Below are 72,089 nucleotides of genomic sequence, written 5' to 3' on the forward strand. Positions count from 1 at the left end.
CGAACTGCAAGGTGCCCACAGTGGGACATTTACACAAGCTAAATACACGCGAGGTTCGGACCGGGTACACACAACACACGGGCAAACACACGCACAAAAATGGCGAAAAATGTTGTTAACAACAACAATACAAGAAGGGCTATTTACAATTCCATGTGGGGCATGCCAGTGCTACAATATATTGTAATGTTGCACTGCTTTGTTAATTGTCTAGTCTGTGAGGAACTCTGTACACTGTACTTTGTACATATGACAAAAACTTTGAATTGTTGAATATACATATCTTGTAAACGTGCGTGAGCATGAGATCTTGCCCATTTGCCACTTACAAATAACTACAAACGGTTTATGCAAAATAACTTTATGCTCATTTAATACGTAAATCAAGCCTTTCCGGTTGCAGAGTCTGACAATGGCAGCTGTGAACAAATAAAACTGAAAGGAGGAATTTTAAGCAGTGGAAGGTAGAGGTTCTCCTGTCAGAGGTACAAGCATGACAAAATCTTAGATTTGGGAAGGACAGATACCACGAACAGAAAAAGTGTGTTAAATGCAACACATCACTGCTATGGCAAATTCCATCAGCCCCAAATAACGCACTCTACCTGAATTAAAAAAGAGAGATGAAGGTAGAGGGAAATAAAAGACTTGTTGCTCACAGGGCCAGTGTGACTGTTGGGGACAAACGCATATCATCACCCTCAAATTTTGACATGTGTACCGCATCTATAATAGGAGATGTCCTTCGATGCGGTGTTGTGCCAGAGCATTCAGGGGACACTGTTGTGGTACGTGAGACTCAAAATGAATGAATCATGAGATGAACCAGGCCATCGAGCTACTACATTTTTCAGTGTCATGCCAGCATCAGAAACGACTTGCGCATTAATAGAGCAGAACTGCTTTCAACTGATGAAAGCAGCTTCATTAGCACTAGATGCCTTTATCACAATGTGAGTACAGTCAATTGCCCTAATTACAATAAGGGAACTGAACATTGCTGCAAATTTAGCTTTTATATTTGCCTGTTCACCCACAGAGGACCGAAACGTGAGGCAGCTCCTTGCCAGTTTTGTGATGCCATCCAGCACGACTGAGCTGAAGGTTGGTGGGATATCCCTGATCTGCCTGCCAGGTCCCTCTGCTAGGTGTCTGTTGCCAGAAAACCAGCCACAGCCAGAGCCTGCATTTGTAGCAGTATAGCCGGAGTGGTTCTTCTCTATAATCAGCACATCAGCACATAATTGTAAAAAATGGCTCTTGGAAGCCTGACTTCATTCATAGGCCAGTTATCATCATGGGCAAAATAAGATAAACCTTTTGGTCCTGGAGGGAAATTCATGTGCAGCAAGGTATGTAGAGCAGACAAACATACTTATGATGAAAAACAAGTTCATAGAGTAGAAGACAGTTCATAGAGTGCAAACTGAACAAGTAAAAAAATTAAATAGTCTTGGTGGTCCATGAAATCTTGTTCCCTGTAATAATGCATTATGTAAAAACTCATTATGTAATAACTCACCTAAACAACAAATTTATCAACTACATTATAATTGCAACATTACCCTATTGTTATTATCATTGTCATTATTATCATTTAATTTGTTACATTCTGTCAAGTTATTACATAATGCACTGTTGCATTCCCTCCTAATCCTTCTGATTAAATGGTCACTAGTATTAATGGGTTATGCTATATTGCATTCTCATGATAATAGTCCATTTATTCATGTGTATCTGTAAGTGAATGTTTGACACCTAATTGACACTAGTCCTTAGTGACAATTACAGACATTTGCAGTCTATGGGTAGAGGTGACAAGATGTATTTTAAAAGGCAAATGAAGTTCTGAAAGCCAAATACACAAATAAATGGAAAAATCAATAAATCCTATTTTACTGCTTGGCACGTCAAAGCCCAGTCTGGTGCGGCCGTTTAGCAGGTTTACGAGGTACCTGCATTTCCATGCTGTACACTCAGTGCTGAGGGGTTTTCTGCTGTATCTAAAATGCTGCATACAGAGTTTCTGTATATACAGTACTGAGCAAAAGTCTTTGGCAGTCAAAAGAAATGTTTAAAGCTGTATATTTACCTGGGTAGTAGGTACACATTTGATCGGAACAAAAAAACACAATTTAGCATTAGTACACCGGAAAATTAAGAATGACAATAAAAACTAGCAAAAATTTCTTCTATCCTCTAGAAAGTTACTGATGTCTTGGTGGATGGCTAGATGAACAACATTCAGCTCCCGGACCTGTTTTCAGGGGCACCCCATCCATTCCACGTATGTATTAATTTTCACCACCAGCTCGCTGTCACTCCAAGCAAAAAAGGAGCAACCCAAATGCTCACTGATACTGAAAAGTGCCCTCAGGAGGGGCAACAACAGATAACAACGGCTGGACTGGGGAGCACTTATATACAGGACTAACAAGGGATACAACACAAGGCAGCTGTGGCTGCTTAAGAGGAGGGCAGAACAATAGGCAGGACTAATCAGTACGAGGTGGGGCAGAGTCTGACACTCATTTAATTAATTAACTTAATTAAAAATCCAAAAAGTCTCCCAAAAATCAAGGAGATATTGGATAGCTATACAAAGTGTGCAAGTGATAAAATGCATGTGTCTATTGTATGGGTGCTGGAAATAATGGGGCAATTTTAGCAGAGATTTTGGAATGGCTATACACTTTCACCAGCACAACAGCATAGTTTTACACCAAGATAGCGATAATTTAAGCATCATTTTCTTTGGCTGCCTAAGACTTTTACACAGTACTGTACTGTATATGCGTGTTTTTCCGTCAAATCTTGGATTCTTCTCAGGTATCTTTTCGTATGCATGCAACTTTGATAAATGAGACCCCAGCTCTTTCTTATCTTGCTTGACACTTCCCGTTGCCACTCGTATTTAAAAATCCAGCCCTCGATATTTTATAGACTTTATTCTGCTCAGGGGCGTAGCTGGAAATTCTGAGCCCCGGACAAAATGTCACCTTGTTAGTGTATCCATGCCCCTCCAATGCCCCTGATTCTACTGCCGTACTATTAACACTTCTGTAATACTATACCTTCCTTGACAAATGGGCAAATTATTTCAATCACAGTACTGACGCATAGAAAACTTAACCAGCACTGTGCTCTATCCAAGTGTTTCCCAACCTGGCCCGCCAGGGATCCGCGGTCAGTCCACACAGTCAGTGTGTCTTTTTCTTCCCTCCCAGCTCCCTGCCAGTCAGTCCACATTTTTGCTCCCTCCCTCTTCCCTACCCACAGTCAGTCTGTTTTTTTTCCCTCCCAGCTCCCTGCCAGAAAGTCCACATTTTTGCTCCCTCCCTCTTCCCTACCCACAGTCAGTGTGTCTTTTTCTTCCCTCCCAGCTCCCTGCCAGTCAGTCCACATTTTTGCTCCCTCCCTCTTCCCTACCCACAGTCAGTCTGTTTTTTTTCCCTCCCAGCTCCCTGCCAGACAGTCCACATTTTTGCTCCCTCCCTCTTCCCTACCCACAGTCAGTGTGTCTTTTTCTTCCCTCCCAGCTCCCTGCCAGTCAGTCCACATTTTTGCTCCCTCCCTCTTCCCTACCCACAGTCAGTCTGTTTTTTTTCCCTCCCAGCTCCCTGCCAGACAGTCCACATTTTTGCTCCCTCCCTCTTCCCTACCCACAGTCAGTGTGTCTTTTTCTTCCCTCCCAGCTCCCTGCCAGTCAGTCCACATTTTTGCTCCCTCCCTCTTCCCTACCCACAGTCAGTCTGTTTTTTTTCCCTCCCAGCTCCCTGCCAGACAGTCCACATTTTTGCTCCCTCCCTCTTCCCTACCCGCAGTCAGTGTGTCTTTTTTTTCCCTCCCAGCTCCCTGCCAGTCAGTCCACATTTTTGCTCCCCTCCTCTTCACTACCCACAGTCAGTGTGTCTTTTTCTTCCCTCCCAGCTCCCTGCCAGACAGTCCACATTTTTGCTCCCTCCCTCTTCCCTACCCACAGTCAGTGTGTCTTTTTCTTCCCTCCCAGCTCCCTGCCAGTCAGTCCACATTTTTGCTCCCCTCCTCTTCCCTACCCACAGTCAGTGTGTCTATTTCTTCCCTCCGAGCTCCCTGCCAGACAGTCCACATTTTTGCTCCCAGCTGAGGCATGTGGACTGCCTGTGGGTCCCTGAGGGCCGGATTGGGAAACACTGCTCTATCCTGTACACTACAGCCAAATTCAGAGGACACACAAGCAAAACCAAAGGCATGACTCCACAGTGTCAGGTCAAAGTGCCAGGTTCTGTTCAAACAGCACGCTGAGCTTGTAAATGGGTAGGAGTTTAATCACAGAGTCTTATCACAGAGGACATCTGCAATCACTGAGAACTCAGAGGAGACATAGCAAGGGCCACACTACAGAAGAATGTTCTTATCTTTAAGCCATTAACTTTTAAACTGTTAATCAGCACAAAGGTAACTGCAAACAGAGTACCTTTGGTCCTCCAGTTAAGGTGCAGAGCCAGCGGGCTCCTTCGCTCCCGCGTCCCGATCACTCCGATTCCTGGCAGATCCCAGTCCCACACCTTCACTTTCAGTTCACCTCCAGGCTCTCTGGTATGTTTATGCTACATGGTTTGTGTGTGAAATTACAAACACACCCATAAAAATGCACAGTGCTCCCCATAATTACCAATTTAGTTACTCGGAGTAGAGAAATAGGGGAAATCGTGGCCTTTGGAGGCTAGTCGGTATTTGACTACACCACCCCTGTTTACCAGGGTGGGTGAAGCCCGAGCAGCAATAGCAATGAAGGCACCCCCATACTGGCAGTGGATGGGCAGAACCAGAGGTGGAGATTTCAGGTCCGGAGAGTACAAATCCAGACCAAGATTTTGTTTCAGCCAAACAGTATAAAGAGTCACAGTCACAGAGTACTCAACTGGTTGAAACAGAATCTTGGTCTGGTTTTGCACTTTCTGGACCTGAACTCTCCACCTCTGCACAGAACCACAGAGGAGCTGGTGCATCCATTGGACGTATCTTTATTCAGTTCAGTGATATTTATCATATTAAACAAGCTACAGCAGATAACGCTCGTATACAGAAACAAGTGCAGTCAGCTGGCATTGCAGCAGGTTGTACCAGACAGATGTCACAATGGCTACAAGATGGAATGACTATAGCTGACCGTAGATCAGCGGTGTCAGCAGGGAAGTTCTAGCCCTGGGCCCATCTCAGGCTGCACACTGCTAATCCTCGGACGCCCCAGGCTGCGTTCAGTGATAAGCAATCCTCTGCCCCACTTCATGTGCACCACACGCAGTAAGGGGGGCTCCAAGTGTAGATTTCCCCATCCCAGTAACAAATTGCTACACCTTAGTCTAACACCACAACAAGGTAAAATACAGGCTATTGAAATAAGGACTCTAGTCACCAGCAATAAATGCAATTCCAAAAACAGACTAAGATAAATTAGGCTGCAAAAATTACTTGCAATACAGAATAATTTATAGGAAAAAAACATTTTATTCCACACAATATAATAAATAAAGACTATTCCGCCTTTGATTCCTCTCTAAATCTTTATTATCCATACAAATTGCAAATGCCATTTCAACAAAACAAAGTCCTTTTTGACAACCGAAACCTTGGGTTTGCATTCCAGAATGTGAAGAAAAAAAAGCCTTTTCAAAAAGCTATGAATGTCCCATAATGCACCACATGTACTTCAGCAACCAAAGTAATCATCGTGGCCAGGGCCCTAATCCTGAGAAGAACATTAGCTGGTAAGCAAACTGTTTCTCCATTAGCTGCAAAGCCACATAAAACACCACATTAACAGCAGGAAAAAGTCAAAAATCTTATTGCGACTTAACCCCTGAACAGCCGTAGGCTTACGCCCGAACTTACACACTTGTATCCCCGCAGCGCAAACACCCCTGTCAATATTATCTGCCCCAAACCTTTACGCCAGTACCAATCAGCTAGTACCTAATATCAATTAGGCAATAAGGGTCTTACTCCAGGGTCCTAATGCCCTACTAGGTACAAGAAGCAGAGAAGCACAAGCATGCATAAAACAGAGAGAACAATTCACTCTCATTTCCATAATCTATGTTAAAAGCCTGAATTTTTATACAGCACTTAACACCATGGATGCCTCTCAGGTGACCCGGTGCTTCTGTAGGTTTTCGCACAGATATGAGCTCAGAATCTCAGGCTGCATTGAGGGGCGCCGAGGACTGCCCCCCTCCAGCGTTACTCACTCTCAGGTGTCATTAAAGGTTCTTCCTCTTATAATCTATGGTACTCTCCTCTACATCCTACCCTCCTGAAGTCCTCCATTGTTTCAGGAACCGGTATTAACGCCATTGATTTTCCACACGCTATGAAACTGCAATATTCATTTTTCATTTTACAAGGTGAATTTCTATGTACATGTACTAGAGTCCAGGCCAATGTCCTGTTGGTCATCATTAAAGTAGATGATGGTCTTCTGGACAGCCTGGTTACCCACAGCTTGCCCCAATGGCTGCTCCCTTGGAGATTATCCACAGGGTTCCACCACAAAGGACCTCGCTGACGCCGTGCGTGAAACCTTTTCTGTTTCTCTGCCATCCTACGGGGCCCAAAATAAGATGGCCTTGTTTTCATCTTATTCAGTCGGACTTATAATTAATTCATGTATGAATTCATGTAATTAAAAGCTTTCAGTGGAATTAAAATCCAGTACTTTCAATCACAGTCCATGTCTACGGCTAATGTCCGTTCCAGGTGGGAAGTTAATCGTACTGTGAATTTTCAGCCCTGGTTGCGTTTTGCAGCCATGACAACAGGGTGACTGCATGCCCAGGTTCTTGGCTGCACGGGGCGCTTGTTTTGCACTCAAGAGCCCTTCCTCACATGGATCTGGGTCATAGCACAAAAGCCCAATTGCTGTTGTAGAGATGAACTTGTGAACTCGTTTCTGATGAGGTCCTACAAGGGCTTGCTCATTTGCGCCCTCTAAAGGCCAAAGTACCAAACAGCCATGGCTGCTGGGATCCCAGGAGCAGAAGGGATGGGAAAGCCATTCTTTGGGTGCTAAACAAATGCACAGATGGACTTGGTGAATACTTCCGTATTTCCATTCTTTATTGGCAGAAAAAGCAGTTAGGAATTTTTCCAAGACATAAATAATTGTTCAATCACTATGGCAGGAGAATAACAGGAACAATGAAAATACAATCATTTACTAACCAAAACAGTGTAACAAGTGACAATAAAGATCACTTTACATTAAGCAGAATCAATCTGATGTGATGTGGTGTGTACTTTCCATTGCTCAGCATGTTTCAGATGAGAGGAGACTGGTCTATGGTTTTAGAAGGTCAGGGGTGTGGTTTTATTGATTCATTGAATTGTATGACCCACTTTCCCCTGGTTTCTTCCTGTCGGTTACTCCTCTGCAAAGGTTGTTCTCTTTCCTACACAGTTTCTCTCACTTTCTGTAGTTTTTCATCTGTTGTTCTCTGCACAGCAATGAGAGCACAGGCCTCCATTTTAATGGTTAAACGCTCACGGCACTGGGCTGGGGGGGAAGACATCAGGAATCATAACACGTGTGCCCGCCTCAAGGCTTCTTCCGTTGATCAGAGATTTATTGTGTTCCGTTTTCTTCATTTCCACACCGTGTGGAAGAAACCGGATGGTCAGCAGGAGCCCACGCTGATGCGTTTGTGCGCTGATAAAACGAGACAGCAGGAAGGGAATCGTGTGCTGATCCCTTTGCCAGTAAACCTGATCTGCATCAGAAAGTACAGTACTGTGCAAAAGTCTTAGGCAGTCCAAAGAAATGTTTAAAGCTGTTTATCTGGGTAGCAAATGTACTTTGGCTTAGAACAAAAAGCACAATTTAACATTAGAACATGTGCAAATTATGAGTAACACAATAAAAACTAGTAATAATTTCTTCTGTTTTCTAAAAAGTTACTGATATCTTGTTGGATGGCTGGATGAACAGCGCTTCAGTTCCCAAACCTCTCCTCAGGGGCACCTCAGCCGTTTCATGATTTTGTTAAATTTCACCAACAGCTCAATTAAATAATTAAATAAATTGGTTTAAAAAGTCAGTGACAGATTGACCAGCTGTATGAGGTGTGCTAGTGGCCAAGTCAAAAAATACATGGCTGCACTGGACGGCCGCTGCAAATACTGGGGTGATTTTCTGATACTGAGGTTCTGAAATGGCTAAGCTGACACACTTTGACAGGCATAATATCATAGTTTTACACCAACACGAGGATAATCTAAACATCATTTTCTTTGCCTGCCTAAGACCTTTGCACAGTACTGTATCTCTGGCTTTATCTATCCATCCAAAGATAGTGATTATGCTATGAAATCCTATGCAATGAAGAGCTTACAGTTTGAACAAGCGTGATGAATGGTCATATATACATCAAACTTAGACTGTCAATTTCTGGATGGTATTAGACACTCTTTGCTGAAGAGCAGAATACATTACTGGTTCCAGTGTCAATGGATTTGCAGCCAGCGGTCAAATATGAGCAGGAAGAACAGGCCAGCATTTAAAAGCATTTTCAAAAAAAGCCATAGAGTAGCGTTTCGTCGCAGAACTCACATTAGTACAAACGACTGTGTCCTTATCACCGTCTTCGCCATGCAATGGCATTTTGTTTTATGGCTTTTCAGGAATCAACTTTTAATGGCTGTTGCATGCAGAGATGGGGGGAGGGGTAGTGGGATAAAGGGAGAGGGAGAATGAGATGGGTTGGGAGGGAATCGAGAAAAAGCGAAAGCAAGAGATAAAAGAAATCAAGAGAAGGATCAAGGAAGAGAGAGCAAGTGTCTGTGAGTGAGGTAAAGGAAGAGGGCGAGAGAGAGAGAGAGAGCAGAGGAGCTTATCTTTGTGCTCATATGTATGCGTGAGAATGAGGAAATGGTGGACATTGGAATGACACATGTTGTGGAGGAATTCTACATAATGCATCATCCTCCTCACTCTCTCTATGATAAATCTTCCAAGCTATGATCTGCATCGCCTGGGCTGGTACAGCACTTGTGTCTCCCATGGACCGAAGCTGCGTGCATCTCTCATTACCAAACCGTCGCTAGCTGTGCCCATCAGCTACCTCACCCGCTTGGTATGAAGTGCCGCCGGCCTGCCGATGTTCCTTTCATGGACACGCTTGACCCTAACAAGTGGTGGAACAAGACGGTTTGGCAATTACAGCAGGAGTCTCAGTGAGGGACTCGAAGCGCTGGAGAAAGGGAGGGAAAAATACCAAGTTATCGATTCTTTTCTTCTTCTGCCATCAGCACAGATGAACCCACCACCCACCACTTCTTCAGAGTCGGCGTTTTCGTTCTGATAAACCCGAATTCCCACTGATGCAAACCGATGGCTAGCTAGCGGAAAAGAGGCCCACACCATAATAGGTGCAGAAGAGTCGCTCCTTCTCCTTCTTATAGAGACCAGGAGGTGTTTCAGTCTTCAGTGAGCTGGCTTATTTTGGCAAGGCTGTTTTTCATAAGTTATGTAAGAAATGGCTCGTGTTCCACGCTCTTCCATTACCAAATTGTTCCACCAGAATCGAAGCTATCTCTCGCTTATTGTTACTTACTAACGCTGATGTTACGTCCAAGGAAACCTGACTTGGAAACCCAAAATAAATAATTAACATCTGCGGAAGCTACTGCTTCATTCACTGCGGCAAATCTTTGACAATACTGAGGAACATATGGTTGACAAAAGGCATTTAAGGAAGCTACATTTAATTTATTAAAATGTCTCTCAGCAACAAACCCCTTTTCTCCAGTGTATGTGGAGTCTGGCCCAGTTAATGCAGAAACACCATAATTGGAAACAACTCAAGATGTTCCAGTATCCGTCAACATTTAAATTTAGGCAGAAATACCCTGTAGTGGTTTTAAAAACTGGGAAAAATTGCCTGCTGCATAGTCATTCTTTAAATTTTCAACACTTTTTAGCCTAATATTTCCTTTCATGGCTTTTATTGGGTGTGACAGACTGCATAATAGACCACAGACATCAGGGGCACAAAAATTGTGTCGACATCTCCCGCCAAAATGGTTTAGGGGTGATTCCGTGAGATGGTTGCTGACGTGCGGGACACACACCTGAAACCCACACAGACCTGTGCAACACACACTGTACAAACACACACACACTCACCAGGCATGCTCAAGCTCACCAATGCAAACTGGCCTCTTTCTCCTTTGAGACAGACAGCAATAAAATTCCAGCCCTCTTAGTGATAATGAAGAAATTAGCCATTGATTTGGGAACATTTGGGACCTGTCCTTCTCCCTCTTCTTCATCCTATTCCTCTCTTCCTCACATCAGTCTCTGTTTCTCACCTCCCAACTGCATTTATCCCACTGCACTGCAATGTTTAATTGACTTACAAAAATACATTAGTCTGTATGAAGTCTGCTCAAAATCATCCATGATATGTTTTATTGTATATACTAGGACAGATTACTGTTGGATGTCAGTCACTGCCTCTAAAGTAAGACTTTTGAAACTGTAATCACCCAGCCTTGGGAGATGATTCTTGATTTCCTGGATGTGTGTGACCATAAAGCATCCAGCTCTACTTTGTGTTCCGGGTGAGAGGCTCATCATCTTGCCTCATTTTTATCTCTCTCTTTCTCTCTCTCTCACTCTCATGAGCCCTGTCTATTTCTGCCCATTTTAAATTTATCATAAAAGTATATTCTGGTTTTCGGGGCATGACCAGGGCTTTTGTGTTAGATACCCATTTTTAGCGCAAAGTGAGCCACACAAACAAAATCAGCCCATCAGCTACTTCATAGCATCTGTAAATCATACATATACAGTGCATATACAGTGCATTTACAATGTGTTTACAGTGCATTGGCAGGCTGCTTAGTGTGTTTATGGTTCATTTACAGTCCATTTAGTGTGTTTATGGTTAATTTACAGTGCATTTAAAATGTGTTTATAGTATATTCACAGTACATTTACAGTGTACTAGCACATTGCCAGTCCATGCATAGTATATTTACAGTGCATTTACAGTACAATGACAGTGCATGTATAGTGTGTTTGCAGTCCACTTACAATGCATTTATAGTATATTTACAGTGTTTTTACAGTACAATCCCAGTGCATTAACAGTGCATTTACAGACTCTCCTGCACTTAAGTTTGGGTCTCCATTCACGCTGGTGTTCCCCTCTCCTCACTGACAATTCTCAGTCAGCCAGCTATGGAAAACGTGCCGTGAGAATTTAATGAGGTAAGAGGCCCTTTTTCTGGTAGGGTCTGAGAGCAGGAAGTGGTCTGCATTACCCACCCCCCCCCCCTCCCCGCTCCACACAGGCCAGACAACCTGTTCACTCTGACCAGCCCATCCATTCATCTTCTACCCGATAATGCAGTGCAAGGACGCTGAGGTGGGGGTTTGGCGGGATGGGGACTGGAGCAGATTTCAACTGGATTCATGGAATATATAACAAAGATAACAGTCCTTACATGGTGGCTTTTGTGTTGCTAGAGGTACTCTTGGAATAATATTAATGCTATCAGGGAAGGCAGGGATCAGGCATCTGCAGTACCTGTTGTTTACTATGTCTATGCAAGTGTGTGAGAAAGAGATAGAGAAACAGGGGGAGGGAGAGAGAGGGAGGGAGAGAATAACCCTCGTAGGGCATTTCCATGAATGCTTTTGTAGTTACGGCTCTGCTCCTCCATGTGCTGATTGCCTGACCAAATGAGTGAGTCAGATATCACCACAGCTTATCCCAGAGTGACAATGAAAATCAGCCACTCTGATCTAGTAGTTTATTCCTTTTTTTTAATGAAACTTACAGTTTCTGGAGCAGTCGCCTAGCCACTCAAGTACCACGGCAAACTTGTCTCCGGGGGATGCTGCAAAGGATTCATCCCTACCAGTAAAACTGCAGGGGACAATCCCCGCTGTTAACTTACCTGCCAGGCATAGGTCCCATCTTTGGGGTCGGAACGCCTTGCACATCTAACCAAAATGACCCATCGCTGCCCCCTCCCAGCAGGCTGTCTTATGTGCGGCAGCTCTGCCTTGTCACCGTGGCGATAGTATTCACATCAGATCAGGATGTTAGTCATCGGTCTTCTGGATGTGCACACCTCTCGCTGCTGGCTGCTGCCGCAGGCCATGGTGCAGCAACCATATTTCTGGGACACAAACTTGCCCTCTATTGAAGCCCCCATCTTTGCAGCTCCCTTTGACACGGATTTCAGTCCAACATCCCTGCTCCAGGGTGCACGTCTGCGTACTGATACAGAATTCGGGGAGTGATTTCTGCTGGTGTGTGGCTGGGGAAGCAAAAACATATGACTTTATGTTTGTCTTTACAGGAAGAAGCCGGAGAGCAGGCTCCTTCTGGCTCATGGCGTGTCTCGTTTTTCTTGTCCCTTCTCGTGCAGCAATTGAGTTTGTAGAATTTCACAAACCAGGTTAAGGATACACTGTCCGACGACATTAAGCTCAAATCCTTTTTTTTGCATCCGTGTTCCAGTCTCATTCCCCTGGTGGCTGATATTTTTTGGGTCATTTCTCTGGTTTGGAAGATTCCAGCTGGAAGACGAGTAACCATCTGTGAAGTGCTTTAATCGAACTTAAGTGCTTGATTTACACATTTAACAGTCAGCCTGAAGACCATTTCCAATGTTGTGTTAAGGCATGGGAGCTGCAATATATATACATACATATATACTGTTAAGCTTTGGAAAATTTAGTGAACAACTATAAATGTTTCCTTCATAACATGGAAAGAGTATGTAACAGTGCGTGTCTGACATCCTATTAACTGGTTGTGTGATGATGGCCTTTTCAAATTCTAGGCTGTCCATTAACTTTAAATACACTAGTTTATGTGTATGGCAAAGGCCTTGCATGTGTCCCCTCTACTCTAAATATTTACCAAAATCTGAATTCTCAGCATTCACCAACTGAGGAGGCTGGATCTAAAGGTGCCCCCAGGATAAAATTTAAACGAACATGATTAAAAACAATTCATAAGACATTCACAGCACGAGGCAATCCACTAACATGCTATTCATTCCAAAGTGATTAATCAAATGATTTATACCACTTTATTCTGTTTTAATGGGCCGCTTTATGCACAGCTGTAGAGCAAAGGAATATTTAATCATTATGATTTTCTAAAATAAGAAGTACATAATAATAGGGGTATATATTAATGCACACACCTGTTTGTGTGTGGTGGTGTGAATGTGAGTTGTATGAGTAATTATAGGTGTGTGTGTGTGTGTGCGTGTGTGAGCGTGTGTGTGTGTGTGGGGGGGGGGGGGGGTAGCTGTTAATCATATTCAGAAAGCAATAATCAATGCAAGGTGCTGATTTACTTTAGCTTTATGGGAAAAGCTGTGGGAAACATACAGTATGTCACTATGGTTGTATGACTCACACATGACGCCTTCCCAAGGTGTAGTATGGGGTTTGGTCAGTAGGATGGAGAGATGAGAGCAGTTTTTGGGCTTCAGCCTGGCTGACCATTTCTGAACAGCCTAGGTGCTCTTCAAGTGGGTCACCTACCAGGCAGGGGAGTTTATAGGTGGCTGGAGGGGTGACTGGAATCTCTCTCTCTCACACATGCACAAGTTGGTCTTCCTTTCTAAATGAGGACCATCCATTTATTTCTATGGGAAAAACCCTAATCACAATCACGACACCCTTAACCTCTACCCATCCTTAACCTTAACCATAAGTAACCAACCCAAATACAAGACTTTTGGCATTTTTACTTTTTTGATTGCATTGACACATTTTTATAAAACCGAGGTTATGCAAATGGGGACCTCAAAAGATGTCCCCAAAAGTAGGGAAATTTCAGGTTTTACTACACTTTGGGGACAATTTGGTCCTCAAATGTGATCGATGCAAACACACACACACACACACACATACACACACAAACACAACACATAGTCTAATGCAGATAGGGGCTTGAGCCTTCTCTCCTCTCCAGGTTTTAATCTCTATTTCTCCTCTCTGTTCTCTGGGATCCTGCACTGACATTCAGGTGTGCAGCACATATGCTTAACAGTCTATGGGGGAGGGTGACAGAGGAATGATGGAGCCCCTCCCTTCTTGCGCTGTCATACAACCAGCACAGCAAAGAAGACACCAGGCAAGTCAGGGGGAAAAAAATAGTGTACTGTTAATAAACAGGCTATTCATTCCCTTTCCACAGCAGCATTCTTCTACTGAGTACTTGTTGAGTACTTCTGAGTATTTCTGATGAGTACTTTGTGTGCACTTTTGCTATGGTAGGTGCTTCTTTGTTTCTCTCATCTTACTGAAGTCGAACTCCTACATTTGGATGCTGAGTTCAGTCTTACATTATCGACAATATAAGCCCAGGCCTGCATGGCAGTTGCCACGGGCAACGCAAGCGCAGCACAGTGTGCCGCGTGGCACCACATGTGCCCTTTAGATAAAGCGGTGAGACCTTCTGCCAAGTGGGGGGGTGGGACATTTAATTATTCCTTTGCTCCATCCCAGGACACTGAGACCCGGCATTGACGGCACACCGCTTACCATAATTTAAACAAAGCTGGGCAAAATTAAATTCTGCCTCGGCCCATGAGAAAATGCTTTGCCAGCGCAAGGGGCGATGGGAGCATCTGTCAGCAAAGAGGGGCACTAGCGGAGTCTGGAGGCTTCAACACATTTTACTACAACCTGGCAAATGTCTTTGGCAGCCATCGTCCCTGGCGTCCAATGGGGAGACGTGGTTGTGAACGAGGGATTTGGGGAAAAGGACACAAGGTGGCAGCGTCACATTCAGGCCCCACGGCGAAGGGTGGGGGTGGGGGAGAAATCATTTTCGCTCAGGATTTCTATTAATAGCAGGAATGATAATAAATTTAGGCTATATACAAGTCAAGACTTCAATAACTGCGATCCTGCAGTGGTCTCCCGTCCCATCAGGCCTCAGGCTGAGTGGGGGGGGCACTGCAGCATTACTGGGGTAATTCTCTGCTCTCCCTTTAGATACTTGCTATTTTTGGACAGAGGGACACTTCCCCCATTCTCTGTATGTCACTGAGGCTGCCCCAAGCCCCCACCCCCCCAAGTGATCCAGCCGATGTTCACACCCAGTTCGACAGCCAGTTCCCTCTTCACACACATTCAGATCTCCAACCATCAGTTTGCCCACGTGTACGGTGGCACATACTAAATGCCATGTGTGTTTGCTAAGTTATAAATTAGGATTTCATTATACTTTTTTTTTTCGGGGAACGGGGGGTGGGGCTGGAATTATGTGGGTAGCATGATGAAGTTTGATATGACCTTGTTAAAGCTCAACACGCAATTACTGAATTGCAGTCATCATGAGGTCATGTGAGCTGGGTCAGAGGCTGTGGCGGAGTGGGGGGGGCGGGGGGGGGGGGAGTCAAAGAAACCAGTAATCAGTGAGGATACGCGATAACACCAAAGAATGAGTGAATTTAGGCAAGAAAACCAACCACTATGAATATAAATTCAATACAGACATACAATATAAATGCCTGTAGGGGTCCATACATAAGCAAGCGGACATGAGTATGCTCACCTTGCCTACTGCCCCGTGTAGAGCGTGAGCAGCTCCACCACAGCTTCCAGCAGCAGGAGTCTCGGGGGAGTTGAGTTGGACTTCCGAATTTCCTTGTCAAGTGACCAATGACAACCAATTATCCGGCGTCTCTCGCTCTCCCCGGTTAGACAGCTCCATGACATCTGTCCCCCTCCTCACCAGGAAACTGGAAGCATCCGCGCTCTCTGTGGGGCTCTTCTCACTCTCAGCAGGAAGGAGGTGTGGCAGGGGTAATCTCTCTTTCTATGATGACCGTTTTACCCCCCCCCCCCCAATTAACTGAGCTGGCCAAGACACACTGTCAGCAACAGTTTATACCAATCATGTATTTTTGGAATGTCACTGATTCACCCATGTGCCTTTTTGTAGTGACTCATTACCTTCGGGGGGATGGGGGTGACTAAGATCACCCTGCAAATGCAATCACACTGTCCTCCAGCACTGGCAGTCTGCACTGCACCATCTCACTCCAGGACTAAGACCCATTCCACATGTCTTCCTTGCACACTATGCCTCCTTACTCACTAAATATGTTACACATAATTGCTGTGATTGCAGAGTAACTATGCAGCAGGCTGAGTTTGCGTGAGCAGTGGTGGTAGAGCTCGGTGGAGTGGAATCAGTCTCCCGGCTTGTGCCCGTCTCCTCAGAGGGGCCATCTGCCATCTCCCTCGTGGCAGTAGCGGCTGGGATGTCACGTGGCCCTTTGAAACGCATCCTACGGGTGTCATCGGCGTCCACGTCACCCATGCCGCCATCTTTCTTAATTGGGCGTGCTTTGGCAGCACCCCTGTGAATCACAGGTTCGGCGTCGCGGGGGATAAGAGACGCCCGCGAGCAGTGCTGGTTTTTAGGGGTGGTGTCTTTGATGATGAGGCAGCCTGGGAAAGGTATCCGCACGTCAAACCAGCCTGAGTGCCAGCAATAATTAAATGTGTCCCTTTTGCTCACAATGAGGCGGGCGGGGGGGGGATTTCGAGATAACTTTGATAGGCCTACAAAGAGTCCCAGGGGGTGGGGGCGGGGGGTATAAAGGAGCGTAATCCGATAACGATCAGGACACTAGCTGTGAACATTACTCACCGAGCTCTGGAATTGGGGAGGAAGTTCCAAAGGAAACAGGCGACAGCCTTTCGGATCCAGCACACAGATATAAATAGCGGGTAAACACGGAAAACACGGACGGACACACACACACGCACGCGCATACACGCCCACGCACACACACAGGCCTGCGTGGTAATACATGCAGCACTCCATCTTATCTGTCCATGTTGGGGGGGGGTGGTATATTAATACCCACCCCCTGAAGAGTAATCTGCTTCAGGAGACAGAATGAAGATGAAGAACCGAAATGTAAATCTAAAGGAGGCTGATTGTGCTTCACTGGTGTCTGTAAAACATGGCTTGTTTATGCGGAAAACAGGAGCAGGATTTATTTAATATTAGCCATCTGAGCACACCCCCCCCTCCAGGAACGGGCGGGCGTTGCCGTGAGAAACGACTCATCATTTTCTGCCTGCGTGGGCCCGGAATGCTGGAGGTCGTTATGCCCTGGGGGGGGCAGATGAAGACAAGCACGTTCTCTGGAAGCTCTGCATGTACGCGGCACAGAGCTGAGTACTGCACGGAATGGGAGGAGAGACAGAGAGGGGGAGAGAGAGAGAGAAAGAGAGAGAGAGAGAGAGAGAGAGAGAGAGAGAGAGAGAGGAAGCTCGTTAGAACACTGTTTTCACTGCGGAGCTTCCCCTGAAGAAATCACGTCTCCCACTCTCGTTTTTCTGCTGAAGTGACAACTAGTGGAGCTGAAACAAATGCCCATCCCCCAGATCCTCCGCAAAGCCCCCCCCCCCCCCCCCCCCGGCTGCCACGCCCTTACACGAACCCTGTCCTCATTCCGGCAAGCGGATAACTGCAGAGAGTGCAGGGGTTGCATTTGCTGTGGACGTTGATGATGGTAATCAGGCGTGCTATGTGCACAGGTATGGGGATTAAAGGGTTACAGGGTGCAAGGAGGTTACAGGTATCACAATATCAAGCTTCATGGTGAAAGACCATTTCAGTCGTTGCTTATCCTTTTGTGAAATATCCCCTCTGCTGGTTCTACCCTTTCAGGGGCCCTAGGCAAAGCTTCACTTGGGAGCCCCCCCCCCCCCCCGATGATCTTTACACTTCCTCTGCATCACAGGTAACCTGGGGGCCCAGGCGACTTCCTATTCTGCCTACAGCCAGAGCCGACCCTGAACATCCCGCTGTGTGATTGTGGGAATCTGTCAGTGCAAGTTAAGGGGGGGACAGAGAGCAGGTCACAGTGAGACCAGCTGGGTTACAGGTGTTATCAGGGCACCGAGGGCCCATGTCATGGTGCTGCTGCTTCCCAGTCATCTAACCAAGGAGGGATCCTCACACTCTAGGTTCTGGGCTTTCTGGTCTCTGTGACACGCCGTGACCCAGGGCCATGGAGGAACTCCCCAGGTCTCCTTGCTGATGGATATCTGCACAGAGCGTGACCCTATAGGAATATCCCTATGTTTGTGTATGTGTGTGTCTGTGTGTGTGTGCGTGAGCATCCATGTGCGCGTGTGTCTGCCTGCGTGTGTGTGTGTCTGCCTGCGTGTCTGCCTGCGTGTGTGTGTGTGTCTGCCTGCGTGTGTGTGTGCGTGAGCATCCATGTGCGCGTGTGTCTGCCTGCGTGTGTGTGTGTCTGCCTGCGTGTGTGTGTCTGCCTGCGTGTGTGTGTGTCTGCCTGCGTGTGTGTGTGTGTATGCGGGTGCATTAATTCCTGCTTCAGTGCCTGGCTTGCGCCGTGATGAAGGCAGCCCACTCTGCAGAGCACTGCCGACATTGTCCCCATTCGTTTTCTCCCGCTATCCTCCTCCCTCCCCATCCCTCCGCTTGCCTCGAGACACCAGCGTGCATGAGCAGAGATCTGCCTGCCTCCCCTCCCTCTTTGGCATCGCTCTGCCGAACACCCACGACGTGCCGGTGGAGGGTCCCCCTTGGCTGCAGCTCTGAAGCGTTATGGCTCTGGTTAGCTGCCGGGAGGGAGAGTCTGGCTCACAAACACACACACACACACACACACACATTTTGCTTCGGCTTGCTACCTTCCCTTCATCCGTGTGCCTGTTTGTGCTCAGCTGCCTGGATCCCATGAGCCATGGGAAGAAGATTAGTGACCTGATTGGACGTTGTGTCCAATCAGATCAGTGTCAGCTTCAGCCTCAAGTCAAAGGCTGTGGTGGCGGCTTGAAAGGGGATCAGGGTGGAGTTGTGTTCAGTCACGCTGGTGACAAAAACCTGCCAAAACCAGTAGCGGGGGGGGGGGGGGGGGGTCTGACTTGTGATTCCCTGGGTGTCCTCCTGTGGTCAGAATACTCTAATGCTGTGTTCCATCTGAACTCATAACTCGGAAGTGAAGTTGGAATTCCTACTCAAAAAAGCGGCGGAATCTACACAACCCTGACCTCAGAATTCAAGATGGCTGCCCGCGTTATCAACAGAAGTTAAAGCTGTAGTTTTACACTGTTTATTAGCACTTATATGACTCATTAAATCGGTCGTACACACAGTACTGTCAAACCGCTATCTGTGGACATGTTGCTACGCAAAATACTGTGTAATGTGTTGTTATCTACAGATATTGCTAACAATGGCTAACAACTAACCAGGTTAGAACTGGGCCTATTTCACTAAGCGGGATTTCTTGCTTAGCTGGATAACCTGTCGGATATAAGGAAGTCTGGGCTAAATGTAAGTCAACAAAGATAAAGGCCATTTAAACTGGAGTAAATGAAATTCAATAATCCGGCTAAGCAAGAAATCTCGCTTTTTGAAACGGGTCCCTGGTATCACTACATGGCTTTCCGACTTGGAACGTGGTTTAACTCGGGCAAGACGTCATTCCCAGCTTCACCTTCCCACCTCTGAGGTAAATGAAATGCTGCGTATATCTGCCCAAGACGGGGTATTATTCCAGCAGCTGAAAGGGGGCATTGAAGGGCGCCTAAAAAACACAAGGGATCAGAGTGTCCCATAAGAGTGAGGACCAGGGACGCAGTAGAAGGAAGACAGCAATGAACCCTCGGTAAGTGACTGGTGACAGTGACAGGTCATTTATGTCACCAGGGCTGCTGTATGGTTCAGCCGGCTAAGCCTCTGTGCCTGTGATTGGAAGTGCGCTGGTTCAAGGGCCTAATGCAAAGGTCCGCATCTTAACCCCCAGCTCAAGGGGCACCGTATGCTAGCTGACCCTGTGCTGTGACCCCCAAGCTTGTTCTCACCTGCATATGTGTCTGTGTGTGTTATGAAGAGCCAGATGGGATAGGTGAAGAGAAACATTCCAGTGTACCTGCACTGCCAGCAGTTACATCTAAACAGACCCCGGCATCGATTCTGTGATCTACAGGTAACTTATGACCCCATTATATAGGTCCTGTACCACGTTCCTGCATCTCAGTGTCAGTGGACCACTCTGCCCCCCATACCTACAAGGACGATACTAGGATTCTTTTTTAAGGTTCATAAGAAGGGCCATGTTTTGAATGGGGGAGTGATAGGGGAGGGGCCACCTCAGGGGCCAATCAGCTTTCAGCGGGAGCTAGTGCCCCTGTAGTCTCGTCCCTACATACAGTACCTGTGCTCTCACACTCGTCAGATTGTCTTCCACACAGAAACATAAAAATAAATATTTTTTTCCAGTCCCCATAAGAATGGCCTCAATTTTATAACAAGTGCTGACTGCAATCAAAAAACTAAAAAGACCAAATGTCTTGAATTTTGTTTGGTTACTTATTGTTAAGGTTAGGGCTGGGTTTGGGTTAAGGCCGTCATTTTTGGATTTTGGTTATTCCCATAGAAATTAATGGATAAAAGATATGAGTATACAGTAGGTACTTAGCTGAGCCAATGACTTGAAATTGCCCCTAATATGTGAATGTGTGCATGTGTGCGTGTGTGCGTGTGTGTGTGTGTGTGTGTGTGTCCCCATGCATGTGTGTGTGTGTGTGTGTGTGTGTGTGTGTGTGCATGTGTGTGTGTGTGTGTGCCCTGCGAGGGACTGACATCCTGCCCAGCGTGTCCTGTTGCCTCCTGCTACCTGGGAAAGACTGAGCTCACCCTGACCCTGAACTGGATACACAGGTTTAGAAAATGGATGGATTAAAAAATAAAACAAATGACAAAGCCAGGAGCCACAGAACATGTTTTTCTGCAGGCATGTTAACAGAAATAAAACTGGGTCTGTGAGTACAATTAAAAGGCACCTTGAGAAGACGGGCAGGGCCGCCAGCCAGCACACCGTGCGGCAGGTTCCTCCACCACGTTTTGGGTTTCACATTTTGTCCGCTTTGGTGCAATAGTCTTTCCGCAATCCCCACCCTCTTTGCCAATCCTGAGTGAAATTCCACAGCAATGGTCCAGGTCCTTAGTGAGAACGGTTATGTTGAACCTCACCTAGCCATGATATTCAATTAATTATTCATGAATGACTACGGCTGAAGTGAAATTACAAAACTAAATTCTCCCAAGTGCTCCGAGGCAAACAAACAACGTAATGTTTGATGGCACCCACAAGATGCCGCGAGGACTTCGAGACAACAGAAAGTGTGCTGAGATCTAGCTCAAGGTAAACCAGCTCTGAAACAGAGCCCTTCTATCCCAGCAAACTGCATCGCATGGTAGCCTTTTCTCTAAGCCGTCTAAGACCAATGAACACCAGAAATGTGATTTTTCTCAGCCCAAAGGAAATACTCTGTGGACACACGAACACAGATAAACAACAAGAAACAATCAAGAAAATTAACAGCATATCAGCGTCCTAAAAGATTGAAACGGAGCAGTTATCTAATGAGTATGACTTGTGCGATGATACAGTCAGGTCAGTATTTTGATGTAGGTGCCAGGTTGAACGTACCAGCATAATGTTTCTCAAATTCCCCTTTGCAGTTGGGATTGCTGTATCAGTTAGAAAGCACTCCACACTAAGCACAAACCATCATGTCTTCAGTTTAGTCGTGTCCTTAAGGATTTTTTTCTTAGTCCTAGGTGATGACATGTCCCCATGCTGAAGCGATGTCTGTGGTCTCTGTGAGCACAGGGCATGGAGCGCAGGTGAGCTGTGGTCTCTGTGAGCGCAGGGCATGGAGCGCAGGTGAGCTGTGGTCTCTGTGAGCGCAGGGTGTTGAGTGACTGAGGACCCTTATCTCTGGGAACAAATCAGCCGTAAAATGGGTGAGAGTGGGTGGAGGCCCAACCAATCAGTGTCCCCGTGCCGGGATGGTAAAGGAGGGGCTTGGCCCCGTTTGAGTGGAGACTCTGGACTTCCTCAAAGCTCAGACCACTCAACTGAGAGGAAACAACGTCCCCCATGACAAGTGTCACCTGGAGACCTCCTCAGGGTCACAGAACTGACATGGTTATTAACCAACACATATTCACTGGGATTCATCATTTACATTATCTGTCTTTCAAGGTTAAATATTTAGTCTTTATGATTGAGTCAATTGTATCATACCGCATGTACCAATATTCAGAGGTTGGATTGTAATTATAATGAGATGTCAAAAAGAAAAAGAATTTAATGTTGAGTGAGCTCATTCTGTCCTCAGAGTTACCCTAGAACTATACAAGTTTGGGTACTTTTGATACAGCATGCATCCCAAAATGTAAATACTTCTGCATTTTCCAGTTGCTATTTATGTTTCTGGGGAGGGGGGGGGGGGCAGAGGTCCATCAGTAATCGCTGTAAAGAAGAGGTTCATTTACAGAAAATAAGGGCACCCTGGATCTCAAGCTGATCAAGTCATTTAGTGATAATGCTCCCCAGAGGCACAGCATGACAGAAAGAACAAAGTGAATAAAACATAAAAGGAAGTCTTCTTCTGAAGTAATCTGGGGGAAAAAAGTCGTTAGGCTTCCTCCAAGAACTGCTCACGACTTAATCATTGAATCTGTTTGGAGTTTCACTGGACCCTGTCAGAGAAAGAGAGTTCCTCCTAAAATTTAACACTGTTGATGAGCAATCAAGAATTTTGATTTGCAAGATCCAGACACAAACACGACATGTTGAAGGAATAAGGACCAATCCATACATTGCATTTCCGTTCCTGCATCATGTCCTATAATGCAGCAGAGAATCACATGACCCTCCACCACACTCTGGATAAGCAGTATGGAAGACAGGTATCACTGGAATAAGGGGTATATGCATCATTCAATAACTGTTACGCAGATTTATAAGTGACCGCAATCCCCTGCACAGGTGGCAGAATGTCAGCTGAATTCTATTGATCCGTATCATTTCAGCTTCCATTGTGCAAAACTGTAGGTGCCAAATATCTCCTTAGTGGACTGTGAGCACACAATGAATCCCCAGGGAATTCCTTCACTTTACGGTGGTTATATGTCTATCTAATTGGTGAAATCGTAAGCAGATGGTGACCTTTGGCACCGGGGAACATTTGTTGTGGGAACTCACTGAGCCGAAGAGGGGTAGTCTTTAACGTACGATCCCCTGTGGATGTCAGGCAATGATGCATTGTTTTTCGTTCGTGAACCTCCTTAAATCAACAGGCAGCCTGAATACACTATGAGCACTGACCCCTCCCCTAATTAGCACAATTAGCACGTTCTAATGTCCCGTGGCTGGGATGATGGATGAGATGGCAAACTGGGGGAGGGGGGGGGGGGGGGGGGGGTAGGTTACTGCTACACTGCATCAGGCAGTTTAAAACATGTCATGTCAGGCTATTAAAAAAACACAAATCTAAACGTGCACTGATTAAATCAATACTTTGACAAGACAGTAGAACATGTAAGAGCGCAGCAAAAAGGTGATGGTCAGATAGGGGTGTGTGTGTGTGTGTGTATGCGTGTGTGTGTGTGTATGTTTACCCTACATGCGCGTGTGTGTGTGTGTGTGTGTGTGTGTGTGTGTGTGCGTATGTGTATGTGTGTGTGCGTGTGTGCGTATGTGTGTGTGTGTGTGCGTGTGTGTGTTTGTGTGTGTGTTCCTGACCTTCTGCATTGTGTGAAGGGTTTAGGTCCAAGCAAAGGGATCATCTTCAGCCTCAGTATAAGGCTATGAGGGCCAGTCTCATATGGTGAGTGGGGATTCACCTCAGTGTCCTTCTTAGACTCAGAGATGATGCGTGGGAGGGGGCACATGCCAGTCATAACACAGCTTCCACCATCACCAGTGTCCATGAGATCCACATAAACCATGTCCAGACGGTAAATGACACACTTGTCATAGGGCTATAAAACTTGCATATATACATAAATGTATCTTATAAATGGGACCTTCAAAAAACACCTAAGGACACAGCAAAGAAACACTCCAACTTACAGTGAAGGACGTTTGTGTGATATTTCCCATAGTTTACGATCTGCTCAGTGCTAAACTAAATTTATTGCGCACACATTTCACTCCGAGAAGATGTCGCGCCATGTGCATGCAGAGGTGGCAGCGCAAGTTTTTGGAAATCTGCGCCTGAAGATTGCGACACTGATACACAGTTTTCTCCTTTTGAAAATATACTTACTCTGCCAGTAAGTATATTTTTACTACTATAATTGTTGATACTACATGTACATTAAGTTATAATACAAAAACAAAAACAAATTAACTGTACATGTGCTTATATTTACTCCTTCTCAAGTTGTTTGGTATGATTTCTATTTTACAGTTTCAATAATTAAAAAAATTCAAAATCTAATGTTGAAATAATATCAGCGCAAAGTTCTGCGTGTATGCTAATGGCCGCTTCAGTTGTATCGATACTTACTTCTGTTGTTTGGTAGCAAATTGGTGTAAATATTGAGCAGATATTTGTCATTACTTGCAATTATATTCATGACTATACACTCCAAATGGATATAACGTTTTGCAGCTTCACGTTTTTTTTTTGACCTTTTGTGATCCGTTATTATTGCCCTTATTTTTGCAAATGCTGTTATCATACTGTAATTGTGTTTTTTGGAGCATTTACAGAGACGAAGATGGATCTGTAAGCCACCGTGGAACGTCAGCCAAGCAGGATCAAATGTAACCCTTCGAAGAGCAGTACAGTATTTGAGATTCACACAATTTTTCCATGTGTGCATCTATGTTTGTGACTTTGTGAGAGATGGCACCATTGCATTCATTTTTTTGCAAACAAAAACCTCCGTGTTGTTACCTTGGCGTATTTATTTATACACATTTATTTATGTTTGTTATTCAGGGGTTCAGTTTCAGGCTGCGTCAAAAGATGGGGAAAAGCTGGTTCACCTCTTCCAAAGAGGCATGGCTGCACGATAAAATGTTCACAACAGGATCATTCCGATCATTCACCAGTTCGAGTGAATCCTATAAACCTGGATGTCAGCAAAGAAGCATCGTACAGTTGCAGGACTTGCATGCAGTGCAGGGAGGATGGCGAGAGGATAAACACTCCCAGGAACTGAAATGCACTCTGCCTACAGTTAATTAGCCACTGCACTGAAGAGTGGCAAAGGGAAAACTGATCGATATATATATACAAATTGTGTTCACCATGAATATTGCTTGTTTGCAGTGTACAGACAATTGCATTAACTATGTTTATGGAGACTGTGTTGTAAGCATTTGAAACAAGCATTTGAACAAGTTCTATTTTTGCAATAAATGTTTCTAAAATACATTTTTTTACTGAATACTTTTCTAGTCATGGAGGAGGGAGAGGTGTGATTGCTGATGGGTCACTTGGGCCCCTTGAATAAGGCTGCATGTCACCTAGATCAAGTGTGAACAGCTCATGCACACATTACAGCACCTACATATGCAGTGAAAAAGGCCACTTTTCACAATGCTTCTGCAACTGCTCCAAACTGCATTTTCCAGTGTGTATATTTTCACTTCAGATTACAAGATGGATATTAATCTGGCATATATACATCCCTTTCATTAAATATGAGTATAATACCAAAACAAATATATTAAAAGAAATTTATTTGCCATGAGTTCATGAAATTGACAAAAATGTGTGAACACGTCCCAGTCAGTAAAAGTGTGTCCCCTTCCCCTGGTCCCTCAGTGCTGTAGCTAAATTAATACACAGTTCAGCAGTGCAGGGCATGCAGTATACAGCTGACAAATAATCTGTTTGGACTTCATGCTTTGACTTTGACAGCTGATGATCCAATTAAATGCTATGAAATTTGGAAGTGATATTTTCAAAGAGACCTGCATTCCAGCAGGGACCAGTTAGAAAGATCAGGCTGAAGGGACACGTCTAGGGAAATGGAAAGTGGGCGAGCTGGTCACCAGCGAGCGGCTCAGTGTCACGTATTATGCACAGCATCATTGGAGATTTCCCTTTTAAGCAGAGGAAAGGGCAGACCTTTGGCAACATGGAGGTATTGACAGGTCAACTCCCTTTGAAAGTGGACCTTCGATTTCCCCTCCTCCAATTCACGCCCCCACCCCCCCCAATCTCTTTCTAAGTGGGGGCAGTGTGTGGCTCATAAGGTTAGGATACTAATGTAGCTTTTCTACCACCAAGAACCAAGTTTTACTGCGATGAGGAGGTTATCCATTGTAAATTAGACAAGCCGTACGCGAGTCACATCCACGCTGATGCGGCAGAGCTGGAGGCGTGACCAAACCCAGCTGATTGTGTCACCAGTGACATGTTAGCACGAAAAGCCTGGTGGGGCACAATAAGCTCTGAATGGGCAGCATCCGACTCACTAATGAAACTACACACAATGCGCAGCAATGTTAGTTAAGAAAAATATATATTATTTGTAACACTGAATTTTTGATGTTGTGTACTGCTCCACACGATATCTGGTGGACCAGGCCCCACCGGCCCCTAATGTAGAGTCACCATCATCTGGCTGGTCAAAATGCATGGAAATAGTAGTGATCTGGGTTGATATGCATGGATTAACTGAAGAAAAAAAGTCATATTCTATATATTATTCATTGTCAGTAGAATCACACATCGCAATGTATTGTTGCATTCCCAATAACTTGGAACCTGAAAATTTCCAACCACCTACTTAAAAATGTACTATAGAACGGCTGAACAGAATGGATGCATAATGCAAATTTATGCAAGCTAATGCTAATTCTGCTTGCATGTGATGCTAAAATAGCATGGCAATTCTCACAAGCGTGTTAGAGGAAATTACCAAGCTGACCCTTCTGCAGTGGAAAACCAAAGCAAGCTGGAACCGTACTTTAACTAGTGTCTCTTTGGAATACGGGTTGGGTATCACCTGGTTCCAGTATGACAGTGGAAAACTGCCATAACTGTGACCAGAAGGTTGCTGGTTCAAATCCTGAGGCTGGCAGAGTGATTTCACCATTGGGCCCTTAAACCCCAACTGCTCCAGGGAGTGTTTGGCCAATCCAGTTCCTCAATTGTGCATCACCTTGGATAACAGTATCTGTTACAAGTACAAGCCTGTGTTGTCTCCATTGAGAAATCACACTCTAGATGTACATGGACTGAGCAGTTTTTAAAGCAAAAATTTGATTTATGAGTGTTTATTTTAATGTTGCAGGGCTGACTACTTCCCACAAGCCTAAAAGACACTATCGCCGGAGCCTGAGAAAACAGGCAGGGCTCCATATTGATTAAAACACAAAATGACATACATGCGTGACAAGTAAATGTGTGCAACTTCTAAAAGACAAATGAGCAACAGCTCCTAGTCATCGTGCTAAAAGTATGCCGCATGACTCTAATTTCCTTTACACACTAGTGCAAGCAGCCCTTTACATATCTGTCATGAATCTCCAAATCATGCACCCAGTTCATTCCAACTGAATGAAAGAGCATCCTTGCTGGGGAATCCATTCCATATTGATCGCATTATCGAATATGAAATCTAATTCTTTTGGCTCATCATTCTACTGCCTCCATATTAAGTGTGTCAGAGACTTTGTGTAGATCAATACTAGGAGAAAACCCACAGACACGTGTCTAGAATTCAAAAAACACCAATTTTCTATAAAAGCCAGCAGGACCTGAAGCACTGGACTGGCTCCCCCCCCTTATTTATGAGTCAGCCTTTTTGGGGCAGCACACTGAATGACTTTTATCACAGTATCAAAACTAAGTGAGATTTACTTGACATTCCCAAATGACAGTTAATGCTAACAATAACCAGTAAAACTGATATATCGCAGTACAATAATAATGGCCTCCTGAAAAATGGCTCCCACTAATACCAGTAAATGATTTAATCTACATAAATGGTTTAAAAATGGTTTGCAGGTCGTGTCCTGCCCACCTGACTCTCCTGGCCCTGATACTAGTTTCCCCTTGTTAGTCCTTGTCTATAAGTATCTGTTTGTCTTGTCAGGCCCAGTCGAGATATTGATGTCAAACCATCTTGTTGCCTGTGCCCTTCCTTGTTCCATTCCTCCTGTCTTTTGATCCCTCGCCATCCTGTTTATTTCCAGTCTCTGTTCTTTGCGTTCAATAAATCCCTCTTTTGTATTGCTGCAACACCTGCCCCCGAGTTCTTCATCCCTTATAACGTGACAAATATGCCTAACAATGGTAAATGTTGAATTGGTAGTAAATAGTACTTTGGAACAAAAAACAAAGTCCTCTTAAATCTGCAAGGTAGTAAATTACAGAGGAATACAAAGATTATTGAACAAATGTGAAATAATGTTTGCAACTGAATGCAAGTAAATGCATAGTGTGAATGCATGCTATCATTGCCTCTATTGGCTGAAGGATATCCATTTCTATGTCTTTTATTCTGCAGTTCCTCTCAAATTTGCTGAAAAGTAAAAACAGAGAGGGCCGTGGAATCGCTGCTCCAAGTATCCATGAATCGCACATGCAGATAATACCTCTCTTCTATATACGACAGAAAGTACCAGTTTTCCAGCTCGACGGATGTACAGTTCAGCCAGAAAATTAAAGGACTGCAAAAGACCGTATGGGAGCTCGCTCTGGGGCCACAGCTTACTAAGCGCAAAAGCGGAAAATGATGAAGCTACCACACATTTTCACACTCACAACCCTGAACATCCTAACAACCAAAACAATACCCCCCCACCATCACCAGCACCTCATGGGAACCACCCCCAGTCACAGACCAGGCGTTTCCAATTGAAATGTAGACATTTTTTCTTTCATCATCTTGGTCTGTGACCTTTGTGCTGCATGAAATTCAACAGCTGCTTCATAAACTGAACTATCTATGCCTCAACCCCAATCTGGTTATGAGCTGCAAGTCATTGTTACTCCACGGCAGTTGTGATGCAAATTACAGATAAATAAAAGGCTTTGTTTCCGATTACAGGTAGGCAGTCCTGTCCCCGCTGATGCTAAAGCTCAAACTGGGAGTAATAAGTCAATTTGCCTGTAATATTTATGCATGAGTCAATCTGCATTGTAAATGGACAAATTGCACATACTTTTAAGTGTACAATATCCCCCACACAGGCCAGCCCTGGAATCGGTCCCACAAAAGCAATGCCCGTAATGAGCATTGATTTCACATGTTATTGCTGCAGGCTAATTTATCGAGCAAAAAAACGTGCAACTTCATTAGTGATCTTGGTCCCGTCACCCCACAATAAAGGGCAGATATGTCAGACTGGCATCCGAAGGCAACGGGATCCTTTGCAGTAGTGAACTGTCGCTATTTAGCAATACTTATGCAAAGACTGTATAGATATCTGCAACGATTTTTATAAATTTAGATTGGACCTATAATTTAATTAAGTTATTTTTAAAAGTGCATAACAGAAAAATAAGCAAATTAAATGAGAGTGTAGTGCTGAAGCTCTGCTAGGCACTTGGTATAATTAGTCCCAGTATGACTGTTAACAGGGCCAGTAAAAGTAGATCGATGAAAATACGTCAGATTAACAGGTCGTTTAACAAATATTTCCTGACCCGGGAGAGGAGATGGATTGCCGCCGTTTTCACACTTATTTCAGACGCACATTTCGCCAGTGTTTGAGGTCAGAGCCCCGATAATAAGATTCCACGACCAAAACTTTGCAATCACTCAAAACGGACAAGAATATTTTTTAGGAATATGGGAAAAGATAATCCTTTTCGAGGATACATAATCTGAAGCAGGACAATCTTTTAAGTAAACGAAAAAGTGGATTAATTTACTGCAATCGTATACACCACGTGGCCTGCCTGATTGGAAAATCACAAATTAATAGGTACCTTTCTGCTGAGCGGAGCAACGTTAATATTTATGAATGAATTATTAATGGATTATTTAAAAAACACTTCTTCGTCCTTCATCGATGAGAAACTCCCAGTACGCAATTCTGCTACGGGAGACGCACGATGTAATAGTTCCCTTTTCTATATTATTACTTTGCGCTCTTAATTATAAGCAACACCAGTCACTCCTCGCCAGTCCAGCTTCATTGTGACTGCTGGTGGTGGGTGGGGGCCGGTTGGGGGGAAGGGGGGGGGGGGGGTTCGTGGAAAGACAAAAAAAGACAACAGCTCTGTTTTTCTCAGTCTTTTAATGATGTTTTCCTTCATTGTAATATTGGAAATCATAACCGCGTCTAACCCCGAATTGTCTTCTGGGAGACAGATCTTTCAAAAGAAAAAACTTGAACCCCACCCCTAGGTTAGATTCTATCTAAAAACGAAAAATATAAGCTATACTTAAACATATTCTCATGTGTGGAAGGACAGCCGCCTGCTTACCACTTATGTAACAACATGACTGGTTAAGTTTTGTTCCGGTTTTTTTTTTTGTTCTTATTGTATTTCGTTAGATATGGTAAACTTGGCTTTGCTTCTCTGTGTTTTAGTTTTCCTTCTGATCTTTCCAATTCTGTCTTTTGAGCTGGAGCCCTGCGTCTATGTTGGATCTTTTTACTCGGCTGAAACTGTCACAGCCTGCGCGATCACATGCATCTTCATCGGGACTGCAGGATCGGAGTCCCAGTCCGGCCGCAAGATGTGCCAGGAGTAAACTGGCTGAGTAAATAGAAAATTGAACCAAATGCACACAGTAATTATTTCAGTAGGCTATTTTGCATTAATTCGACCGTGAATAATGCGACTGACAAAAGTCGACAAGCTCCCAAGAAAATAGGATTTGGTGCAGCGACCCGAAGGACCATTCTGGCTGTTACCAGTTAACTCCCGGAATGGACAACGACGAAGGCGGACGATTTAATACAATTTACTGGGGAAATGAAAGCGCTACTTTATATTTTGGGATTACACCGCTGAACTGATTTCATTGTTTTTCTAACTGGATTGTTTCGCGACAATTATGCAGCTCAATTTACACGAGCGATTTGATAGATGACAACTGTACTGGCTTGTCTTTTGGGCTCCGGACATGTGCGGCTAAATGCGGCGAGGCGTGGAGGTTAAACAGGAGCTTAAAAGTGGGTTAATGTAAAACAAGTCGTTTGAGTCGCTATGGAAGGAACGGTAACCGATTGTTGTTAATATCCGCGATCTGTCTACAAAAGTCGTTCTACTCTACTTTTCCCAACAATGCGGGATTGATGAACCGCTTTCCTATATCAATAGGACCCAGACTACTCGAACCAATGCCGATGTGCTTTGAGGGACTGATCCTCTCGTAGGGGGATACAAAGTGAGTTTGTAGCGTGGACACAAGCCCGTCCCCAGAAGAGTGAGGTACAGTAGCCGAATGCCGCTCCCCACCCTGCTGCGAAGCCGGTCGCTGTCCGTCGCGATAGTGGTGCTGAAATCTGGATGATGCCTGGCCAGCGAATACAAGACTGCCGTTCCTTACACATAAACGAGGACAACGGTCGCTTTCTGCTGCTCGCCATCCTGATCGTGCTGTACCTGCTGTGCGGTGCCGCAGTCTTCTCCGCCATCGAGAGACCCTCGGAGCTGCAAGCCCACGGCCGCTGGAATCGGACGCTCTTCAACTTCAGCGAGACGTTCAACATCAGCCTGGAGGATCTCAACTCCTTTCTGAGGGAATACGAAGCCGCGATCGCCGCCGGGATCCGGGCCGACACCATAAGACCGCGATGGGACTTTACTGGTGCATTCTACTTTGTTGGAACTGTCGTATCAACTATCGGTAAGGAGAAAAGTACTTTATTAAGCAACTATAACACCCCTCCCCCAGCCCCAAAGGGAAAACAACTTATTGTGATATTGATATTAGAGTCCAATTAGACGATTCCTTGTGTGTTAGATCAAAAATCCTTTTATCTACTCCAGAATGTGTTTTGTTTGGTGCTTATCGCGTCGTCCCTCTGTTCCTTGTTAGCGATACAGGTCCCCTGCCTGTGTGTCCTACCAAACTAGTGGAGTCAGCACAGACATACATCAATACAGTGACCATGTGTCACAATGATGTCCTACTTTAGAAATCATAAAAATCAGCATAAAGCTTTTGCCTCTGCACAGCCTGGGCAAATAGTTTCTTTTTGTTCTGATACGCCTGCCATACTGTGATCCAAATGGTGTATATTAGTCATGCTTATATTTGGATAGAAGCTCTTTCTGCTTCCCAGAAGATATTGGATCGTACTGGAATTCCTCATGCTGCAGACAGATCTGATCACGGAAAGTCACGGCTTAGCCGGGATATCTGGGTGCATACGCCACTCAACAGCGCATTTCACGCTCACTATATTCTGAAGCAATATTAGCACCATTTATTCAATGTACTGATCGTTGAAAGGCAAATCTAATCTTTCATAGCTGTAAGATTTCTATCGCATGGCTTTTATGTTGAAAATTGTTGATCAATGAATTACGGGTCATCTCTTGTAAAGGCAGACTGAAGGCTCCCTGCACAACTTTTAACTGTTTAAATACAGGAAAATAAAAATATGTTAAAGCAGGAACAATACATCAGTATAATCTTGAATATTATCGGAGCTAATTCTTCATCAATGAACAATTCTTTGAAAAAAACAACACTCAAATTCACATCAGAGATACAATTAAAGCTTATAATATGTCTATAGATATAAATCAGAGGCAGTGAATGTTTACCATCTTTGTAATGTTTCACATGTGTGTTTTCATCATGAATGTGCAGGTGAATGACAGTTGTGGCATAAATGAATGCTTGCAGGATTCATCATCTCTCCATTCCCACCAGTCCAGGCCACCAAGCAGCAACACTCATTAATCATTTGAGTTCCTGCATTTCTACTGCAGGTAAAATATTGTGTTTGTGGTGGGCCGTTTCGTTACCTGGTTGTATATAAGGTATAAAGTGCTGCAGTGGGGATTTAGGGTGGGGGAGGGGGTTCTGTCTGCATTCCTGCTGGACCTCACTGTGCTGTAGTGATATGACACACCCCAGAGGGGTTGGGAGGTGCACACAGACACCTATCTCGCAGTTTCCTGGTTAACACCTTGTTGGCAGAAGGCTGTGGCTGGACACCATGCATGCACACGGTTGTGGTTTAATCAGGGGAGCTGCAAGGGATTTTGGGCCCCATGAAAGCATCTCATATTGGGCCTCAAACCCAGGACAATCAAATTATGTTCCAAATTTCTCAGCCCCCTGTCACTCAGGGGGCCCTGTAATCATCCCAACTCCCCCCTTTTTACAGCACCCAGGTGTAAACAGTCTCTGCACCCCCCCCCCCCCTCCCCAAACCCCCACCTGGAGGTTATCGGTAAGAAGAGACTAGCAGAGAGCAGGTGGGAGATGGAGAAGTGTGTGCAGGCCATGCCACTGGGACTCCAGTACCTTGAAATCCACACAAAAAGAGATTCTTGGCTTTTATACATACGGGTGGTCAGAAGATCCTCCCAGGAGAGGCGTAGGCGGGCAGGCAGGATGCGATCTCTGTGTCGTGAAAGTGGAAGGTTCTTCTTTCACATTCGACCCTCGCAAGGCGAAACACCTGCTGAAAATGTTCTCCCTATTACTGATAGTGTGGTGGTTCAGCCCACAAAGCAGTTATCTTCATTTCTGCAGCCAGACATTCACCAGCGAGAGCCAAAACTGGATCCAACATGCATGTGCCTGTCAGACCACAGCTGGTATCCATTGTTAGCTCCCCTGGCTTGTATTTAGTTGCGTGCATCAGGATATTATTATTTTTTTGAAAACATTAGTTAGTGATGTCATTGCTGGTCTCTCTGCTCCTCACCCACCCCCATCATTCACGCTCATGCTTCTTATCGCCTGTTTACTTCGATTGTGTGCAGTTCACAGCTTACTAATGCAGCTTGCTAAGAGATCTAGCCTATAGGAGTGACCTCAGGTAACCTCCGGCCTTGTCTGGGCATCTTCCATTGCTACAGCCATAAGGAGCTGGAGAAAGTCATTCGAGATACCCTCATTTGTTCTAAACCTAGCGGGGCTTTCCATCAATAGCTGCTTAAACACTGCAAGCATGGCTGTAGCCATTAAATGAATGCACCTATATGCACCATTTGTGAAATATAATATTATAGTAAGTTCACATTTAAACAATACCATTGATTGTTAGCATAAGTTCCACATGACACGTTTGAGAGAAGTAAGTAAGTAACATTTGCCAATATTCAGCTTTACTGCTAAAGCTATCTCTACCTCAGAATGATTGATTCTGTATGAGGTATTCATTTATTTGGTGGGGGAAATGAAGTCCTGATGTGTAATAATTCTTTGTAACAGGCTGTACTGTGCCATTTGAAAATTAACCTTCTGCAGTCAAGCATGCAACAACTTCTTTCTGAATAAACAGTGATAGTTTGAGACCAGCATCACATCTCATTTTTTCTTTGGGAAAAAATATGTGGACACCTGCGTGAACTATACATCATTCCAAACCCGGGGGGTTTTAACATGAAGTTTGTCAGACCTTTGTTTGTATAATAGCGTTTAAACATAGATGTTGGGACATTGCTGGTGAGATTTACTGCCATTCAGGTTCAGTATTGATGTTGGGCAATCAAGTCCCTTTCTGTGAATCTGTGGGGTGAACTACTTTACAGCTGAACTTGCTCCCAGACCTTTTGACCTTCACCTGTGGCTGACCAGGGCAGCTCTAGCAGGGCAGAAATGTGGTAAACCGACTCGTTGGAAAGACGGCATCCTATGATGCTGCCAAGTGGAAAGTCACTAACCTCTGACATATAACCATCCATTCTGCTGTCAATATCTGTCGCAGGACACTGAATGTTCGTGTGCTTAATTATGCACCTGTGCCCGCAATGGATTTAGCTTAATTAGGAAATTCCTCTAATTAAGTGCCATATAGATTGGCCATGTAGTTTACATGGTGAACACCAGTCTATAGCAAGGTTTCTGCAAGCTTTGTTGGCAGAACTAAATCAAATTTTAAATCTATCAACTTCCCATATCCTTACAGCAAAGATATGCACATTTGTGATGTAATACAGAGCAGAGCAGTAATAGAAAGGGCTATCATCAAAGTGCATATTAGAAAAATATGAATCACTAATGAAATATGGTTGGTGCCTATTTCAGCGACCACGTGAATCCCACTGTACAAAGGGGGCAGGTTTCCTTGATCTGTAGGGGCTCATCTATATCATCTCATGCCATCGAGCGATTCCCGCGCAGCAGACTCTCAAGGGTGTTGGCGGCGTCGGCGTGCCCGCCGTGGAAAGCGCTCGTCTCCGGACGGCAGCGTGGCAGGTACCCGCAGTTTGCTAAGCAGCCAGTGACGCCCACCACCGAGGGAACACAAAGCGAGGCCTGCTGTTGTTGGACACACAGGAACGTGTGACGAATGGTGGATAATCGGTGACAACAATCTCCTCCCCCCCCCAAAAAAAACTAGCATTATTCTCTGAAACACTGGAAGATGAGGACGCGTGTCATTGACAGCAAGAGGGAAGCCAAAGTCTGCTAGCATGGGAGCAGCTGGGCGCTACGCCAGGCCAGCAGGGGGCAGCACCCAAACCCCTGTTTAGTCAGTAGCTGCAGGCGCTAGCAGGCTATTACACGCCCGTCCGACCCATCCAGTGTGACAGTCTGTGCAGAACCTCAGTCCTCACCCAAAGGATCAGTGTTATTTTATAGCTTGCTGGTTTTTGCTCTGTCTGGAGGCCCCACGTTGAAGGTAATAGCAGGTTTCTGCTAGTCTGCACAATAAGCGTAGCCACGATAGCCTTTCACTGGCACATGGCTTCCATTTCCTGGGTTTCCTGCCAATAAGGTTGGGATACTGCATGCAGGACCGGGGTGCTCATAAACTGGTTGAGCAGCTAGCCAGTGATTTGCTGTGTCAGCCGTACAGCAAACTGGTTTTAGCCTGAAACACTTCAGCTAGCCCAGCTTCATTCCCCCACCAGGCCAATGACCGGCTCTGCCTGAATGAAGGACAGCTGGTTAAGTTAGCCCGTGAGTGGCTTTAATCTTAAGACTTTACTCTCTCCCCAATTATACTGTACAATGAGTCTAGCTCTTTAATTAGACCAGGTCCCATTCTCTGACATGCACCGTCTCTGATCTTCCTCAGTACTGACTCTTCTGTGAGCTTACATACCTTTTTTGTGTGTCACACAGAGCACTGTGTTCTTTAATATAGATATGGGCTTGTCTGATAGCATCCTTTCAGCACAAACAGCTTTAACCCTTTTCTATCCATTCCCTTGTTTAATAAACCATCAGCTGTAATGGCAAAGGTTTAGGGAAACACGTCTGTCTGTTGACTGGTTTCATTGGTCACGTCTGGGGAGTCATTGGACACGACCCTGCCACCCCCCACCCCCCCACCCCTCTTTGCATTTCCCCTCCTCAGATGTCCGAGTGGCAATGAAATGTCAGAGTTCAAAAACTAAATCGGCACGTTAACCGCATGAAAGTCTCGTCTGATATCACGAGGCTCGGCCGAGCGCGTGACCAGAGGGATCCTGGCGTGACCTTGCAAGGGAACGATAACGATAGAAACATGGCAGCTGAGCGTCATAGCCACCCTGTCGTCACTCGCCACCCCGTCGTCACTCGCCACCCCGTCGTCACTCGCCAAAACCTCCACACAGGGATGCAACATCGAGGGGAGCATTCCTTAACAAAACTGCTCACAGCTGTCATTCTCAGGAAGAACGCTGAATATATGCACATACAGGGTGCCTGCGGGGTATTAAAAAGTCTTTAACTCAAGTTGCGCCAATTAGGGCCTTGAAAAGTCTTAAATTTAAGTTTACTAAGTCTTAATTTTTTGAGGCCAATACATTAGCTATCTTAGCTGAATTACTCGGGGTTTAACTCTGAATTTTCAGTACAGCAAGTCCTCGGGTTAAGAACATTTGACTTATGGACAACTCGCACTTACGAATGGACTGCCATGAAGCCTAATATATTGTGACGTTCATAAAAACATTGCATGGCTTTAGCAGTTGAGGGAATGATACCTCACGAATGCCCCTTCTGGTATGCTAGACATCGATGGGATGAGGATAAGTGTTAATTTTTAATCATGAAATTTTTTTCTGTCTAAACTGTTTAAAGAACTGTTTCTGAATGTCTGTTACAGTACTGTATACCTTCAAACATACACACACCAGGGATGCTAACTGTCACGTATCTGGCGTGACACTCAATGTTTCAGACTCTCACGCAAGAAATCTTACGGAAAATCTGTATTATTCCATTATAAAACTAAAATTAGCTACATCAAAAGTGTTGGGGTAGTTTGCAAACCCTTCAGACTATTTACGAGGTAATAAAGCTGCTACAAACATGTACAATGCATCCGGAATGTACTCACAGCACTTCACTTTTATGTTACAACCTTATTCCAGAATGGATTAAATAATTTTTTTACCTCAGAATTCTTCACACAATACCCCATAATGACAAAGTGAAAAAAGTAGAAAAACAAAAACTATCACATGTGCATATATATTCACAGCCTTTGCCATCACACTCAAAACTGAGCTCAGGTGCATCCTGTTTCCACTGATCATCCTCCAGTCCATCTATGGTAAATTCAGGTGATTGGACATGATCTGGAAAGGCACACTTGTCTATATAAGGTCCCATAGTTGACTGTGTCTGTCAAAGCACCAACCAAGCCATGAAGTTGAAGGAATTGTCTGTAGACCTCCGAGACATATTGTATCGAGGCACAGATTTGGGGAAGGGTACAGAAAAGTTTCTGCAGCATTGAAGGTCCCAATGAGCTCAGTGGCTGCAATCATCCGTAAATGGAAGATGTTTGGAACCACCAAGACTCTTCCTAGAGCTGGCTGCCCGGCCAATCTGAGCGATCGGGGTAGAAGGGCCTTAGTCAGGGAGGTGACCGAGAACCCGACGGTCACTCTGACAGAGCTCCAGCGTTGCTCTGTGGAGAGAGGAGAACCTTCCAGAAGGACAGCCATTTCTGCAGCACTCCACCAATCAGGCCTGTATGGTAGAGTGGCCAGATGGAAGCCACTCCTTAGTAACGGCACATGACAGCCCGTCTGGAGTTTGCCAAAAGGCACCTAAAGGACTCTCAGACCATGAGAAACAAAACTCTCTGGTCTGATGAAACAAAGATTGAACTCTTTGGCCTGAATGGCAAGCATCATGTCTGGAGGAAACCAGGCACCGCTCATCACCTGGCCGATACCATCCCTACAGTGAAGCATGGTGGGGCAGCACCATGCTGTGGGGATGTCTCTTGGCAGCAGGACCTGGGAGACTAGTCAGGGTTGAGGGAGAATGCAGCAATGTATAGAGACATCTTTGATGATAACCTGTTCCAGAGCACTCTGGACCTCGGACTGGGCTGAAGGTTCACCTTCCAACAGGGCCACGACCCTAAGCGAACAGCCAAGGTAAAGGAGTGGCGTCACGACAACTCTGTGAATGTCCTTGAGTGGCCCAGCCAGAGCCCAGACTTAAACCCAATTGAACATCTCTGGAGAGATCTGAAAATGACTGTGCACCAACGCTCTCCATCCACCCTTGAGAGGTTCTGCAAAGAATAATGGGAGAAACTGCCCAAAAATAGGACAGGTGTGCCAAGCATGTAGCATCATACTCAAAAAGACTTGAGGCTGTAATCGCTGCCAAAGGTGCCTCAACAAAGTATTGAGCAAAGGATGTGAATACTTACAGTACGTACATATTTTAGTTTTTAATTTTTAATAAATTTGCAAAAATTTCAAGCAAACTTTTTTCACTTTGTCATTATGGGGTATCGTGTGTAGAATTTTGAGGTAAAAAAGTGAATTTAATCCGTTTGGGAATAAGGCTGTAACATAACAAAAGTGAACCGCTGTGAGTACTTTCCAGATGCACTGTAAGTGAGTGTGCAGACTCACTCCAGCCAGCTGACTAAAGTTGGTAACAATGACACGCCCACAGATTCTGTGTCATTCAGTACAGAACCGTACTCATACACTCTCTGCAGTTCTTCAGTACAGTACCGCACTCATACACTCTCTGCAGTGCTTCAGTACAGTACCGTACTCATACACTCTCTGCAGTTCTTCAGTACAGTACCGCACTCATACACTCTCTGCAGTGCTTCAGTACAGTACCGCACTCATACACTCTCTGCAGTTCTTCAGTACAGTACCGCACTCATACACTCTCTGCAGTTCTTCAGTACAGAACCGTACTCATACACTCTCTGCAGTGCTTCAGTACAGAACCGCACTCATACACTCTCTGCAGTTCTTCAGTACAGTACCGCACTCATACACTCTCTGCAGTGCTTCAGTACAGTACCGTACTCATACACTCTCTGCAGTGCTTCAGTACAGTACCGCACTCATACACTCTCTGCAGTTCTTCAGTACAGTACCGCACTCATACACTCTCTGCAGTGCTTCAGTACAGTACCGCACTCATACACTCTCTGCAGTGCTTCAGTACAGTACCGCACTCATACACTCTCTGCAGTTCTTCAGTACAGTACCGCACTTATACACTCTCTGCAGTTCTTCAGTACAGTACCGCACTCATACACTCTCTGCAGTGCTTCAGTACAGTACCGTACTCATACACTCTCTGCAGTGCTTCAGTACAATACCGCACTCATACACTCTCTGCAGTGCTTCAGTACAGTACCGCACTCATACACTCTCTGCAGTTCTTCAGTACAGTACCGCACTCATACACTCTCTGCAGTGCTTCAGTACAGTACCGCACTCATACACTCTCTGCAGTGCTTCAGTACAGTACCGCACTCATACACTCTCTGCAGTTCTTCAGTACAGTACCGCACTCATACACTCTCTGCAGTTCTTCAGTACAGTACCACACTCATACACTCTCTGCAGTTCTTCAGTACAGTACCACACTCATACACTCTCTGCAGTGCTTCAGTACAGTACCGCACTCATACACTCTCTGCAGTTCTTCAGTACAGTACCGCACTCATACACTCTCTGCAGTTCTTCAGTACAGAACCGTACTCATAGACTCTTTGCAGTGCTTCAGTACAGTACCGCACTCATACACTCTCTGCAGTGCTTCAGTACAGTACCGCACTCATACACTCTCTGCAGTGCTTCAGTACAGTACCGCACTCATACACTCTCTGCAGTGCTTCAGTACAGTACCGCACTCATACACTCTCTGCAGTTCTTCAGTACAGTACCGCACTCATACACTCTCTGCAGTGCTTCAGTACAGTACCGCACTCATACACTCTCTGCAGTTCTTCAGTACAGTACCGCACTCATACACTCTATGCAGTTCTTCAGTACAGTACCGCACTCATACACTCTCTGCAGTTCTTCAGTACAGTACCGCACTCATACACTCTATGCAGTTCTTCAGTACAGAACCGTACTCATACACTCTCTGCAGTTCTTCAGTACAGTACCGTACTCATACACTCTCTGCAGTTCTTCAGTACAGTACCACACTCATACACACTATGCAGTTCTTCAGTACAGTACCACACTCAAACACACTATGCAGTTCTTCAGTACAGAACCATACTCATACACTCTCTGCAGTTCTTCAGTACAGAACCATACTCATACACTCTCTGCAGTTCTTCAGTACAGAACCATACTCATACACTCTCTGCAGTTCTTCAGTACAGTACCGCACTCATACACTCTCTGCAGTTCTTCAGTACAGAACCGCACTCATACACTCTCTGCAGTTCTTCAGTACAGAACCGTACTCATAGACTCTTTGCAGTTCTTCAGTACAGTACTGCACTCATACAGTCTCTTCAGTTCTTCAGTACAGAACCATACTCACACTCTCTGCAGTTCTTCAGTACAGTACCACACTCATAAGCTCTCTGCAGTTCTTATTATGTATTATTATGTTTAGGATGTTTTATTGTATTTGGAAGTGTTTCTTAAGCATTTTCTATGTGTTAAAAGGTAAAAAGTGCTTGACTATCCATCCATCTTCTGAAATCACTTGTCCAGTTATGCAGCTCTCTCTCTCTCTCTCTCTCTCTCTCTCTCTCTCACACACACACACACACGTCTAACACAGTGTAGGCAGAGGAAACAAACCTTCATTGAAATATTAAGTACTATCCATCCATCCATTTCCCATACCCACTTGCCCTATGCAGGGTTGTGGGGGTCTGGATCCTATCCTGGTGGCTACAGGCACAGAATAATTCAGGATGGGGCATCAACCCACCACAGGGCACACTCACACACCAATCACTCACCCATGCAATTTGGTAACTTCACTTAACCACAGCATGCTTTTGGGAGAAAGCAGAGCATCCAGATGAAACCCCACGATGGCACACAAGCTCAACACACAGGGAAGCCGGGTGGAGACTCGAATCCAGGTCCCACAGGTGGGACGCAACAGTGCTAACTACCAAGTCACAGTGCCACACAGCATTTGACTGATACTAAATATGAGCCACGTGTACCTGTCCTGACTTAGCTACAGATTCAGTTTAGGAACAGATATTTTTTGTAAACTGGAGACTGCCTTGTACTCTGACAGCTAAATGTACATATGAAATTTTAGACTGTTGACATATTAATTTAGCCTGCGAGCTAAGCATGGGCCGGCAAAACAAAGCCGGATTTTTTGCTTAACTAGATAACTATTTAAGGCTGGTCTAAATGTAAATGAACAATGAGAAAGTCCATTTAAACTGGGGTACCTTAAATCCGGCAAGTTATCTGGCTAAGCAACAAATCTGGCTTTCCCAAACTCTCAAGCTGGCTTGTCCACGGGAATCCTGTACCCGCTGGTCAGGTTAGTTGTATATTCGACATTCAGTCATCCAGCTGTCATATCTTTCAACAAGCCAGCCAGGCAGTTTTTAATCACAGACCTTTGCTGTCCACAGGCAGAGATGCACACCGATCATTTCTGCAGTTCCAGCACTTTCGCTAAATTTCCGCTGTAATGAGAAAGTGGTTCAGTTTTCCGAGTTCAGCTCTTGCACACCCATTGGTTTTTCAGATTACTTTACAGGTAAATTCTAATTAATATTTCAATGTTCGCACATACACTTCACGTTCAACAGCTGTTGCTTGTTTACAGCCACTGGGGGTGAATGGACTCTGTGCATTTATACATAGACTTTCCTGGACACGTCTCTCTCATTTACTTTTATTGTTATTAGTGTATTGGTAGCACAGTGGTTACCTCACACCTCTGAGACTAGGGTTCAACTCTCTGGTCTGGCGCCATGTTCTCCCCAAGTCATTGTAGGATGTCCTCCAGGTTCATTGCCCCTCTTCAGTCCAAAAGCATGTTAAGGTGAACTGGGGCTGCCAAATTGCCCTTAGGTGTGAATGGTGTGTGTGTCTGTGATGGATTGACCCCATTCTGAGTTGTCCCCGCCTTGTACCCACAGAGGGATGAGTAGTTCATTTATTCTGCGCTTTGAATGGAACAATTATAAACAAACATGGCTGTCGCTCTCCTAAATTCTGTTAACTCTTCCGTTGCCCTTTCAGTCACATTACCCACGCATGTGTGAGCAATGGAAAAGGTATATTGAATGTGTTTTTTAGGGTACATGTTAATCTTGATTTGTAGTATACCCCTTGGTTTTGATAACGTGTGATGCAATTTCCTTTTTTTTTTTTTGTGTGGAAGTCTCAACAAGTGAGTCCTGCAGCTTGAACTGCATGCAGCCAGGTGTCTTGTCTGTGGCATCATCTTTGAACGGGAAAGTGTAATTGCAAATATTCAAGAATCTGTTAACTCTGAGACTTTGTATTCTCATATATTCTCTGGTTGGTTGGTGGGACATCAAATGTCTTGTGTTGTTCCGCTGTTTTGATTGAAGTTCCTTGGTTAGAGGATTTCTCGTAATTGTGTAATTTATACCTTTTTTGTAAAGTTTCATTTATTATTCACACATAAGTTGTTAGACCTTTTTTAGTACAAACCTGAACGAAAAGGGATTTGGTCACTAGTGCAAAAGTTAGGGTATTAATTCTGGCAAATCATATTTCCACTTACAGTTAAATTTGGCTTGGAGTGCTATTGGAAAGGTCTTAAAATGTCTTAAATTTTACATCAGGATGCCTGCAGACACCCTGTATATATCTTTATCTGTGACAAACAAAATGATATTTTGTATTAGATATGACTGAAATAGGAGGCGTGGCTTACAGCCATCACCAATAGGGATTCAGGGATCTGGGGGTCGGTACTTCCTGCACAGACCGGTCTGTTATGCGTCACTTTGGCCTAGTAACTCTGGCAACAAACTATATGATGGCTGCTGCCTCCAACATTGTCCTTGTCCAATTTCTTAGTCCACCCCCATGTGCCATGAGATGTTCCCTTTTTTTTGTGGCTACTATTTGCGCCGTGTTGCTGCTGTCTCTGCCAGAAGCCCGTTACTGTTGGAAAGGGAGCCACCCGGCCTGCTCAGTCCCCACCTTAAGAGCTTCTGTTCTCTGTCGCTCTCAAAGCCATTCTCACGAGGGTCGATTGAGGTCATGAGGAGATCTTACACTAAGTTTATTTCAAGGTGAGGTATTTTTACCGAGGAGATGACGTGAGACGTAGATCTAAGACCTCATATTTTTATATCCAGCTGAGCCCTTTGATTTTCAAAGACGTCTTCTCACAAAAGTGCAGCCAACAGTAAGTTCTATATATCAATTGCACCGATTTTGTTTTATCTAGAAAAAAAACATCTTGTGATTTTTCCTAGGTTAGCATTACTGGCTGCTATAATGAAGATTGCTAAATTAAGAATAATGAGTCATTGTGAAGCATACAGCTGAAAATGCTGTTACTACTCCAGTGTGTCAGCACATACAGCATACAGCGTTTCACAGTATCCAGCACCAGATCTGTGTTATATAACTGCTAAAAATGGACAGGCTGGAAATGTAAATAGCACTGGATACTGTAATACTATTGCACTGCAGTCTTGTAACACACACAGACATGCAAAAACGAGAGAGAGGGGGAGAGAGAGGAATGTGAATTTTGCTGTTACATCCATCCCTGTCAAGGTGCTGCATCGCAAACTCGTCTTTCATTCCCCGTACCGGGGAGATTCTCACTTGCCCTTGTCGTTCATCAACAAGGTTGACATGAAGAAGCTCACTGCCTAGGTCCTGGGGAGGAACTCACACCGTTTGCTAATCCTACATCGTAAAGCTCAAAAGTAACCAGTGCAAGCTAAAGGATCAACAAGATAAAAACGATTGACAGGATCTAAACGATCAAAGCCGGGAATCATTGGTAGAATCCAGATTAACAATAATATCCCACCCACTCTGACTCCGATTTTATCTTCCTGTAAACACTTGATTTAAAAAAGGATGGAAGTTTTGTACAATTGCAGTAACCTTATGCTTCTCCTTTTTTATTTCACGGTTGGCTGTGCCCAGTCATGTGTGCAGGTCAGGCCAAAAAACCTTGCAAGGGGATTCTGGGTACAGGCAGACACTCTGCCTTCTTTACTCAGTACGGCAGTAGGTGATGAGCTGTGACTCATGCATAATTCACATCCCCTTTACCCCACAACACTGGGGAGGGGGCTGGTGTCAGGACCTGAGGCGGTATCATGTCTTGTAGGTCAGGTGCCTTTCCACTGCAGCCTTGTCTGTTTGTGGCTTTCCGGCCCATTAACTCCACCACCCTTAATACTTCTCATTGATTCTGCATCACTTGTCATTCCTGCATTTAGTTGTCGAGGCCTGACAATTTACCAGAATAGTGTAGGCTTATCACGCCAGAGAAGCAGGGAAGTTGGAGGTAAATCACACTAACCTAATACAGTGGTAGAGCGTGCTGGGGATCATTAAGAATGTGGTCATTGGTCTTAAATGAGTTTCTGCTGGACTTTGTCCCGGGCAAATGCTGGGCAGGCAATTCTCCAGTCAATCAATGACTCTATCATTGCTGGAGGCTGACAGAAAGTTTCTGTAGCCAGCCACATGGGGGGGGCGCAGTAATGTAGAGGAATTCACAAATTAATTGAAACTGACGGGGCAGCATCAGTAAACAATACGAGCCATATCTGCAATGCATTGTGGACATAAATGGCGTGATGTCATCGTGGAGGCTGTCAGTGGTGCCGGAGACGGGAGATCCTCAAACACTGGCCCGGTCCAGAACTCCCCCGAGACCAGGCAGGTGTGCCCACCTTCTCATCTGAAGACGGATAACGCTTTCCGACATTTTCCACTGAGCAGAAAAATTGAGAAGACGTCTGTTAAAGTCTATTAAAACACCAGTGCTTTCCATTATTTTGTGTTCTCTCCCCCCCTCCCCACACCCACCCAGAAAGCACTTGCATTTCTAAGCATCATCTTTCAGCTCAGTTGCCGCTTCTTCTAAAAGCGTGGAGAGGAGGCGGACATGTCCAGCAGAGTCTACAAAAGTCATTTGCAGCAACTCTCCCGCTCCACCCTTTAACGCTCCCCTGTTTGAAGGTGTCCACCCGTCTGCTTTTATTTACATAGTTTCACATGCTCTCTTTATACAAATGGCCTGCCTGGGGGCAGGTGGGCGGGGGGTTACTTGTTGCCATGGTGAGAAACTTCAGATTCCATAGCATAGACAAGTCAGGTCAGCTTGCTGTGATAATGTTCTCAATGTGCTTGTGACAGTCAGAGGTAAAACAGAGGTTCACAGAAGCAGAGATCTGAACACACCCTCTGTATCTCATTTAGGTCACATTCCTTTTATGACCAGGAACTACAAATTAGTCCCCATTGGCACTAAGTTTGAGTTCATTCGGTTGGTAACAACCGCTAACAGAAACATCTTCCTTAATAGCAAAGCCATATCCAAACACAAACACCGCTTCACAGAACCAGCGCAGGACAATCTGTTCATCATAATCCCTGCAGAAGCAATGATGCAAAACAAAATCAACCACAAACTGCCCCCACTGCTATCCGGGGATCAAGAAGTACTGGAAACCAATTCAGACTAAATAAATAAACGGGAAAATAAAATGAAAATGATGTCATTGAGAAAAATAAATGATTAGAAGCATAACAGGCTTGATATTCAAGTACATAACTTAAATTTGCCTTCATGTGGAATTCCACTAAATAAAACAGCCCAGTGTTAAAAGCATATAGTTTTTCTGTGAAACATGGAGAGAAGGACTATGGAACAGGGGAACGTCACAATGCCCATATCCTTTCTGATCTATACACTCTGAAATTATATTTCAGATCGGAATTAGTGAGAAAACCCAGCAGAAAACACCAAATCACAAAAACAATACAAACGTAACCTAAATGAAAGAAAAAAAAAGTATATCCTCAGGGTAAACCCTATACCCTATACCCTATACCCTTCCTTAGTGCCATCATCTCTCACTCTGCCAATTCGCTCTTGCAAGCTGCACAGCTTAGCCTATTTATCCTTAACGAACCAATCAGCTCCAGCTGTACTCCATCAGCAGAGGTGTCTGTAGGGTTGGGGCCTACAGGTGATTTACGCAGTAACATAAGATTCATGCAAAACCATCTTACAGGTTCTCTATATATACCAGTATTTTTTTCCAAAAAACTTTTCTCATTATCAGTACTGCAGTCACCCCCTGGTATTTAAAAACCAGATCATTTTTGTCACAAGGTATTTTACCACTATAAGAACAGCTGTTGTGGCAGCAGGAAGCTAGATGATCAAAACAATATGGTCAGGGACAAAGTCTCCTCTACAGAATGCTCCTGTTTAAGTTCAGTGGCTCTTTTGGCTGCGGTCCATGGTTTGTCTTGGATGACCAACATTGTGTTTCATGTCACTCCAATGCCCGATCAGCACATGGTAATTAATGCCCGTTCTGGTAATGACTGGCATACCATTGCGCCGCTCACGCCTAATTGATTGCAGAGATTTATGTTCCATTATGCCGCTTTGCCTTTGAGCGCCACGGCGTAATTATTGGAGTGCGACCAAGGAACTCGTTCAGCATGTTTAACGATGCGCGAATGTGAGCGCGCGTGCGGATGAGCAGTGTGAGAGTCGTATCTTATCGGGGACGCCCTGGACTGGATTACTGCTGTGACGCTGAGCAAAGGCTGTTCTCGTGATTGCGACATGCGGGCTCATGTTTCGGTGGCGTCTGCGGACAGCCAGAAGAGCTTTCTTTGATATTCCATGCATGTGTTCCAAACCCTCTATCCCTCCCCCCCAGTCCTGCTCTGCACCAGATGGCATGCTCAAAGTCATTGGCTGGCCCTTTTTTTAAAGCTTGGTCACTTCCACGGGATGCGCAGAGACCCCGGACGAGGTCAGCGAGTGACCAGGAGTTTCCTACTCGTCACGGAAGCAGGGGCGGCCAGGAAATACCCAAGCGGTCGCCATTTTTAATTTTGCCACGGAACGGCTGCCATCGGCACCACAGACAGCCCCTATGTGGGGCTGTTCGTTAGCTTGCCGGCCTGGCTCCGTAGCAGGGCCCTCTGGACCGCATGGTGAGGAGACCCGGGGACGGAGATCCACGGTCCTGCTGGGAACCGGGTGCTGCATCCCTGGATATGTCAGCGTGGCACCAATAGAGCGAGCTCCCCATCTGTCATGCACACTGACTCACGGGCACGCGAGCACACGTGCCACTCACGGTGTACAGACCCACACGTGCCCTACTCTCACCGCACACACCCACCGCGCTTTTCTTGCTAAGAAAAAGCTATTCCGTTACCAGTTTAAACTGGAATTATTTTCGTTTTCCTGGCAATGTGCCCCACTGGGACAGCTGCAGGATGCAAACCAGTGTTAGGATACAGCCCAGTCCAAATGGATCCTCTCACGCAGCAGAGATGGTATCAAGGGCCCCATTGAGTTTATTCTATTTTAACTCCAATGTTTCTCACCCCAGAAACGCAGCCCAGTTCACACGGCTGATCCCTCAGCAAGATTTAGGGGCCACTGCTCATTTAGAATGTGAGTCAGCTTTTGTTTAATTTTTTTTATCCTGTTTAATTCCTCCAAAATCCATACTTCACGGGCTCTGTTTGCCAAACCCACGCACTCATGCACACGACCCCTCTTGGCTATTGCAACAAGATTGCAGAAAAAAAAACAGCTAAAAATCCAAAGGTAAAAACTCAAAACTCAGCATTCTATGTACTGCCAGCTTTACACTCCATACATTTCAGTCAGAACCAGAAGCTTTCTAATTAACCAATGGCCTTTCTGTATAGCTACCTCTTGAAGTATTTACCTATTCTCTTTTTCAGTACATTAAGTGCAGCAAGATTCTTCATTAACACAGTGTTTCTCAATGCAGTCCTTAGGGACCGTTGGACAGTCCACAGTTTTGTTACCTCCCAGCAACTCTGAACCAGACAATCAAGCAATCAAGACCACCAGACACCTGGTACAGGTGATTTGGGAGCTGGGAGGGAACAAGAATGTGCACTGTTTGGGGGTTCCAGGAAAAACACAACATCCCTTACAGTGGAGATAGCAGGCAGTCAAAGCATGCGTCTGTGTGCACGCACGCGTGAGCCGGTAGCATGTGGGAGTCTGTCGTCTGCAGCCTGATGTTTCACCGAATGCTAATTTGTGCAAATGAGAGATTAAGCTGCCAAGCAGTGATTCTAAATGAGTTCTGAATATCATGGTATTTAGAGTCACTCTCCTTGTAGAATCACATATAGAGCTGAACACCCTTCCACTGGGTAAATAAATTGATAATCTATAGTGCCTGATTCCAAAATTTATCAGGCCAGTTGCATGTTTGTTGCTGACATATTTACACCAGCAAATGGCAAAATATGATTAGCAACAAAGGCATTTTTTTCCTGTGGAATAATAAGTATTATTTTTGTGCATTTAAAAACCTGAACACATTCCCCTTGAATTGTCCCCAATGAGGTGAATCCACATGCTCTCGTATTTGTAATCAATTTTGCATTCTTTTTCCAAATGTCCCAAAGCTCAGGTGCATCCTTGGCAGTTCCTGCACCTGCCATTTGGACATTTGTCCGCTCCAGCCTTCGTGAGCATGAATTCCGGCTTGATCATGCAGAGGTGTAACCTGAGCTGGAAGGACAGCACGGCACATGAGATGCTCTCTGACTTTATTTACATACATGCAATGATGCTGATGTCATGCGGCTTTCCTGCCAGTTTTTCGTTGGCTTCTATTTAAAAGTGAAACCTTCCTGCCACTACACATGTCCCCATCTCTAATTACAAACTCAATCTAGTGCAATTAAAAGTGTTCTTTATTTCATGGGCATCTAAGTTGTCTATCCATTCAGTATCTTATCATGTCTTAAATGCTTCTGCCAACCCTCCCATTAGAGCAACAAAACGGCAACAAAACACATTTCAACAATAAGGGAAAACAACCGATGAAGTCTTTAGGCACGTTAACATCGGTGGCTGCCAAGAGAAGTGATAAGATCTAATCTTTGTCAAGATGCACTGAGACAGAATGATCCTCTAGCAAAGATGAAACTTCTGTTAAATATTCCTTCCTTGCTGTACCATTAAGCCATTAATGACAAAATAAGCAGATTGAAGCTGAAGCTTATTGTGAGGAGCAGCCCTTTCCTTTGGGCAAGTGTTGTTCTCTACCACAATGTAGCCCTGACAAGCATGACAATGTCGCTGAGACCAGTTTGTCATTCTAGAACCTTCCGAACTGCCTTTATGTTTTGTGTCTGATCTTTATTTAGTAGGGAGTTTAATTCCAAGGACACGGCGTGAGCCACGCCGTTTGATTTTGCTTTCCCTTTGCTGCTCTTCTCCTCCTGAAAGGTAGCGACTTGACAACATAATACTGTGGCTTGAACCAGCACAGGGAATAGACGTTTTTGTGTTTCCATGACCGATATAATTTAGCTCCTAATATGAACAAGCCTGCAGAGCCGGCTGGCTGATAGAGAGCCGAGACTTTAACCTCGTTACCTGACAATCGCTCCGTTTCACCGGGATGGGAGAAAGAGTGTTAATTAATTACCTGTGAAGCGCCGAGACAGAAGGTGTTCTGTTGATACAGTTGTTCTTCTGCCTGCTCTGCCTGGGACATAACCGTCATTATATCACAGCCCAAGCAGCGATAAAGACTATTCTTGCTGCTCTTCTCTCCGAGATGGTCACAGATTGCGACTCCTGGGGAATTACCCTGGGCCTTCAACCTCGAAGGCGATTCACTTCAAAACCTGTGTGTATACACATAACATCTCATAATCACAGAGTAACTCAAACACCAAAGATTTAATTTCAGGCTCTGGTGTGTAAACATGGGAGAAAGGCCGTTAAAATATTAATCACCCCGGGGTTGTAAGGCCAATTACAGTGTTTAAGGGAAAGAATATCAATTCAGGGGTGTGAGCGGAATGAAATTGAAAACAGAAAAGGCAATTAACCTTGGCAGAACATGCACAGGACTGCAGCCTGCGTCATTCTCAGGGCTCTGACAGCTTCTAGCTGGCATGCAAAGAATCTGTAGGTTCCTTCCCTCCCTCAGACGCAGTGTACTGAGCCAACCACCTTAAATATCCTCTTACGGCATCACTGCCGAGCCCCGCTGTGTACATTAACCAGACCGGAAGGAGCCCGACTGAAAACAAATACTTGTGCCAAGACCAGACAAAGAGATCAGAGCCAAGACTGGATCGAAACATAATTTTGTTTTTTTTTTCCCCAGGCGAGAATAAGAGATGATGTACATTCCTTACACACACAGCTTATTGTTACACCGTAACTCCTGTTGACTGAGGGTTACCATACGTCCGAGTTTCCCCGACGCGTCATCTTTTTGGGTCCTTCTCCGGGCCTCCAGGTAGTTTGACAAAAATCGGGGCTTTATCCAGGATTAGCTCTGTAACCCGTATGACTCGGTCTTTCAAGTTACAGTGGAAAGTAACTGGGAAAGGCACCAATTTTCAATGAACAGCAGCCACTCAGTATCGTCACAGCATCTGAAAGGCTCGTGCACGTGTTTTCTTTAAAAATTAAACGATTTGCGCATCACTGCGTGTCACCCTGCTCATGAGTGACGTCAGTTGGCACTTTGACACTTATTTTTGAATTCGTCTGAACAGTAGCTTGCGTTTAGCGAACTTTTTCGCAAAATGTTTTTATTAATATGATTTATAAAATCAAGATGTTTTTTTTTGTTTGTTACAGTGAATGTTCGTAAAATTGGGGTTCATCTGTGTTTTGTTGACAAACATTCAAAAATGAACATTTCCTAACTAAAACGTATTTTATTGTATTTTGTTTTTTAAGTTAAAATACAATTTTTCTTAGTTTTTATGATAAATTGCTAGTATTTTATGGCTGTGACTGTTTGTATGGCAAAGGCAGAAGCCATTTCAATTTCTTTTACATTTGTGACATTTTGTGAGCGACAGAGCTTACAGAATTCCTTAGACTCTCTTTACTATTCTGTAGCTCCTTGTAATTGTCCTACCTTCACACGTAGGTGAACAGGACCTGCTACATGCACAGTTCATTAGGTAATGCTCCCGTCCAGCATCGAATGGTCACCTCTGACCCCACCCAGAACGACGCCCACTAACGCAAGCCTTCCCAGCCCCAGACACTCCTTCCCGCTCACGTCCGCGCGCCATGACTAGTGGCAACTGTTCAGCTCCTGTAATTACAGGACTTCAAATGAAACAAAACGACTGGATCCCATATCATTTAACAGGCCGTTCCGCCCTTCTGTTATATTAGTGATACACAATTGATGAACTTCCTTGTTTTACCAATAGTTCATAGTTCTGCTGACTATAGAAGGGGCCAGTCCAAATCTCAATGACTCACTCACCTCCTGATCAGTAATGCATAATAACATAATGGTTGTATGGGTAATACTATAATAATATTAAGCTCTTTTATAGGACTTTAACCTTCGCCCTGTCTGAGCTTTCTGTACGCATCTCTTATGTTAGACGTGCTGGGACCAACCCGTGTCTTAAATCAGCCATAAAATTTTTTATCATCTAATTTGTTTCTTACCTCTTGGTTACCTTGCTAGGCTACGTTATCCATGAAAATATTGGTTTTAATATTTTTGGTGTGGCTTTCTGGACCTTTCTTTTGACAGCATACGTCTCATTTTCAAAAAAAAAAAAAATGGTAAAATAGACCTCAAGAGAATTACCGTATATAAATAAACTGAATTGGTTTTATCTTTCCTTACATGTCTGGGCATGCTTTGCCTAGTGAATTTTGTTTTATGTATTAATTTTTTAAAATAGATACTCCTGATACAGTACACAAATTTATGTGGTGCTTTTATGCATTTAAAACTTAAAAAGGGGTCGGCATCGACCCCAACACCAGAGCTGTTATAATGTTGACCAGAGCATTTATAATTTAGTGATTTTTTTTTTTGTTTAAATAGAGGTTCCTGACAAAGTCAAAAAGACTTGATGCAGTAAACAAATTTATGTGGAGCTTTTGTGCATTTAAAACTTAAAAACAGGTCGGTGCCGACCACAACACCACAGAAAGGTTAAAGTGAATAATGCCATCACATGAATTACATGTGCGTTCCAAGTGGCTAAATGCAAAGAGTAACCTTGTGTAAAGAATCTGATTCCTCCAGGAGGAACTAAGTATACAACTGAGTATATAACTGAGTATATAACTGAGTAAGACACTTTACCTAAAGAAAACATGCATGAAGACATATATGTGTAAACATGGATAGTGCAGCATCATCCCTCCAGGTCTGAATCCCCCCCCCAGGTTATCCAGGTGCCCCCTGCAGTCCAATAACATGCAGTTTGGTGAAATGGTGTCTTTGAATTGCCCATCGTGTGTGTGTGAGTGTGAGTCCTCAAATAAACATGGTCCCTTCTGCCTTGCGGCTATGGATAGATATATAAATGTATGAAATTACAAAATGATATGTCTCTTGTGTAAAACATTAGGCCACGCAACCCAATAAGAAGACATAAAGCCATCAATCCCCCTCATTGCCCTTACGGTCTACCCTCCTCGGTCCTAATGCCCTCCTCCCCTCTCCCCTGCAGGCTTCGGGATGACCACTCCGGTGACGGTGGCAGGCAAGGTGTTCCTCATCTTCTACGGCCTGCTGGGCTGCGCCGCCACCATCCTGTTCTTTAACCTCTTCCTGGAGCGCATCATCACGCTGCTGGCTGTGGTGATGAAGGCGGTGCGCGAGCGGAGGCTGCGTCACGGAGGCCTTCTGCCCCCAGGGCTGCGGCACGACTTCACTCACGGCTACTTGCCGGGCTGGAGGCCCTCTGTCTACCACGTGATGCTGATCCTGGGCCTGGGCGCTGCTGTGCTGTCCTGCTGTGCCTCAGCAATGTATACGCCCGTGGAAGGCTGGGCCTACCTGGACTCACTCTACTACTGCTTTGTCACCTTCAGCACCATCGGATTTGGTGACCTGGTCAGCAGCCAGCGGGAAGCCTACCAGCACCAGAGCCTGTACCGGCTGGCCAACTTCCTGTTTATCCTGTCCGGCGTCTGCTGCATCTACTCGCTCTTCAATGTCATCTCCATTGTGATCAAGCAGGTGCTGAACTGGATGATCCAGCGCATGGGCTGCCTCTGCTGCCAGCGATGCAAAAAGAACGGGGCTTTCCTGGGCCGCCGCAACGCCATCCGGCCCGGTTCTCGCATCCGGCGCGGACGCTTCGCCCGGCCGGCCAACTCCGATGGCCCCTGTGACAGTGACACGGAAGGGCGGCGCCTCTCTGGCGAGATGATCTCCATGCATGACCTGACCGCCTCCAACAGAGTGTCGCTGGCCATCATGCAGAAGCAGCTCTCGGAATCGGCCAACGGCTTCCCCAGGACCGTGTGCGGAAGCTCGCGGCAAAATGGCTTCTCTGGGGGAGTTGGGGCCCTGGGCATTATGAACAATCGGCTGGCGGAGACTAGCAACACCAGGTAGAGGCAAGAGGCAGCCAAGGGTGGTGGGTGGGGGGAGGGGGTGTTGAATGGAGAAAGAACTTTGTACCTGGACAGAGGGAGGAAAATTAAAAGGATGGGTCAGGACAGACATATGGGCCAACGTAGCTGCTCTAAGGTTCCCAAACTTCCAATGGGTCTCTGAAAAAAGGGTTCCATGGACATGTGATATCAGAATATTACTCTGGACATGATTATATTTGTGATTATTTATACTAATACTACACAGAGTTGCTACATTCTGAGTACTTTAGTACTATTAGCATTTGATAAATTTTGCTTATACTCAACATTTGGAACTAAGTTTGCTTAGTAATAGGAAGTTCAATTTGGAAGCCATTATTAGATTTGGTTACATATTAGCATTTTTCAGTAAACTGTATGTTTAAACCTTCAAAATACCATCAGTTTTGCAAAGCTATTCATCCCAAGGGGATGGATAAAGTATCACTATTCTATTCTATTCTATTCTATATAGCACATTGTATTTTTCAACTATGCATCTTAAGCACTTCTGGAGGATGGTCATTGATCAAAGTTTGTTTAAAGACGGTATTGTGGGGAAATGTAAAATCAATTATTATGTATTTTTTAAATGAGACAAATACTGTTTTCACCCATTGACACAAAAAAACCCGAACAACCTCCTTCTTACTGAATGTTATAAATGAATAACGGTCCCGGGAGAGAGCCTTGCGGCACCTCTACAGAGCGCTGACTTACGAGCACCTGCATGCTGTGTCAGCATTCCTGAAGCATGTCACCAAGTGTTTTCCCCAGTATAGAGGCAGCCTTTGATCACACTTCATTGTAATTAAGGTCTGAAATGAAAGCTCCTTCAGTTTTGCCTGTTTTTGCTGCATAATTTCTGCTACTTGGGCTTTTATCATTCATTTGATTCATTTTGGAAGTAGAAGCTAAGAGTCCTTTGAGGTCTAGTTCTGAAATTACAGTTTAATAGCATGTCTCTTCTTTGTTTGGTTATCTCGGGTTATGTATTAATCCTACCAAATTTGTTGTACTGCTTTTAATCTCTAAATTAGTCAATGCTAACTCAGATTGGGTCTGTGCTCAGGACAAGCACTTTTGTCCAATTGGCAATGCTGTTTCTAGCTAATTATTATTTTTGCAAAAGCTATCTATTCTGAAAGGAAATCCTGCCCGCTCCTCGTCATGTGTCTTTCCCTATAATTCCACCTTTGCAAAAAATATGAACTATAGTGTTACAATGATAGTACAATTCTGCTTGGAATTGCAGTTTCATGGCCTGCTTCCCAAGCTCTGCAGGCTTTCAACCACTTTGAACCATATGGAAGTGCAGACAAAATTCGACCAAAAATAACATGCCCCTCAATGAAAGAGGAAACCTGAGAGGTCAAATTAGGGTCCCTGGAAAGTAAGAACGGGACCCTTAATATCTGAGACCATGGATCCCAGATGGTGCAGCTTTGAGGTACAGGTTCCCAGTTGCCCAGTTCTCCAGATGCCGCCCAAGAACTTAATTAAAACAACCGATGAAAAAACCTCATGAATGTCTCATCTGACCACAGAAGCGTGTGAATTAATACCATTAATGGTGCCACTGTTCTGCAGGAAAACGAGGTTTAAGGGAAGGGATTAATGGCTGCATGCACCGTTAGTTTGTGAGGTGAAAGCAGAGAGATTAGGAGCAGCAATCAAGCGGGTATGCTGAACGTGGATAACGATTCATTTAGGAGGGAAGAAACAGGAGTGAAGAGTCTGCACACTAATATTGCAGACGCAAATTCATACTCGTGTAATTCTTTTAATACATATGGTTATACTGAGGTTAATACTGAGTAAAAAACATTTTTTTCCCTGTGTTGGATACTAAAAGCCTAATGTTAGCTGGTGCTGCTTGTCCATGATCCCGTGAGTAATCTCTGCCCGTCGTTTCAGGACGTGATGGGACATCTCACATGGCCGAAGCTGAATCGCCTTCACGGACGTAGAGAGACAGAGAGAGAGGGGGAGAGGCAGTTTGACTTCTTCATTGGATGACCTTGATGTTGCTGTGTTTTTTTTTTTTTTGGTGGGGGGAGTGGCAGTGTCAAACGGAGCATGATGGGGAGGGGGGGGGGTGGTGACAGAGTGGAGAGACTGAACGCAGCAGCGGAAGAGAGAGAAAGGAAAACAGATGGAGAGTGCTACGGAAGACTAGGAGAACTAGAGGGCCTTGTGGCAGGACCCAGGCACTGGCGGGGGGGGGGGGGGGGCAGGCAGGCAGGCTGTATGACTGCAGGGCTTTTCTGGAGACGGAGCTCCTCTGCAGGCCAGCAAGGCAGCCGGATGAGGCTCCATTAGCATAGAACTCCTGACGTCCATAGCTGAGCAGCCGAGATGCGAATCTCGCCTGCCCCCATCGCCCTGGTTCGCTTGCACCCCTGCAGACCTCACCATTACGCATTTAGTGTAAGTCGCTCTGCTGCTTTCGGAGTTACCAACCCCAACCATTGTATATAACCACCCCCCTCCTCCCTTGGTGTACATACACATCAGTTATCCTTATCGGTGCACCTCAACTAGACGATTAGCATCTAAAGTTAGGTTTCACTTTATATATTTAGAGCAGATATCCCAGACTTGTTGTATTCTGCACTGGTTAGAATAAAAGAAGAAAAAAAACCTCAGGTAGACAAAAAAAAAAATCAGGCTCAATATAGTTTCCTGCATGCAGTGATTGTAAAGCCATACAACACATATATATGTATATAGCAGAACATAAATATATTTTTATAAATTTGTGGGCAATTTAAATGCATAATGATGCCCATTATATGTACAGACAGAGAAAACCTGATGAGACTATGAACAGGATGAGCACTGTATCAATGGTCAGTCAGTAACAAGTAAGACAGCTTTCCTGTCTACAGACAGCTTTCCTGTAACTGACCAATGCAGCAAATCGGGAAAGGCACTGCTTACTGATGTTACTCGTGCAATGACTGGAGCTTAACTAACCAGCTAAATGTCCTGGCCCGACCTATATTAATATATGTTCAGTGTATTCTGGCTCAGTTAAGGCTCCTAGCCATTCTCTAGCAAAGCCTGCCTACCTCCCTCCTCACCAGGTATCACTAAGTGCTCTGATTTCTCATGTCTCTAACTGAAATGGAGTAATCGGCTTGTTCATAACCCCGCCCCACCCCTGCCTTAACCCCGCTAATGGTCTTGCTGTGTTGCTCAGTCGCAGTCCTAGTTCTCCATAACCCCTCGGTGTGGAGGGAACGAAAAAAAGCACGAGCGAAGCGGAACACGTGTCACGTGTACATGAGCATGCAGGCGTGTCATTGCGACGCCGCAACGACGAGGCGCCGAAGACCGCGTGCATGGACGTCTGAGGGGACGCCACAGCACCAGACAGACGCTGGCCTTCAGTTACAGCTGGAAAAGCACACTGGAGGAGAACGCTTTGGTCGCTTTTTTTTTAGTGACCGGTCGATGCATTACACTTGTACAATTTTAAAAAGAACTGAAAGACTTTTTTATAAACCTTCTGCATGCATGGCTTGATCTTCAGCTGCCTTACATTTTCTTTGCAAATACATATATAAATATATACATATAAAGAAATTGTGCAAAATATGAAATAGGGTTTATAGATAGTTTTATTCTGTACAGTAATATCCTTTTGCATTTTGCAAAATCTATCTCCATTGATTACAATGGATGTTATTGTCCTGAATTCCTCTGTATCCTCAGCTCTGGCAGTGAGGAGGGTTAGGAACGTGTTTGTCTTTGTATGAGTGCATCTGAGAGGTGATGTCATTTCCTCTTCCTCTCACTACGTCTTTTCTCACACAATGCAGCAATATAAAAGCCAACTGTGTTCCAATTAAAGTTATGTAACCAATGTATATACTGTTTTGAGTATATGATATTGTTGTGAACACGTTTGACTGGTTTGACTGGTGTGTAACGAACTGTCATCTTTATTAGAACGGATTTTCAGCGGATGCCGTGATTGGCAGCTGTCAAAGCCACTAGCTCCCAGTAAGCATTTAATAAGCCAATCACATGTAGAGTAGCTGTATACCAGTCATTATTGCATCACCACATTGTTACATGTAGTCAATTACATGAAGCTTTTTACCAAAGCGTTTTACACTGATTTTTATATTCTAGTCCTTCACTGGAGCAGCAGGACTTTGCCACTATCCTACCTGATGCCTGGAAGAAAGGATTAGTACCGAGACTCAATGGAGATGTTTTTCATTCTGGATGCTTTTTCGGTCACCCAAAAATATTTTGAGTTTTCTTGTGGACAGGATACAGTCCTGTTACAGTTTTGAGGCTGCATACATCTGCAGTTTCACTAGTAGTTTGATTTTAATCTGAATTTAAGTTCTGAAATTCACCTACAGTACAACATTAGAATACAAAGGTGTACGTTAAATGATTTTACTGGGTCACAAATAGCTTGATGTGCAAGTAACTCTTAGTTTTCCATTGGAAAGGTTACCTATAAGTTGAAGCTGCTGTTTAATAGTAAACAAATTGCTTTCCGCAGTTATTCTAAACAGGCAAAAAGCTTAAGAGTCAAATCTGTTGATCTGGATGATTATAAATGACTGTTTGTTAAGGGGTTTGCCTTTACATCAATCCATGGAGATTATACCTGGCCATACGTTTATGGGCTGCTTAAAATTTCCTGCATGTTATTTGGGGAAAAAGAGAGTTAAAGTACTATATAAGCTCATTACAGCTCTGAAATTAGCTGCAAATGCATAAACATTGTTATGATGATAACAAATGTTTTTTTTTTTTTTGCTTGGTGCCCTTCAAATTTTATCTGAACAGTTGGAGGTGTCTGAAAAACAGCAGAAAGTACTTTGAAAAGTGATGCTCAATTTGTTTTTCCTTTTGTAAAAAATAATAATAAAAAAACCACCATTATGAAAAGCACTTCACTTTCTATCGTTTGCTCCAAGGTACCGTTGAGCACAAACAGAGGATTGTCAGAAGACTCAGAAGCCCGTCCAAAGATTACGTTTCTAGGGTTCAGCTTTAATCCGTTTCCGGTCAGTGGTTCCTCTTCCCAGCCCCTCCCCCGCTATGACATCACCTCTCGGCATGGCATGACAGCAACTCATTTTGCCTGCGTCGTGTTGTATCATTGATTTAATGAATGCAAACTGATTCTGGTTGCAAGTTGCACATTTATACCAATGATTGTACTTTTATATTTATGTGATTTAAACTGAAACAAAGAAATTAACCACTGAAAAATAAATTTATTCTAAGCAAAAAATTTACCCAGCCTGATTTTTATGGGGGTGTTGCTGGTGGCTCTGGAGTAAACAGCTGTTCTTGCTGCTGTTTATGTTAACAAAGGAACCACATGAGAAGATATAACCACGTATCTCTCTTTTATAAACCATCCTCACTTTGACGTGTCCAACGTCTCATTCCTCACGCAATTTGATGATACTTCAAACTGAATGTGGTCACCACACAAACAGGCCTCTTTTTCAAAGTGCCATTTTGCCTTTAAATGTCACCAAGGACAGTTATGATGTAACAATGGGTTTTTCCAAAACATCCCAGTTGCCAGTGGTGACTAGTGTGCGTGTGTATGTATTTTCATGGTTACCATGGGCTTTGGTGAGCCTGCAGTGGTCCTCTGAGTCACAGATGATGCTCATTGTGAAGGAAAGCCCAATATCCCTGTGTTACTTGACTGATCAGACCAAATTGTTTTTCTGTCTGAGCCCTGGTGGGTGTCACAGGGAATCCTGCAGCTTCCTCTCTGCTGTCTGGAGTTGATCGAGAGTAGGCGCAACACATTGTGGAAAGGCCATCGCTGGATCTTTCTCGACAAATAATATCTATGGGGTCAATCACAAAAACATGGCTTTATAAGTGTATGAGACAGCATGATGAATTTTCATGGCCTTCAATTCATTTTTAGGGGAAATAATTAAATTTAAGAAAAATGTACATTGAATTGGTCAATGATGTATACAATTAGATTTCAAGATCCACTGGAAAGTGACAGTGTGCCATGTAAGGCTTATTAGGTGGGTACTGCTCGGCCGTGGCTGGTCATGTGACCTCATGCCCCTTGTTGCATTATCTCAGTCATGAGTGAGCATCCTGATGGCACTCAAGGCAGAAAGCCCAACATAATCACCACCAAAGCAATTACAAGTGAAACTGTGAAATCTGCCTCGAACTACAGGCCAAATTATTGTCTACTAAGCTCCCACGAGTTTTGAGAAATCACCCAGAATGTTAAACTTTGCGCATATAGAAATGCTCTGCCCTTCATTCCACCCCTTCAGAGTATACTTTTCCCCACGACTTGCTCAGCACAAACCTCCAACTCCCTGACAATCAGAAAGTAGCAGTAATGCACCATAAGACAGGACGCCCCCTCTCTCATCCTCTGAATATCAAACTCTGAAACCAGAGTCCGGACTTCTCCAGCTTGCCGGAGAAGCTCATAAGGACTCACAGGTCCATTCTGATCAATTCACAGCGTGCTATCTTCACATGAACATCACCATTCCTTGTCTCGACATGGCGTGTGTGTCTATGCATGTGTCTGAGTGACCTTGTTTATAAATATAGTAACTATGTCATTATTATTAATGGGAAACAAGGGATAAATGAAAACAACATTAACATCTGTTATGCCTCTCACTGTCACACACACAGACACACACATATACAGATGAGAGACAGTGTGAGTCATGGTCTGGTATATATTAGACAGTAACATAACATTTGTTACTTGTAGTTCTCATGTTGAATGCAGAAGAAATGGGCAGAGATCTGAGTGACTTTGACAAGGACCAAATCATTATGGCCAGAAGACTGGGTCACAGCATCTCTGAGGATGGAAAACCACAACCCACTTACAGGGCGGCAGCCAAGACTCACCGATGCAAGATATGAATGTAGGCTATTCTTATCCTGTGTGGTACAAACCAATAAAAGGGCTACTGTGCCACAAATTACAGATAATTTTAAGGATTGTCACCAGAGTAATGTGTCATGACACACAATGCACTGTGCCTTGCTGCATATGGAGCTGCATAGCCGAAGGCCAGTCAGAGGGGTCCCTGCTGCCTCCTGTCCACCATCGAAAGTGCCTACAATGGGCACGAGAGCATCAGAACTGGAACTGGCACAGTGGAAGAAAGTCACCTGGTTCAATGACTCCTGTTTTCTGTCGCATCACGTATACGGCCGGGTACATGTCAAGCCAGTCCACTGCTCCACAGTCCCATACGCAGCAGGACTCAATGTACTTTGTGTCGTGACACATTCTTCCCATGACCATCATTAAAATTATCTGCGATTTGTGCCACAGTAGCCCTTCTGTTGGATCGTACCAAATGGAGTAGCCTTTACTCATCTCGCATGGATAAGTCTTGGCCACCCAACACCATCAGTGGACTGTGGTTTTTCCCTCCTCAGACCACGGTCGGTAGGGACTCACCACGGCCGACCATGAGCACCCCACAAACCTTGCAGTTTCTGAAATGGTATGACCCAGTCGTCTGGCTATAACAATTTGGCTCTTATCGAAGTCACTTAGGTCTTTATCCCTGCCAATTTCTTCTATATCCCAGACCTTCACATGCACTGTTTTTACAAGATAGTCAATCTTATTTATGTCACTTGGGCGTGGTCATAATGTAATGGCTCATCAGTGAACATATACTCAACTAGAGGTTACACACACACACACACACACAAACACACATGCACAAGACCAGTTCGTATGGGCAGAAAGAAACCATCCGGAAGTTCATTCTGATTCGGCAGGAAAAGCACGAATTCTCCTACAATGATGGCACGTCTGAGAGGACGTTAAATTGCTGCTAAAATGACATTTATTGTCAATCACATGCTGCACTGTGGAGACAACAAGCTGTTGAACATTAGCCCCAGTCGACACTCATCAAAGGCAGAATAGCATCTCCCACGCTCAGAAGCACAGAATAGCTGAAGAAGCCTACAGCCATTTTTGGCCAACGATTCAGACTCTCATCAACATTTCTTGACAAGTTTGACAGCACAGGGATGCACTGGAAGGCAGGGACTTGCTTAACCAAAACTGTTGTTCAGGACAAGTCTCAGCCACAAACCCGAGCTTGCTGCCACATATAAATTTCCATTCCATTGATTCGAAGCGCCATGAATTAAAATGGTATAAGTAATCATCTGCTAACAATGACTCTGTGATAGTAGCTTCACAGCCCATCCACACAGAGCAACCTGATGCACATGCGTTGGTCACCTGTACCACCATTTACAGATAAGCGCTGACCATAATAGTGATGGTCCAGGCCAGGAGGCTTCGCGTCTCCCATCACTGCTCACCTCCTACAAATTTCAACCAGGCTGAAAAAAAATACGGAAAAATAAAGCAAGCAGTACATTCTAGATGATCCAGAAAGGCCTCTAGGATGCAACAAAACACAAGCAATAATAGAGATTTAACTAATACTGATATCAGGACCACTGTATGGTGGAGAATTATAAATTTTTTAATTTGACTGAAAAATGACAAAAGGTTGTAGAACCGGTGGAGGATACCGTCATCAGCGGAGGATACCGTCATCAGCGGAGGATACCGTCATCAGCGGAGGATACCGTCATCAGTGGATGATACCGTCATCAGTGGAGGATAACGTCATCAGTGGAGGATACCGTCATCAGTGGAGGATAACGTCATCAGTGGAGGATACCGTCATCAGTGGAGGATACCGTCATCCATTTCTATTGAAGTTCTCCTTATTGTCTACTTACATACTACAAATAGGACTATTATTGGAAACATGAATGTTCCCTTGGTTTCTTTGGTGAATCGTAACCAAGGCATGATACAATTATGTTCTTCATCCCCACAACAGAGACATGGTCATGTGACCCTGTCAGAAGTTTTGAAGCTTTAATGCTTCCCAGCTTCATCGACTAAATTTTTGTATCCTCAGAGCTACCGTCCTCTGTACGGTGCCATTATTATGACATGTAGACTGCATCAGGCTCATTTCTGTTTAAGAAAAAGGTAAATGTAGGGCCTTCTGCTGTCACAGTGGTCTCGGGTTTCTTTTCTGCTCTCCTGACAAACTTTGGAGACACTGTTCTTTCGTACATTTGTGGCTATTCATTTGACAGATTGTGGCCACGTTCTGGAAAGTTCCGTTGCACAGGCACATTCTCATGTCAAGATGTTTCTTTGTGTTCCTTTGTGATAGCATAGAGGACGAGTGGTGATTTCGGCCAACATTAATGGGCTTTCAGCCGAACTTCCTCTGTCTAGGATTTTAATGACTATGGGGGCCTGTGCTGGATATGTAACCCACCTACTGTCTGAGTGAGGGCTTCTTCGATGTTTCATTAATAATTGAAAACTTACATTTTATAAAATTGCTATCTTTCATAACATTGTTACAAAGAAAATGCATAGTGCAAATATGTGTGCTTCTCCTAGAGCATGCACCTAATCGCTGTTGTGTCCACCATTTGCCGAACAAGCAGGATGGGGAGAATGATCAGTCAAAACCGGCAGACATCCAAAGGACGGGGTTAATTTCGGGCAGACAGGCAACACGGGGTACACACGTTAATGACAGATCTGACGATACGGACTCAGACACGGACTTAAATACACAACACTAAGGGACGGAAATGCAAAACAACTGAGAACAATCAGGAATTCACATGAGGTAACCAGGGGGGCGTGTCACACATGAGGATCGTACGAGCAGGTCATGACAATCCCCTTTCTGTCGTTACATTTTTGTAACTTTTTATTACTGTGATTATGAACTGTTCTGGGAAATCTAGGCTTGGTCTAAAAGCTCCTTATTGCCTAACAGTATGTCAAATGTAGATGCTCGTGTGTAGCTGGACTTTCCTGTCTGATTTATGCAAATATCAAGATGGCAGCCATGCCCAAGGGGTAGCTCTGGGGCAGAAATTTTGACAATCCCCAGAGGAATAAGTCGAACATGATTTCTGCTGGGAAAATATTTGTGACAATGTGGCTATCAAGGCTAATGTCATCCACCACCGTGAAAGGCTACACTGAAGCGGAAAAAAGCTCTGGAATAGTTTTGTTGCATTTTATATCTCTTATCTTGCTAGACAGACATCTGCCCCCAGGCGAACAAGCTGTGTTTATGTTCTGTCAAACTCTTAACAGCACTAAGGATGTCTTACATCCAAATTTACACCACCGGAAATAATTCAGGGAAAGCATCCTTCTTTAAGATCTCATGTCTTAAATTCTTTCATGTTGATGATGGGGAAATTCAGTTCTAGTTACCAATGACTCTGCTGCATGACAATAACAAATCTTTGAAACTGAAGAATAAAATGAATGTGAGACTAAGACAGGTAAGCTAACATGTCAAAGGGCAGGAAGCACTTAGCTGCCGTCTGTCTTGCTTCCCAAGACACCACAGCGAAATATCGAGCTGTTAATATACCCCAAAATCCTTCCGCAAATAGATGGCTGGGTTGTTGAATTGATGCAGTTAACCTTGAAAGACCATCGCTCGTGTGAGGTTTCCCTAAATGCCTCGCATTCTCCAAGTTTAAAGTTTTCATTGTGAGATGCGTTCCGAGCAACATGGTGAAATTCCTGTGCCGTAGTTGTAGGGGACGGGATCGGAACATCGTGAAATTCTTGTGCCACAGCCACAGGGCACCGGAGAGGTACATAGTGAAATTCTCGTGCCACAGCTGAAGGGGATGGGACAGTGGCATGGAGGGACAGTAAGACAACAACAGTGCAATAAGAGATAAGTCAGTGCAATAAGGGGACTGAAGCAATAAACATGCAATAAGTGCAATATGCCTTCGAGAAACGCATTCAAACACCAGCACTGACAAACCATCCATTTCGAATGCAGCCAGTGTTATCAGGCTAATGCCACACTCCACTGTCCCAGAAATACTGCAATTCCAGTTCTCTCAGGCATAGAACCAAACAGGTAGAGACTGTGACCACAGGGTGACCACATCATTGTCAGCACCCCAGAAGGAAGTCATGCATCCAGCTGGAAGTAGTGGTGGTGTGCAGACATTCAGGTGGCCTTCTCCACACCTACCTAGTGTGATCTGACCAAGTCCAGGCAGGTAGGTTGTTAAGAACTCAAGGGGAGTAATTGGTGATTAGGGCAAGAGGGAAAAGAGAAGCTCATTCAGCCCATAACCAATTAACTAATCTATTAGATAACGATCAATACACACAATAACCATACAATAACAATATAAAAATTATTATATACTGTAGCTTTGAGGCATATCCTTTTTTCCCTATAGTAATCAAGTGTATTTTGGATTTTGTCTAAAATAGTGATTTATCGAAATTAAGTTTCATATTTATCACCAATTCACAGAATCATAGCTGTCAAAATAAAACAAAAAATAATTTGAAATGGCTGTTCCATAACAGTGTGGGTTCATTTGTGCTGCGTGAGACTGCACATAATATAGGTTGCTAGGCTACCACCCCAGATTTGGCCCAATGCCCAGAAGAGGGGAAAAAAAACTAGACAACTCTGCTGACAACAATGCGCCAAGTTCAACTTCCGTTATACGGCAGCCTGAACCGGTCACTCAAGAAGTACAGCAGAGGGGCTGGACTGCAGTGTTGTGTATGTTTTCAACTATCTTTGTTTCTTTTGGCACAGAACAGGCCGGAAACAGTAGAGCTACCAGATCTTTACCAGCTGGCTGTGGGGGGGTGGTTGAGCCACATAATATTTTCCGTGTGTCAATGATAACAGGACAATGTGACAAACTTTAAGCACATTGTGAGTTTAGCATATGGCATGTTGAGACATCAGGATTTCTGCCACTTCTGTTACCACAAGACAGAAGCAGTGCTGTTCTGTAGCCGTCAGAGACTAATGGTGGTGAACAACCATTTCACAGCCTGGGGACGCGGAGGATCTACCTTCGGCAAAGCAATTCGGACAGCTTGTCAGCAGGGGTCTTGGGGGGTGGAAGGGCTTCAGATGACAGGGAGCAGCAATATTGCAGGGCTGCTCTAATGCATGCAGTTAAACTGGGAGCTGAGCAGCGCATACAGAGGGACAGCAGTAACAAACTGCGCACAGGAGAGCTGTCTGCGCAGCACGGCCTCATCACGGCCGAGACTTCTACCCAGTCGAGGATGCACAGAGCCGACGGACAGCACCTCAGAATAAACGGCACGCCTGTCACCGTTTCCTGCTGCTTGCAGGTCCAAACACACACGGTCCCACTAACACATTAGTTTGGAGATGAGGTCCTGATGCAGAAATCATATCACAGCACAATCATGTCTGTTACAAAACACGCTATTCAGTTGCCAGAAAGAAAGTGCAGTGACCCATCAAATTAATTTCTGGACTGGCACGCACAAAACAGGCATCTGATTCACAGGTTATATGGGTCAGATCCTCTGACAGCTGGATGGCATCTAGGCTAAATGTGGTTCCACCACTTCTGGTTCTAAATCCAGGTCCTGCTGGCTGTCCCATCCCTGCGGACCTTCCAGGCCTATCTGTTCTGTATTTGTTAAACACGTGTACTGCGTCCTTGGGTCATAGTGTTCAACAGGTTATTGGCAGACAGCCACACAGAAAAATACATTTCTCCAACTGAAACATGAGCCTAATACTTTTGGAAGTTCACTGCAATCCATAATGCGTAAAAAAAACCTTGTTCTCTCTGCACTACATTTCAAACCGAAAGTCCCAATAACTCTTGTAATTCAAACACGCCAAGGGATTGTCTCTATCAGTTACAATGTTTTTTAACTGGTATGACAAAAAAAAATGTCGCAGAAGTCTGTACACAGTCAACAGAAAGGGGGAAATGAACCAATAAATTATCATCATACTGCTGGCAGGAGTTGTCCCTTAGGTCATTAAATTTGACTGCATATTATCTGGAGCATTTCAGCATGGACAGAAAGCCGACAGAAGCTCTCGGTCTCTCGCTCCATTACAAGCCGATGTTTCTTTTATGCTTTGCTTTTATCTCAGCCTGGTCATCTCTAAGCATCCCTCACACTCAGATGTAAACTGGTCCTCCACGTATGGGGCGAGGCGTCGTGGGCACACAGTATGTCCCCCTGACGCGCTGCGCCGTTGGCTGCCTGTCAGACTGCAGGTCACACTGCGCCTAGCGGGATGCCTGCTGAGACACAACGTCTCCCAGCCAGTGCCAGCGACATCGCCAGGGCGCCAATCCCGCATACTCTGCCTCTGTAAAATTACAGCCGTAATTACTGCATTACAGTATGAACTATGACTTACAACTGCGACCTGAAGTATAGGACTCGATTGCTGACTCGGGGGCCCAAATAACATTCCTTTATCATCCTGGCAGCTTCATTAATTTCCAGAGACCAGAAACACTGCATACCGATTCAGCTATGTTGCATTAACGCTTTTCCCACAGTTGCAGACAGATAACGCAAGTGAGAGAAGCCTGTCTGAATAACCATTGGTTAAGAGCCGCAGTACTCTGCAGGATGCACAGTACCTGGAGAACATGACTGCTGGACACCTCCCTAAGCAGTACAACACCAGCTCATAGGGGTCAAATTTACCAGTGAAACTCGCGTCTCTTTAGCCCCTGTTGCCATCTCACGGCTGTGGGATGTAACCGGCTGTCATGCGGCCGAGCCAAAGACAGTAGGCATGAAAAGAAGAATTGATCTGGTTGGCAAGTTTTACCGGTTGCAGGTGGGGTCAGATCCTATCACAGAAGCTGCAGATGCAAGGCTGAGAATAATCCAGGTTGCGGTGCCCACCTATTGCAGGGCACACTCACACATGGGCACCGATAGGCAGTTTGGTAACTCCACTTCACCCATCAGCATGTTTTTTTTGGGCTGTGCAGTGAAATTAGAGTACCCAGAGAAAACCCCACACTGACACAGGGAGAACGTGGAACCTCAACACATGGAGAAAAGGCGGAGACTTGAATGCTGGTCACAGAGGTGTGAGGTAATAGCGCTAAGCAGTGAGCCACCTGTATGGCTCACTGCTTTTGCCAAATTTTACAGATTTTGTTACCACACATCTGTATCACCCAGCTGCGCCACTGTCACTGCAGCTAGCTTGACATGTATGTTGGCATGAAATGAAAATGTGAGGGAGAGGCGGAGGAATGAAAGGGGTGTGGCAGGCAGACAAGAGCAAAGATACATGTAGGGAGGCTACAGACGTGCCTGGGGAGGGGAGCGACTGGCGCCATAAATGCAGGGGCTGAAACAAATTATTGAACTAAAGACCGAACAGAATGGGGGTAACAGCAGGTGTTTCCTGAAGCCGCTCGACTGCTTTCGTTTGTGATCTGTGGATCTGACGCATCTGAACGCTGGCGGATGAAAGAGCAACATGCACATCTGTCCCGCTGTATCTCCCAGTCGTCTGATGTGGCCGGAGCTGACCTGCTCTCTCTGAACGGTACTTTTAATTGGACTAATGGCATCTCTCATGTAGACTTCTAACCTGCATCCACAATAAATTTATTTTTTCAGGACATTATTTTATGTGCAGGGGTGTCGTAAGGTGGGGGGGGGGGTAAGGGAAATTAGAACGATTCCAAAATCTCTAGCAACGCCCCTGATTATGTGTGTATATGTGTTCTTCAAATTCTTGTTGTGCTTCAAAATAATAATCCGAAGATAATCAGATAATTGAGGCTTGAAAACATGACTTGTGTGTTTGCACAGGGCATGGATTTGGGCAAGTCTGTGTTTTATATTTGTACTGGGTAACAACAGAGAAACATCAGACACATTAACTGAGCTTTTCACTGCAGAACTGGTCCATTTGCAGCTTTTAAAATTCTGTTTTAAATTTGTCTGAGTTCCCCTTTCAGGGGAGAAGTAATTTCGAAGAGAATTAAAGTAAATAAAGTGCTGAGAGAAAGACGGTGCAGTAAACAAAAGCAGGTACACAGGGACTGGCCAAAAAAAAAAAGAACAAGTGAATTAACTAACTAGCTTTCCCTCCCAAATTAGCACCAGGCCACCACCCCCCCCTTCCCCCCCCCCCCCCCCTTTTTCAACAACAAGAAAAGAAAGCCACAAACAAGAAAAATAAATATCTTCAAGTGGGTGAGGTCATTACTTTGAAATATTCATTAATAATTTTACTTTATTATTTTACTTATGCAAGAATTTTATTAATTTATTTTTCTATTTATCTACACATGCTTTTATTTCCATATATAGCAACGTAGAAGTAGGGTCAGCCGGCACCCCCAGACCAGCTTAGTGTCTCCATCACTCAGTCTCCATCACTCAGGCTGATGTGATCGATGCCTTGCCAAAGATCTGCTACATTAAAGTTACGTATGAAACAACTACTAATGCAATACAATATGATTCACCCCTATTGCGATGCAGTGTGATAACCACATGATACAAAAGAATATGATGCCATGCTATTCAACATGGTACAGATATAAAGGGTTTTGAGAGGGGGAATCAATCTAATATAAAATTATTGGTCAGATTTCTAAGTAATAAAGGCATGGGGACTCTACTAATTATATATAAATCAGATTTCAGTGATACAAAGATGCATCCCATATTTATCCCAAATTGTATCCAGTGCATATTTTTTAATTAGCGAAATTACATTGTAAACTTTTATGCGAATAGGTGAATCTTACCCTCCCTAGGAGCTACATATTTTATTCCTCACACACTGGATTTTGGTACTTTATTAGGTAACAATTTCAAATGAAAATCGCTTTGAATGCTTTCTGATAGGAATGAATTAAAAGATATTGTTACATATTGTTACTGCCACTTGTAAAACCACAATACTGTCTTTAGAATTATTCATCATTTTGAATTAATAATGGAGGAATGAAGGTTTTATAATGCCACATACATCTCAGAATATAGTGCAAAATGCATTCGGCTCACAGATTCCATTTAGTGCTCATAATGCAAAGCTCACTGGTGTGAAGTGTGAAATTGTGCATTTACACCGAGCCGGGTCATTCCCAATTAGTTAACCAAGGCGCCAGTAAAACAGCTCCCAGTTTGCCGTGCTGTTTGTTTCCCCCATGTCATAACAATTAGTGCCACATCAATCAAATTTACACGCACTTAAAGGCTGTTAAATGTTTAGCAGACTTTTCTTATTTTCCCAGACCACCACCAAAATAATGATGACAGAAGGACCTTCTATACTCATGTACACACCAACAGAACAGGAGCAGTCGAAAGTGACCTTTTCCCTTAGCATCGTTATTATATAATTAGCATTATTCTTGAATTTTGTCTGCTTTTAAGAACTTATGCAAGAGATTGGTTCTCCTATCACAGGACTTTACTCAAATTATACTGAGAAATACGGATGTAACAATAAATCATTCTGAATTAGACTAGCTGATTATGAGTTATTTTCCTCCTTAGTGGTCTTTTTGTGTATATACCACAACCCCAAATTAATGGAACCAATTATTTTTCAATCGTGTTTCACTTGGTGTATTCACAGACCTCAAACTTTTTGACTAAACACCTTTAAGTATACATGGTGGTGCACATTGTAGACTGTCAACAACTTATCTCCAGGTTGGGGTGTGAAAGAGAACTGAAGAAAGAATAAAACCACAAGTGACACTGTCTATGTGACAGAAGCTGCATCAGCCATCACATCACTTGGAAGGAAGTCCATACTGATGACATGTAGTGATGTCATATCCTCTTCAGAACAAGCCAATCAAATGCCCAACCAAGTATTTTGGGCCTATTAACCATGGTAACCCTAATCACAACATTTTGCACTTAGGGTGTCTTGAGACGGAGACAATATACAGAAGGGTTTATGGGGTAATATTTGTAAAATAAATGAACAAGCTTGAAATTGGTTTTATTTATTTAGGGACGAAACAATGTTGAATATGGCACCCATTACTCTCAAGCAGTCTGATTTAACTAAGACAAAATTGCATTTTCTGTTCTGATGCTATGTTAATTCACAGTTATTCTAACAAATGACATTCTCTCCTAGAGAGGAAATTTATGCAGAATAAAGCTTTCATATTGTGGAAGCTGAAGATTATGATCTATAACAGCTGGTAAAAATTTCACCATGCTTAAATTTATAACAGCTTGAAAGAATTGAAGAGGGATGTGAATAAGAGGAAGAGGTGCTGAGTGAACCTTAAAAACCTGAAAAAGCTGGAACCCTGCTATCTTACTCAAAGGCTGATATTTGCTTTAACATGCAATCCTACCAGGTCCTGCACAATGTAAATATGAATGTAAGATCCATATAGATGCCACTCCAAGTCAAATAGGACACATCTGTGTATTTTCAGTGTGTGTGACACACCAGGGGAGTTTTTCTGATCATTAAGCACAATCAACAGTGGTGCGACTTCATGGCTACTGCATGTCATGTTGGTAGGTAAAGGCAGTAAAACAGGACGCAGCTCTTCGCTATTCACCCTCATGGGGGAACTTTATTTGGGGCGCAGGTATGGGGTTATGCGCGGCAACAATCGGAGGTGGTCCCAATCTGAGGCGGCCCATTCGAGTAGGCGCATGGAATGTCTTGTCTCACCGACATGATGACCATCTTCCTCTGCATTTCAGTGGCGGCACTCTCTGAAGTACGCAAACTTTGGAGTGGCCAGATCTCTGTGGGTGGGTACACCTATTAGTGGTCAGGTTGCCCTGATGGCTGCCATATTGAGGGAGTTGCTGTGGCTGTGGCTGATCAACTCCTCTGATTGTGCCTGATGTCACTCCTTTCCGTATTGTGAGGCTCGGGAAAAGGCACTTTCTGGGAATCTTGTCTGTTGTCTCAGTGTCATCCATCCGCGGTCAGTGATGTCTCTATGAGGGAGACGTTTTATTTGCAACTTCACTTGGTTGTTGATGGGTGCCCATGAAGTGACACTTCTCTGGTCATGGGTGACTTCAATGTGACCACTGGCACTGACAGGGCTGGCTATAAGGATCTGGCGACCTTGGTGAAAGTAGCTCCACGTTCCTTCACTTTGCAAAAGATCAGGGGCTGCGGGTTGCTGGATCCTGGCTCCAGTACCTTGAACCACATCCTTGGACTTGGTACTCCAATACTGGTGGTGACAGTGGAGGCAGAACCTCTGGATTCTTTCCAGTTGATTCTGTTACAAGTCTGTTCTCGCTCCGACTTGCATGGGCTGGGTGTTGGGCCGGGTCGTGGGGTTCAGCAGTTGTATGGCATCTGTTGGTGAAAAAAGATTCACTGAACTTGACTTTGCTGACTATGCTGTGATCTTCATGGATTTGGTGGAGGCTCTGAATGTCTGGGC

General features: G+C 44.5%; 1 protein-coding gene across 2 annotated transcripts; it reads left to right on the forward strand.

Moving 5' to 3' along the window:
- Nucleotides 1-30,074: 30,074 nt before the first annotated feature.
- kcnk12 (potassium channel, subfamily K, member 12) lies at nt 30,075-59,017 on the forward strand. 2 transcript variants are annotated; one of them, XM_023804304.2, is made up of 3 exons: nt 30,075-31,646; nt 52,871-53,759; nt 55,701-59,017. In XM_023804304.2, exons 1-3 carry the CDS (start codon nt 31,307-31,309, stop codon nt 55,705-55,707), a joined length of 1,236 nt encoding a protein of 411 aa, XP_023660072.1. In that variant the 5' UTR covers nt 30,075-31,306; the 3' UTR covers nt 55,708-59,017. The 2 variants fall into 2 exon arrangements, with proteins under 2 accessions (XP_023660072.1, XP_023660073.1); XM_023804305.2 differs by lacking the exon at nt 55,701-59,017 and having other exon boundaries at nt 52,871-53,770.
- Nucleotides 59,018-72,089: the final 13,072 nt, after the last annotated feature.

The sequence above is a fragment of the Paramormyrops kingsleyae genome, chromosome 3 (assembly GCF_048594095.1).
Source record: "Paramormyrops kingsleyae isolate MSU_618 chromosome 3, PKINGS_0.4, whole genome shotgun sequence".
Classification (NCBI taxonomy): Eukaryota; Metazoa; Chordata; class Actinopteri; order Osteoglossiformes; family Mormyridae; genus Paramormyrops; species Paramormyrops kingsleyae.

Bases quoted from the DNA above. Each gene is read 5' to 3' on its own strand.
- kcnk12 (XM_023804304.2), top strand. From the start codon at position 31,307: ATGATGCCTGGCCAGCGAATACAAGACTGCCGTTCCTTACACATAAAC. The intron at 31,647-52,870 runs GTAAGGAGAAAA...TCTCCCCTGCAG, and splicing joins AACTGTCGTATCAACTATCG to GCTTCGGGATGACCACTCCG.